This window comes from Haemorhous mexicanus, unplaced genomic scaffold (assembly GCF_027477595.1).
Source record: "Haemorhous mexicanus isolate bHaeMex1 unplaced genomic scaffold, bHaeMex1.pri scaffold_149_ctg1, whole genome shotgun sequence".
Lineage (NCBI taxonomy): Eukaryota > Metazoa > Chordata > Aves > Passeriformes > Fringillidae > Haemorhous > Haemorhous mexicanus.
This window is the reverse complement of record NW_026776000.1, coordinates 1-52,126: the sequence shown is the minus strand read 5'-3', so window position 1 is coordinate 52,126 and position 52,126 is coordinate 1. Positions and strand designations below refer to the sequence as shown.

Sequence of the window (52,126 nt, the reverse complement as noted above, 5' to 3'; positions counted from 1 at the left end):
ATTGGGACCAGGACCAAAACTGGAACTGGGACTGGGACCAGGATCAGAACCGGGACTGGGAACGAGACCAGAACCAGGACCGGGATTGGGATTTGGACCGGGATTGGGACCGGAACCAGGACGGGGAGGGAACCAGGACTGGGACCGAGACCAGAACCAGGACCGGGATTGGGACCGGGATTGGTACCAGGACAGGGAACGAGTCCAGAACCAGGACCGGGATTGGGACCGAGACCAGAACCAGGATCGGAACCGAGACCAGGATGGGGACCGGGACCAGGACCCGGGACAGGAGTGGGACCGAGAATGGGATTGGAACCGGGACCAGAACTGGGACTGGAACCGGGACTGGGACTGGGATCAGAAACAGGATTGGGACCGGGATCGGAACCGGGATTGGGACCAGGACTGGGATTGGGACCAGGATCAGAACTGGGATTGGGACCAGGACTGGGATTGGGACCAGGATCAGAACCGGAACCAGGATCAGAACCGGCATTGGGACCAGGATCAGAACCGGAACCAGGATCAGAACCGGCATTGGGACCAGGACCGTGATCAGAACCGGGATTGGGACTGGGATCAGAACCGGGATTGGGACTGGGATCAGAACCGGGATTGGGACTGGGATCAGAACCGGGATTGGGACTGGGATCAGAACCGGGATTGGGACTGGGATCAGAACTGGGATTGGGACTGGGATCAGAACCGGGATTGGGACTGGGATCAGAACCGGGATTGGGACTGGGATCAGAACCGGGATTGGGACTGGGATCAGAACCGGGATTGGGACTGGGATCAGAACCGGGGCTGGGATTGGGATCAGAACCGGGATTGGGACTGGGATCAGAACCGGGATTAGGACCAGGACCGTGATCAGAACCGGGATTGGGACCAGGACTGGGATGGGGCCAGGATCAGAGCCAGGACTGGGACCAGGACCGGGACCAGAACCGGGACTGCGGCCTCATCCCCACCGGTACCGGGGGGTCCCCCAAGGTAAATCTCCCTGCACCGGTACCGGGACCTCCAACCCCAGGACCTCCATCCCTGCCGGTACCGGGACCCCATCCTGGCCTGATCCATCCCGGCCGGTACCGGGATCCATCCCTGCCGGTACCGGGACCCCATCCCGGCCTGATCCATCCCGGCCGGTACCGGGATCCATCCCTGCTGGTACCAGAGCTCTGATCCCGGGATCCCCATCCCCGCCAGTACCGGGACCTCCAACCCCGGGATCTCCATCCCTGCCAGTACCAGGACCCCCATCCCCTCCGGGTCCATCCCAGCCGGTACCGGAGCTCCAATCCCGGGAGCCCCATCCTGGTCGGTACCGGGACCCCATCCCCAGCCGGTACCAGAGCCCCAATCCTGGCCGGTACCGGAGCTCCAATCCTGGGACCCCCATCCCTGCCAGTACCGGGACCCCCATCCCCTCCAGGTCTATCCCGGCCGGTACCGGAGCTCCAATCCCGGCCGGTACTGGGGCTCCAATCCCGGTATCCCCATCCCTGCCAGTACCGGGACCCCATCCCCAGGATCCCCATCCATCCCTGATCCATCCCCGCCGGTACCGGGACCCCATCCCCGGGACCCCCATCCCCACTGAGTCCATCCCAGCCGGTACCGGGACCCCATCCCCAGGACCCCCATCCCCATTGGGTCCATCCCCACCGGTACCGGGACCCCATCCCCGGGATCTCCATCCATCCCTGATCCATCCCCACTGGTACCGGGACCCCATCCCCAGGATCCCCACCCAGGCCGGTACCGGGACCCCAACCCCAGGACCTCCATCCTCTCCAGGTCCATCCCCACCGGTACCAGGACCCCATCCCCAGGACCCTCATCCCCATTGGGTCCATCCCCACCGGTACCGGGACCCCATCCCCGGGATCTGCATCCTGGCCGGTACCGGGGCTCCAATCCCGGTGGGTCCCTCCCCATCCGGGCCGGTACCAGAGCTCCAATCCCACGATCTCCCATCCCCGCCGGTACCGGGACCCCATCCCCAGGACCCCCATCCCCCCCGGTCCATCCTGGCCGGTACCGGGGCTCCAATCCCGGGATCCCCACCCCCATCCCCACTGGTACCGGGACCCCATCCCCAGGACCCCCACTCCCCCCGCCGGTCCATCCTGGCCGGTACCAGGGCTCCAATCCCGGGCTTCCCACCCCCACCCAGGCCGGTACCGGGACCCCATCCCCAGGACCCCCATCCCCCCCCCGGTCCATCCTGATCGGTACCGGGGCTTCAATCCCAGGATCCCCATCCCGGTCGGTACCATAGCTCCAATCCCGGGACCCCCCTCCCCACCCCCGTCGGTACCGGGACCCCATCCCCGGGATCTGCATCCCGGCCGGTACCGGGGCTCCAATCCCGGTGGGTCCCTCCCCATCCGGGCCGGTACCAGAGCTCCAATCCCACGATCTCCCATCCCCGCCGGTACTGGGACTCCATCCCCGGGATCTGCATCCTCTCCAGGTCCATCCAGGCCGGTACCGGGGCTCCAATCCCGGGACCCCCATCCCCATCCCGGCCGGTACCGGGGCTCCAATCCCGGGACCCCCATCCCCATCCCGGCCGGTACCGGGGCTCCAATCCCGGGACCCCCATCCTGGCCGGTACCGGGACCCCATCCCCGGGATCTCCATCCCCGCCGGTACCGGGACCCCATCCCCGGGATCTCCATCCCCGTCGGTACCGGGACCCCATCCCCAGGATCTCCATCCCAGCCGGTACCGGACCCCATCCCCGGGATCTCCATCCCGGCCGGTACCGGGGCTCCAATCCCGGTGGGTCCCTCCCCATTTGGGCCGGTACCAGAGCTCCAATCCCACGATCTCCCATCCCCGTCGGTACCGGGACTCCATCCCCGGGATCTGCATCCTCTCCAGGTCCATCCAGGCCGGTACCGGGGCTCCAATCCCGGGACCCCCATCCCCATCCCGGCCGGTACCGGGGCTCCAATCCCGGGACCCCCATCCCCGCCGGTACCGGGACCCCATTCCCGGGATCTCCATCCCTGCCAGTACCGGGACCCCATCCCCGGGATCTCCATCCCAGCCGGTACCGGGACCCCATCCCCGGGATCTCCATCCCAGCCGGTACCGGGACCCCATCCCCGGGATCTCCATCCCGGCCGGTACCGGACCCCCATCCCCGCCGGGTCCCTCCCTGCCGGTACCGGGGGCTCCAATCCCGCCGGGTCCCTCCCTGCCGGTACCGGGGGCTCCAATCCCGGTGGGTCCCTCCCCAGCAGAGCCACGGCTCCGTTTCCGCCGGTACCGGAGGCTCCGTCCCCGCCCGAACCGGGGCCTCATCCCCGCCGGTACCGGGGGTCCCTCCCGCCGGTACCGGGGGTCCCTCCCGCCGGTACCGGGGGCTCCATCCCTGCCGGTGCCCGGTCCGCCCCCGTCGGTACCGGGTCCACCCCCGCCGGTACCACCGGCTCCATCCCTGCCGGTACCGGGTCCCCACCCTCACCGGGTCCCTCCCCGCCGGTACCGGCACCGCCATCGCCGCCGGGTCCATCCCCGCCGGTACCGGGTCCCCACCCTCACCGGGTCCCAATCCCCGCCGGTACCGGGTCCCAATCCCCGCCGGTACCGGGTCCCAATCCCCGCCGGTACCGGGTCCCCACCCTTAGCGGATCCATCCCCGTCGGTACCGGGGGTCCCTCCCTGCCGGTACCGGCACCTCCATCTCCACCAGGTCCCTCCCTGCCGGTACCGGTGCCGGTACCGAACCTCCATCCCCTCCTATCACTGGTACCGGAGACACCGTCCCCTCCCGGTGCCGGTACCGGAGCCCCCATCCCCTCTATTCACCGGTACCGTAGCCCCCATCCCCTCCCGGAGCCGGTACCGGGGCTCTCCATCCCCTCCCCTGGCGGTACCGGGGCTCTCCATCCCCTCCCGTTACCGGCGCCGGAACCTCAACCCCCTCCTATCACCGGTACCGGAGCCCCCCTCCGCTGGCAGTGCCGGTACCGGAGCCCCCATCCCCTCCTATCACCGGTACCGGAGCCCCCCTCCCCTGGCAGTGCCGGTACCGGGGGTCTCCATCCCCTCCCGTTACGGGTACCGGGGGTCTCCATCCCCTCCCATTACCGGTACCGGAGCCCCCATCCCCTCCCGTTACTGGTGCCGGAACCTCAACCCCCTCCTATCACCGGTACCGGAGCCCCCATCCCCTCCCGGTGCCGATACCGGAGCCTCCATCCCCTCCTATCACTGGTACTGAATCTCCATCCCCTCCCGGTGCCGGTACCGGAGCCCCCATCCCCTCTATTCACCGGTACCGGGGGTCTCCATCCCCTCCCGTTACCGGTACCGGAGCCCCCATCCCCTCCCGTTACCGGTACCGGAGCCCCCCTCCCCTGGCAGTGCCGGTACCGGGGGTCTCCATCCCCTCCCGTTACCGGTACCGGAGCCCCCCTCCCCTGGCAGTGCCGGTACCGGGGGTCTCCCCCCCTCCCCCCGTCGCTGCCGTTCCGGTGCCGGCCCGGGGGGGCCCTGCCCGGTGCCGGGGCGGTCCCGGGGCGGTGCCGCCCGGTGCCCCCGGTGCTCCCGGTGCTCCCGGGGGTCGCGGAGCCCCCCACTCACCATTTGAGGGGTTTGTGCAGAGCCGTGGCCATTTTGCGCCGCCGGGGCCGCTCCGCGCTCGGGGAGGGGGCGGCGGGGTTCGGCCCCCCCCTCCCCTCCCCCGCTCCCCTCCCCCGCTCCCCCCGAACCCCCCGGGGCCGCTCCCGGGACCACCGGGACCCCCCCCCGCCCCCCCCCCGCTCTCCCGGTGCCCCCCGGGCCCCGCCGGTACCGGGGAGGGGGGAGGGGAGGGGAGGAAGGGGGGGAGGAATGGAGGAGAGGGGGGCGGGACTACAACTCCCGGCATGCACCGCGCGGTGTTGATTGGGTGAGGGGGTGTCAATCAAAGGGAAGGGGCGGGGTTAAAGGCGGGGCTACGGCTTGTCAGTGAGATGGGGAGGGGGGAGAGGGACCCCCAAAATCGGCCGGAAAATCCCCAAAAATGCGCCAAAAAAAAACCCAAATCGGGCAAAAATCGACCCAAAATCCACCAAAATTATCAACCCCCTAAAAAAACCCCAAAATCCCCCCAAAATTCCCCCAAATCCGCCCAAAATCCCCGCAAAACTCCCCCAAAATCTCTGCAATTCTCCCCCGAAATCGCCCAAAATCTCCCCAAATCCGCCAAAATCACCCAAAATGCCCCAAAAAACCCAAATCACCCCCAAATCCCCCAAATTCTCCAAAAATCCCCCCCAAAATCACCCAATTCCCCCCCAAAATGCCCCAAATTTCCCCAAAATCCCCCAAAATCCACAATAATTCCCCGAAATTCCCCCCCAAAATCTTCACCAAATTTCCCCAAAATCCACCAAAATTCCCCAAATCTCCCAAAAATTCCCCCCAAATGCCCCAAATTTCCCAAAATTTCCCCCAATCTCCCCAAAATCCCCCAAAATTACCCAAAAATACCCCAAAATTCCCACAAAATCCCCCCAAATCTCCTCAAAATCTCCCAAAATCCCCCCAAATCTCCCCAAAATTCCCCCCAAACCCCCAAAATCCCCAAAAATTCCTCACAAATCCCCCAAAATCCCCCCAGATTCCCCAAAATCCCTCATAATTCCTCCAAAATCCCTCCAAAATTCCCCGGAATTCCCCAATGTTCCTGAAAATCTCCAAAAATCCCCCAAAATGCCCCAAAATCCCCCAGAAATTCCCTCAAAACCCCCGAAATTCCCCAAAAACGTCCCTAAAATTCCCCCCAAATTCCATCAAAATTCCCCCAAATGCCCCAAAATCCCCCAAAATTCCCTAAAATTCTCCCAAAATCCCCCAAATTCCCCCGAATTTCCTCAAAATCCTCCCAAATCTCCCCGAAAATCCCCCAAAAGATCCCCAAAATTCCCTCAAAATCCCAAAATTCCCACAGAGACCCCCAAAATTCCTCCAAATCCCCCCAAATCTCCCAAAATCCCCCCAAATTCCCCCGAAAACCCCCAAAATTCCCACAAATCCCCCCAAAATTTCCAAAAATCTCCAAAAATCCCCCTAAAATTCCCCAAAATCCCCCTGAAATTCCCGAAAATTCCCTTAAAAGCCCAAAATTCCTCCCACATTCCCATAAAATACCCCCAAAATCCCCCAAAAATCCCTCAAAATCCCCAAAATTCCCCCAAATTCCCCCAAAATTCCCCAAAATTTCCCTAAAATTGCCCAAAATCTCCCAAAATTACCGAAAATCTCCCCCAAAATCCTCCAAATTCCCATCAAATCCCCCCAAAATCCCCCAAAATTCCCAAAATTCCCCAAAATTCCCCCAAACTCCCATCAAATCCCCCCAAAATTCCCCAAAATTCCCCAAAATTCCCCAAAAATCCCCCGAAATTCCCATAAAATGCCGCAAAAATTCCCCCCAAATGCCCAAAATTCCTCGAAAATCTCCCAAAAATCCTCAAAAATGCCCCAAAAATCCCCCCAAAAAGCCCCAAAATTCCCCAAAATCTCCAAAAATTCCCGAAAATCTCCCCCAAAATTCCCCCAAAACCCCCAAAATGTCCCAAAAATAAAAAAAAAATTCCCCCAAATCCCCCCAAAATCCCCCCAAATTCCCATCAAACCCCCCAAAATCCCCCAAAATCCCAAAACTCCCCGAAAATCTCCCAAAGATCTCCCAAAATTCCCGAAAATCTCCCCACAATCCTCAAAAATGCCCCCAAAATTCCCCAAAATCCACCCAAAATCCCCTCAAATTCCCCCAAAATGTCCCAAAAATCCCAAAAATTCCCTAAAATTACCCCAAAATACCCCAAATCCTCCCAAATTCCCATCAAATCCTCCCAAAATTTCCCCAAAATTCCCCCAAAAATCGCCCCAAATCCCCAATTTTCCCTAAAATTCCCCAAAATCCCCCCGAAATTCCCACAAATTCCCTCAAAATCCCCAAAATCCTCCTGAAATTCCCATAAAATCCCCCAAAAAATCCCCCAAATTCCCAAAATTCCCGAAAATCTCCCAAAAATGCCTCAAAAATGCCCCAAAAAGCCCCAAAATTCCCCCAAAATTCCCCCAAATCCCCCCAAATTCCCGAAAATCCCCCCCAAATTCCCCAAAATTCCCAAAATGTCCCCAAAATGTCCCAAAAATCCCCAAATTTCCCCCAAAAATGCCCCAAATTCCCCAATTTTCCTCCCCCGGGGGCCGCGGTCCCTTTAAGGGGGGGGGGGAGGGGCGCGGTTTCCATGGCAACGGCGGGGCTGGGGTGGGGGAGGGGCGGGAAAAACGGGGAGGAAAACCGGGAATTTGGGCAAAACGGGGGAAAAATCGGGAATTTGGGGAGAAAAACCGGGAATTTGGGAAAAATGGGGGGGAAAAAAGGGAATTGGGGGGAAAAATGGGGAAAAAATCGGGAATTTTGGGGGGAAAATGTGGAAATTTGGGAAAGATGGGGTGAAAAATGGGAATTTGGGGAGAAAAATGGGGAAATTTGGGGGGGAAAAGGGAATTTGGGGAGAAAAAAATGGGGAAAATTTGGGAGAAATGGGAAAAATTTTGGGAAAATGGGGTAAAAAAATGAGAATTTGGGAAAAAAACTGGGGAAAATGGGAAAAAAACGGGAATTTGGGGAGAAAACCTGGAATTTGGGGAAAAATGGGGAGAAAAATTGGGAATTTTGGGGGGAAAAGGGAATTTGGGGGAAAAAATGGGGAAAAATTGGGAAAAATGGGGGAAAATCCAGGAATTTGGGTAATACGGGGTAAAAGAATGAGAATTTGGGAAAAGAAAATGGGGGAAATGGGGGAAAAAAAGGGAATTTGGGGAGAAAAACTGGGAATTCGGGGAAAAAATGGAGAAAAAAGGGGAAAAAATCCGGGAATTTGGGAAAAAAATGGGGAGAAAAATGGGAATTTGGGGGAAAATGGGGAAAAATGGAGAAAAAACAGGAAAAAATCCGGGAATTTGGGGAAAATTAAGGAAAAAAATGGGAATTTGGGGATGAAAAATGGGAAAAAATCGGGAATTTTGGGGAGAGAATCTGGGAATTTGGGAAAAACGAGGGGGAAAATGGGAATTTGGGAAAAGAAAATGGGGAAAAACCGGGAATTTGGGGAGAAAAACCGGGAATTTGGGGAAAAATGGAGAAAAAAGCAGGAAAAAATCCGGGAATTTGGGAAAAAATGGGGAAAAAATCCGGGAATTTGGGGAAAATGGGGAAAAATGGGGAAAAAACAGGAAAAAAATCCGGGAATTTGGGGAAAATTGGGGAAAAAATGGGAATTTGGGGATGAAAAATGGGAAAAAATCTGGGAATTTTGGGAGGGGGGGAATGGGAATTTGGGGGAAAATGGAGAAAAAAATAGGAAAAAAAAATCCAGGAGTTTGGGGGGGAAAAATGGAAATTTGGGGAAAAATTGAGGGGAAATTGGAGGGAATTTGGGAAAAATGGGGGGAAATCTGCAGGAATTTGGGGGAAAACCTGAAATTTGGGGAAAAATCTGGGGGAAATGGGGAGTATTTGGGGAAAAATCCGGGAATTTGGGGAAAATGGGGGGAAAATGGAATTTTAGGGGGGGGAAAGGTGAAAATTTGGGGAAAAAATGGGGGAAAAAAGCAAAATTCCCAAAGCCAACCCGGCCTTTAGTGGGAGGAATCCCTGGGGGTTCCCTGGGGGTTTTTGGGGTTCCCCCCACCCCAAATCCCACCCGAACCCCTCAAATCTCCCCCTCCTCTATCCAGGACACCCCAAAACCCCGAACCCCAATCCAGGACCCCCCAAACCTCCCCAAAATCAGCTCCCCCAGACCCATTTGGGGGCTCCAATCCCCCTTTATTGGGAGCCCTCCCTTGGGGTTTTTGGGGTTCCCCCGAATTTTTGGGGTCCCCCCACCCCAAATTCCACCCGAACCCCCCAAATCTCCCCCGCCCCAATCCAAGACCCCCCAAAAGCCCCCAAATCAGCACCCCCAGACCCTTTTTGGGGCTCAAACCCCCCTTTATTAACCCTCGCTCCCTCCCTGCTGGGATCCGCGGGGGTTTTGGGGTTCCCCCGAATTTTTGGGTTCCCCCCACCCCAAATTCCACCCGAACCCCTCTAATCTCCCCCTCCTCAATCCAAGACCCCCCAAAACCCCGAACCTCAATCCAGAACCCCCCAAACCCCCCAAATCAGCACCCCCAGACCCATTTGGGGGCTCCAATCCCCCTTTATTGGGAGCCCTCCCTGATGGAGTTTTTGGGGTTCCCCCGAATTTTTGGGGTTCCCCCCCACCCCCAATTCCACCCGAACCCCTCAAAACTCCCCCTCCCCAATCCAGAACCCCCCAAAAACCCCCAAATCAGCACCCCCAGACCCTTTTTGGGGTCAAACCCCTTTATTGACTCTCGCCCCCTCCCTGCTGGGACCCGCGGGGATTTTGCGCTTCCCCCGAATTTTTGGGGTTCCCCCCACCCCAAATTCCTCCTGAACCCCCCAAATCTCCCCCTCCCCAATCCAGAAACCCCCAAAACCCCCCAAATCAGCACCCCCAGACCCATTTTGGGGCTCAAACCCCCCTTTATTGACTCTCACACCCTCCCTGCTGGGACCCGCGGGGATTTTGGGGTTCCCCCGAATTTTTGGGGTTCCCCCCACTCCAAATTCCACCCGAACCCCCCAAATCTCCCCCAATTCAATCCAAGACCCCCCAAAACCCCGAACCCCAATCCAAGACCCCCCAAACTCCCCAAATCAGCACCCCCAGACCCATTTGGGGGCTCAAACCCCCCTTTATTGACCTTGGTCCCCCCCTCCCCTTCCCTTGGGGTTTTTGGGGTTCCCCCGAATTTTTGGGGTTCCCCCCACCCCAAATTCCACCCGAACCCCCCAAATCTCCCCCTCCCCAATCCAGGACACCCAAAAACCCCCAAATCAGCACCCCCAGACCCATTTTAGCGCTCAAACCCCCCTTTATTAACCCTCGCTCCCTCCCTGCTGGGACCCGCGGGGGTTTTTGGGCTTCCCCCGAATTTTTGGGGTGCCCCCACCCCAAATTCCACCCCAACCCCCAAATCTCCCCCTCCTCAATCCAAAACCCCCCAAACCCCATAAATCAGCACCCCCAGACCCATTTTAGGGCTCAAACCCCTTTTATTGCCTCTCGCTCCCTCCCTGCTGGGACCCGCGGGGGTTTTGGGCTTCCCCCGAATTTTTGGGGTTCCCCCCACCCCAAATTCCTCCTGAACCCCCCAAATCTCCCCCTCCTCAATCCAAGACCCCCCCAAACCCCGAACCCCAATCCAGGACCCCCCAAACCCCCCAAAATCAGCACCCCCAGACCCATTTGGGGGCTCCAATCCCCCTTTATTGACCTTGGTCTCCCCCCTCCCCTTCCCTTGGGGTTTTTGGGGTTCCCCCGAATTTTTGGGGTTCCCCCCACCCCAAATTCCACCCGAACCCCCCAAATCTCCCCCTCCCCAATCCAAGACCCCCCAAACCCCCCAAATCAGCACCCCCAGACCCTTTTTAGCGCTCAAACCCCCCTTTATTGACTCTCGCTCCCTCCCTGCTGGGACCCGCGGGGGTTTTGGGGCTTCCCCCGAATTTTTGGGGTTCCCCCCACCCCAAATTCCACCCGAAGCCCCCAAATCTCCCCCTCCTCAATCCAGGACACCCCAAAACCCCGAACCCTAATCCAGGACCCCCCAAACCCCCCAAATCAGCACCCCCAGACCCATTTGGGGGCTCCAATCCCCCTTTATTGACCTTGGTCCCCCCCTCCCCTTCCCTTGGGGTTTTTGGGGTTCCCCGAATTTTTGGGGTTTCCCCCACCCCAAATTCCTCCTGAACCCCCCAAATCTCCCCCTCCTCAATCCAAGACCCCCCAAAACCCCCAAATCAGCACCCCCAGACCCTTTTTGGGGCTCAAACCCCCCTTTATTGGGAGCCCTCCCTGGAAGGGTTTCCCTGGAGGTTTTCGGGTTCCCCCGAATTTTTGGGGTTCCCCCACCACAAATTCCACACGAACCCTCCAAATCTCCCCCTCCCCAATCCAGGACACCCCAAAACCCCGAACTCCAATCCAGGACCCCCCAACCCCCCCCAAATCGGCACCCCCAGACCCATTTGGGGGCTCCAATCCCCCTTTATTGGGAGCCCTCCCTGATGGAGTTTTTGGGGTTCCCCCGAATTTTTGGGGTTACCCCACCCAAATTCCACCCCAACCCCCCAAAATCTCCCCCTCCTCAATCCAAGACCCCCAAACCCCCCAAATCAGCACCCCCAGACCCATTTGAGGGCTCCAATCCCCCTTTATTGACCTTGGTCCCCCCCTCCCCTTCCCTTGGGGTTTTTGGGCTTCCCCCGAATTTTTGGGGTTCCCCCACCCCAAATTCCACCCGAACCCCCCAAATCTCCCCCTCCCCAATCCAAGACCCCCCAAACCCCCCAAATCAGCACCCCCAGACCCTTTTTAGCGCTCAAACCCCCTTTTATTAACCCTGGCTCCCTCCCTGCTGGGACCCGCGGGGATTTTGGGGTTCCCCCGGATTTTTGGGGTTCCCCCCACCCCAAATTCCACCCGAAGCCCCCAAATCCCTCCCCCTCCTCAATCCAGGACACCCCAAAACCCCGAACCCTAATCCAGGACCCCCCAAACCCCCCAAAATCAGCACCCCCAGACCCATTTGGGGGCTCCAATCCCCCTTTATTGACCTTGGTCCCCCCCTCCCCTTCCCTTGGGGTTTTTGGGGTTCCCCCGAATTTTTGGGGTTCCCCCCACCCCAAATTCCACCCCAACCCCACAAATCTCCCCCTCCCCAACCCAGAACCCCCCAAACCCCCCAAATCAGCACCCCCAGACCCTTTTTAGCGCTCCAACCCCCCTTTATTGACTCTCGCTCCCTCCCTGCTGGGACCCGCGGGGGTTTTGGGGTTCCCCCGAATTTTTGGGGTTCCCCCCACCCCAAATTCCACCCGAACCCCCAAAATCTCCCCCTCCTCAATCCAAGACCCCCCAAAACCCCCAAATCAGCACCCCCAGACCCTTTTTAGCGCTCAAACCCCCCTTTATTGACTCTCACACTCTCCCTGCTGGGACCCGCGGGGGTTTTGGGGTTCCCCCGAATTTTTGGGGTTCCCCCACCCCAAATTCCACTCCAACCCCCCAAATCTCCCCATCCCCAATCCAAGACCCCCCAAAACCCCGAACCTCAATCCAGAACCCCCCAAACCCCCCAAAATCAGCACCCCCAGACCCTTTTTAGAGCTCAAACTCCTTTTATTAACCCTGGCTCCCTCCCTGCTGGGACCCGCGGGGGTTTTGGGGTTCCCCCGAATTTTGGGGTTCCCCCCACCCCAAATTCCACCCGAACCCCCCAAATCTCCCCTTCCTCAATCCAGGACCTCCCAAAATCCCGAACCTCAATCCAGAACCCCCCCAAACCCCCCAAATCAGCACCCCCAGACCCATTTTTGGGGCTCAAACCCCCCTTTATTGACCTTGGTCCCCCCCTCCCCTTCCCTTGGGGTTTTGGGGTTCCCCCGAATTTTTGGGGTTCCCCCCACCCCAAATTCCACCCCAACCCCCCAAATCTCCCCCTCCGCAATCCAAGACCCCCCCAACCCCCCAAAACCAGCACCCCCAGACCCATTTTGGGGCTCAAACCCCCCTTTATTGGGAGCCCTCCCTGGAAGGGTTTCCCTGGAGTTTTTGGGCTTCCCCCGAATTTTTGGGGTTCCCCCCACCCCAAATTCCTCCCCAACCCCTCAAATCTCCCCCTCCCCAATCCAAGACCCCCCAAAAACCCCAAATCAGCACCCCCAGACCCTTTTTGGGGCTCAAACCCCCTTTATTGACTCTCACCCCCTCCCTGCTGGGACCCGCGGGGATTTTGGGGTTCCCCCGGATTTGGGGGTGCCCCCCGCGGGCCGGGCGGATTTTTGGGGTGCCAGTAGGATCCGTAGAGCTCCATGAAGAGCTCCCTGCAGGGCACGCGGCCTCGCAGGTGGGCGCAGGCCAGGAAGAGCCCGCCCAGCTTGCGGTGCAGCGCGTAGCTGGGCTCGGGGGGCGGCCCCAGGCGGCCGCGGAGCATCGGCGGCAGCAGAGCCCGAACCCCCCGCGCCGTGGCCTGAACCCCGAAATCGAAGGGCTGGGAACCCCAAAAAGGCTCCCCCAGCAGCAGCACGGCCTGGACGTGCAGGGATTCCATGGCCTGGGGGAAAAAAATTGGGGGGAAAAAATTGGGATTTTGGGTCAGGAGGGAGGTGGGGGTTGAGGGGAGAGGGGGGGAAATTAGGGGGGAAATCGAAAATTTTGGGGGGACGAGGTGAAAATTTGGGGTGAGGCACTCCAAAATTGGAGGGAAAATCCCAAAATTGGAGGGAAAATCCCAAAATTGGAGGGAAAACCCCAAAATTCGGAGGAAAAGAGGCCAAAATTGGGGTGAAAACCTGCAAAATTTGGGGGAAAAGAGCCCAAAGTTAAAGGGGAAAAACCCCAAAATTGGGACCCCAAAATTGGGGTGAGGAACCCCAAAATTAGGACAAGAGGAAATCCCAAAATTGGGGTGAAAAAACCCCAAAACTGGGCTGAGGAACCCCCAAAATTTGGGGAGGAAAACGCCAAAATTGGGGGAAAAGAGCCCAAAATGGGGTGAGGATCCCCAAAGTTGGGAAGGAAACCCCAAAATTGGGTGAGAAACCCCGAAATGGAAAGGCTGGGAACCCCAAAAAGGCTCCCCCAGCAGCAGCACGGCCGGGACGGGCAGGGGTTCCATGGCCTGGGGGAAAAATTTGGGGGGAAAAATTGGGATTTTGGGTCAGCAGGAAAAAATTCTGGGGAGGAAAAGCGAAAATTTGGAGGGGAAGAGGCGAAAATTGGCGGGCAAAAGCCCAAAATTGGAGGGGAAACCCCAAAATTGGAGAGAAAATCCCAAAATTGGGGTGAGGAACCCAAAATTGGTGTGAGGAACCCCAAAATTTGGGGGAAAAACTCCAAAATTTGGGGGAAAAGAGGCCAAAATTGGGGTGAAAAACTCCAAAATTTGGGGGGAAAGAGCCCAAAGATGGAGGGGAAAACCCCAAAATTTGGACCCCCAAAATTGGGGTGAGGAACCCCAAGATTAGGACAAGAGGAAACCCCAAAATTGGGGTGAAAACCCCCAAAATTTGGGGGAAAAGAGGCCAAAATTGGGGTGAAAAACCTCCAAATTGGAGAGGAAACCTCAAAACTGGAGGAGAAACCCCAAAACTGGAAAGGAAAACCCCAAAATTGGGACCCCAAAAACTGGGGGGAGAAACCCCAAAATTAGGACAAGAGGAAATCCCAAAATTGGGGTGAAAAACCCCCAAAACTGGGGTGAGAAATCCCAAAATTTGGGGTGGAAAACACCAAAATTGGGGGAAAAGAGCCCAAAATGGGGTGGGGATCCCCAAAATTGGGAAGGGAAACCCCAAAATTGGGTGAGAAACCCCGAAATGGAAGGGCTGGGAACCCCAAAAAGGCTCCCCCAGCAGCAGCACGGCCGGGACGGGCAGGGGTTCCATGGCCTGGGGAAAAAAATTGGGGGGAAAAATTGGGATTTTGGGGTCAGGAGGAAAAAATTCGGGGGAGAAAAGCGAAAATTTGGAGGGGAAGAGGCGAAAATTGGCGGGCAAAACCCCAAAATTGGAGGGGGAATCCCAAAATTGGAGGGAAAATCCCAAAATTGGAGGGAAAACCCCAAAATTCGGAGGAAAAGCGGCCAAAATTGGGGTGAAAACCTGCAAAATTTGGGGGAAAAGAGCCCAAAGTTAGAGGGGAAAACCCCAAAATTGGAAACCGAAAATTGGGGTGAGGAACCCCAAGATTAGGACAAGAGGAAACCCCAAAATTGGGGTGAAAAAACCCCAAAATTTGGGGGAAAAGAGGCCAAAATTTGGGTTAAAAACCATCAAACTGGAGGGGAAACCCCAAAATTGGAGGAGAAACCCCAAAATTGGAAAGGAAAACCCCAAAATTGGGACCCCAAAATTGGGGTGAGGAACCCCAAGATTAGGACAAGAGGAAATCCCAAAATTGGGGTGAAAAGCCTCAAAATTGGGGTGAGGAACCCCCAAAATTTGGGGTGGAAAACGCCAAAATTGGGGGAAAAGAGCCCAAAATGGGGTGAGGATCCCCAAAGTTGGGAAGGAAACCCCAAAATGGGGTGAGAAACCCCGAAATGGAAAGGCTGGGAACCCCAAAAAGGCTCCCCCCAGCAGCAGCACGGCCGGGGCGGGCAGGGGTTCCATGGCCTGGGGAAAAATTGGGGGGAAAAATTGGGATTTTGGGTCAGGAGGAAAAAATTCGGGGGAGGAAAATCGAAAATTTGGACGGGAAGAGGCGAAAATTTGGGGTGAGGAACTCCAAAATTGGAGGGGAAACCCCAAAATTGGAGGGCAAAACCCCAAAATTGGAGGGCAAAACCCAAAATTGGAGGGGAAACCCCAAAATTGAAGGGAAAATCCCAAAATTGGAGGGAAAACCCCAAAATTCGGAGGAAAAGAGGCCAAAATTGGGGTGAAAAACTCCAAAATTTGGGGGGAAAGAGCCCAAAATTGGAGGGGAAAACCCCAAAATTGGGACCCCAAAATTGGGGTGAGGAACGCCAAGATTAGGACAAGAGGAAACCCCAAAATTGGGGTGAAAAACACCAAAATTTGGGGGAAAAGAGGCTAAAATTGGGGTGAAAAACCTCCAAATTGGAGAGGAAACCTCAAAACTGGAGGAGAAACCCCAAAATTGGAAAGGAAAACCCCAAAATTGGGACCCCAAAATTGGGGTGAGGAACCCCAAAATTAGGACAAGAGGAAATCCCAAAATTGGGGTGAAAAACCCCCAAAACTGGGCGTGAGAAATCCCAAAATTTGGGGGAAAAGAGCCCAAAATTGGAGGGGAAACCCCAAAATGGGAGGGAAAATCCCAAAATTGGGGTGAGGAACCCCGAAATTTGGGGGAAAACCCCAAAATTGAGGGAAAAGAGGCCAAAATTGGGGTGAAAAACTCCAAAATTTGGGGGAAAAGAGCCAAAGTTGGAAAGGAAAACCCCAAAATTGGGACCCCAAAATTGGGGTGAGGAACCCCAAGATTAGGACAAGAGGAAACCCCAAAATTGGGGTGAAAAACCCCAAAATTTGGGGGAAAAGAGGCCAAAATTTGGGTTAAAAACCTCCAAACTGGAGGGGAAACCTCAAAACTGGAGGAGAAACCCCAAAATTGGAAAGGAAAACCCCAAAATTGGGACAAACCCCAAGATTAGGACAAGAGGAAATCCCAAAATTGGGGTGAAAAACCCCAAAATTGGGCTGAGGAACCCCCAAAATTTGGGGAGGAAGATGCCAAAATTGGGGGAAAAGAGCCCAAAATTGGGGGGGAAATCCCAAAATTGGGGTGATGAACCCCGAAATTTGGGGAAAAAAATGCAAAATTTGGGGGAAAAGAGGCCAAAATTGGGGTGAAAAACTCCAAAATTTGGGGGAAAAGAGCCCAAAATTGGAGGGGAAAACCCCAAAATTGGGACCCCAAAATTTGGGGTGAGAAACCCCAAAATTAGGACAAGAGGAAACCCCAAAATTGGGTGAAAAAACCCAAAATTGGGGTGAGAAATCCCAAAATTTGGGGGAAAAGAGCCCAAAATTGGGGGGAAACCCCAAGATTAGGACAAGAAGAAACCCCAAAATTGGGGTGAAAAACACGAAAATTGGAGTGAGGAACCCCCAAAATTTGGGGGAAAAGAGGCCAAAATTTGGGGGAAAAACTCCAAAATTTGGGGGGAAAAGAGCCCAAAGTTGGAGGGGAAAACCCAAAATTGGGACCCCAAAATTGGGGGGAGAAACCCCAAAATTTGGGGGAAAAGAGCCCAAAACTGGGGGGCAAAATCCCAAAATTGGAGGGAAAATCCCAAAATGTGGGGGAAAACAGGCCAAAATTGAGGTGAAAAACCCCAAAACTGGAGGGGAAATCCCAAAAATGGGGTGAGGAACCCCGAAATTTGGGGGAAAAGAGGCCAAAATTTGAAGGAAAACCCAAAATTTGGGTGAAAAAGTCCAAAATTTGGGGTAAAACCCCAAAACTGGGACCCCAAAATTGGGGTGAGAAACCCCAAAATTTGGGAAGAGAAAAACCCCAAAAGTGGGGTTTTTGACCCCAAAATGGGGGCATGGAAAAGGCCCAAAATTGAGATTTTTTTGCCCCCAAAATTGGGCTGAAAGTGGCCTCAAAATTGGGGGGTTTTGCCCCAAAAATTGGGATTTTTTTCTCCCAAAATTGGGGGTTTTGCCCTAAAATTGGAGAAGGGAAAAGACCCAAAATTTGAGGGGTTTTTGTCCCAAATTTGGGGGGTTTTGGCCCAAAATTCGGGAACAGAAAAAGCCCAAAATTGGGCTTTTTTTGCCCCAAATATTTGGGGATCTTGGCCCCAAAATTGGGGTTTTTTCCCAAAAATTGGGATTTTTCCTCCCAAAATTTGGGATTTTGACCCCAAAATTGGAGAATTTTTTGCCCTAAAATTTGGCACAGGAAAAGCCCCAAAATTTGAGGTTTTTTATCCCAAAATTTGAGGTTCTTTATCCCAAAATTTGGGGATTTTGCCCCAAAATTGGGGGTTTTTTCCCAAAAATTGGAGTTTTTCCTCCCAAAATTTGGGATTTCGACCCCAAAATTGGAGAATTTTTTGCCCTAAAATTGTGGAATGGAAAAGCCCCCAAATTGGACCTTTTTCATCCCAAATTTGGGGGTTTTTTTTCCCCAAAAATTGGGATTTATTTCCTCCCAAAATTTGGGATTTTGACCCCAAAACTGGAGAATTTTTTCCCCTAAAATTTGGCACAGGAAAAGCCCCAAAATTTGAGGGTTTTTTTCCCAAAATTTGAGGGTTTTTATCCCAAAATTTGATGGCTTTTATCCCAAAATTTGGGGATTTTGGCCCCAAAATGTGGGTTTTTTTCCCCAAAAATTGGGATTTTTCCTCCCAAAATTTGGGATTTTTTCCCCAAAATTGGAGAATTTTTTGCCCTAAAATTTGGCACAGGAAAAGCCCCAAAATTTGGGGGTTTTTTTCCCAAAATTTGAGGATTTTTATCCCAAAATTTGGGGATTTTGGCCCCAAAATTTGGGGTTTTTTCCCCCAAAAATTGGAGGTTTTTCCTCCAAAAATTTGGGATTTTGACCCCAAAATTGGAGAATTTTTTCCCTAAAATTGGGCATGGGAAAGACCCAAAATTTGATGGTTTTTTTTCCCAAAATTTGATGGTTTTTATCCCAAAATTTGGAGATTTTGGCCCCAAAATTGGGATTTTTTTCCCCAAAAATGGGATTTTTTTTCCTCCCAAAATTTGGAATTTTGACCCCAAAACTGGAGAATTTTTGCCCTAAAAATGAGGAAGGAAAAGCCCCCAAAATTTGAGGATTTTTATCCCAAAATTTGGGGATTTTGGCCCCAAATTTGGGGGTTTTATGCCCCAAAAATTGGGATTTTTCCTCCCAAAATTTGGAATTTTGACCCCAAAACTGGAGAATTTTTTGCCCTAAAATTGTGGAATGGAAAAGCCCCAAAATTGGACCTTTTTCATCCCAAAATTGGGTGGTTTTCCCCCCAAAATTGGGAGTTTTTTTCCCCAAAAAATGGGATTTTTTTTTCCTCCCAAAATTTGGGATTTTGACCCCAAAACTGGAGAATTTTTTGCCCTAAAATTTGGCACAGGAAAAGCCCCAAAATTTGAGGGTTTTTATCCCAAAATTTGAGGGTTTTTATCCCAAAATTTGTGGATTTTGGCCCCAAAATTGGGGGTTTTTTCCCAAAAATTGGGATTTTTCCTCCCAAAATTTGGGATTTTGACCCCAAAATTGGAGAATTTTTTGCCCTAAAATTGGAGAAGGAAAAACCCCAAAATTTGAGATTTTTTGCCCCAAAATTTGGGGATTTTGGCCCCAAAATTTGGGGTTTTTTCCCCAAAAATTGGAATTTTTCCTCCCAAAATTTGGGATTTTGACCTCAAAACTGGAGATTTTTTTGCCCTAAAATTGTGGAAGGGAAAAGCCCCCAAATTGGACCTTTTTCATCCCAAAATTTGGGGTTTTTTTTCCCCAAAAATTGGGATTTATTTCCTCCCAAAATTTGGGATTTTTTCCCCAAAATTGGAGAATTTTTTGCCCTAAAACTGGGGAAGGAAAAAGCCCCAAAATTTGAGATTTTTTTGCCCAAAATTTGAGGATTTTTATCCCAAAATTTGGGGATTTTGGCCCCAAAATTTGGGGTTTTTTCCCCCAAAAATTGGAGGTTTTTCCTCCCAAAATTTGGGATTTTGACCCCAAAATTGGAGAATTTTTCCCTAAAATTGGGCATGGGAAAGACCCAAAATTTGAGGGTTTTTATCCCAAAATTTGAGGGTTTTTATCCCAAAATTTGGGGATTTTGGCCCCAAAATTGGGGTTTTTTCCCCAAAAATTGGAGTTTTTCCTCCCAAAATTGGGATTTTGACCCCAAAACTGGAGAATTTTTTGCCCTAAAACTGTGGAAGGAAAAAGCCCCCAAAATTTGACCTTTTTCATCCCAAAATTGGGGTTTTTTTCCCCAAAATTTGGTTTTTTTGCCCCGTTCTCACCGGGGACTCGAAGCCCGTCAGGAATTTCAGCTCCCGGGATTTGCTCAGGATTTTCTCCTGGTCCTTCTCAGCCGCTGCTCGAATCACCTGGAAAACCCCAAACATTCAACTTTTAACCCCAAAATTCCCTTTTTTAACCCAAATTTCCATTTTTTCACCCCATTTTCCCATTTTTTTCCCATCAAAATTCCAAAAAAAAAACCCCAAAACTTCACAAAATTCCAGAAAAATTCCACCAAAATCCTCAAAATCCCAGAATAAATCAGCAACAACAAAAAATCCCCCAAAATCCACAAAAATTCTGAAAAAATCCCTGAAAATCTTCAAAAACCCCCCAAAATTCCCCCCAAATTCCCCATTTCGCCCCATTTTTCCCCATTTCCCCCCATATTTCTCTTTTTTCCCATTTTTTCCCATTTTCCCCATTTTCCCCCTTTTTATCCCCATTTTCCCCCCATTTTTTCCCCTTTTAATTCCCATTTTTCTCATTTTTTCACCTTTTTCCCCATTTCCCCCATTTCTCTCATTTTTCCCCATTTTCCCCAATTTTTTCCCATTTTTGACCCAATTTTCCCCCATTCCCCCCCATTTTTCCCGTTTTTATTCCCATTTTCCCCATTTCCCTGAATTTTTCCCATTTTTCCCCATTTTTCCTCTCATTTCTCCCCCATTTTTCCTATTTTATCCCCATATTTCCCATTTACCCCATTTTTTCCCAATTTCCCCCCCATTTTTTCCTATTTTTCCCCATTTTCCCCCATTCTCCCCCCTTTATCCCCATCTTTATCCCCATTTTTCCCCAATTTTTCCCATTTTTTCCCCATTTCCCCCCTCATCCCCCCAATTTTCCCCTTTTAACCCCCATTTTCCCCACTTTTCCCCAATTTCCCCCCAATTTTCCCCAATTTTCCCCCAATTTTCCCTCCATTTTTCCCCCAAATTTTTTCCCATTTTCCCCCAAATTTTCCCCATTTTTCTCATTTTTTCCCATTTTCCGCCCATTTTCCCTCTCATTTCCCCCCATTTTTCCCAATTTCCCCCATTTTTTCCCATTTCCCTCAATTTTTTTCCCAATTTCCCCCTATTTTTCCCATTTTTTCCCCATTTTCCCCAATTTTCCCCCATTTCCCCCCATTTTTTCCCATTGCCCCCCCATTTTTTCCTTTTTAATTCCCATTTTTCTCCATTTTTTCCCATTTTTCCCCATTTCCCCCCAATTTTCCCCCCATTTTCCCCATTTTTTCCCATTCCCTCCACATTTCCCCCCATTTTTCCCTTTTTTATTCCCCATTTCTCCCCGTTTTTCCCCTTTTAATTCCCATTTTTCCCCAATTTCTCCCATTTTCCCCCCAATTCCCCCCATTTTCCTTCAATTTTTCCCCCAAATTTTTCCCCATTTTCCCCCAAATTTTTCCCATTTTTTCCCATTTTTCCCTATTTTCTCCCAATTTTTCCCCCCTTTTTTTCCCATTTTTCCCCATTTTTCCCCAATTTTCCCCCATTTCCCCCTCATTTTTCCCATTTTTATTCCCATTTTTCCCCATCCCCCCCCATTTTTCCCGTTTTTATCCCCCTTTTTCCGATTTCCCCCCGTTTTTTCCCATTTTTATTCCCATTTTTCCCCTTTTAATTCCCATTTTTCCCCATTTTTTCCCATTTTCCCCCCGGTTTTTTTCCCATTTTTATCCCATTTTTCCCATTTTCCCCCTGGTTTTTTTCCCATTTTTCCCATTCCCCCCAGTTTTTTCCCGTTTTTATTTCCATTTTTCCCCTTTTAATTCCCATTTAATTCCCATTTTTCCCATTCCCCCAGTTTTTTCCCGTTTTTATTCCCATTTTTCCCCATTTTTCCCATTTTTATTCCCATTTTCCCCCATTCCCCCCATTTTTCCCGTTTTTATTCCAATTTTTCCCCTTTTTATTCCCATTTTTCCCCATTTTTCCCATCCCCTCCGGTTTTTTCCCGTTTTTATTCCTATTTTTCCCCTTTTTATTCCCATTTTTCCCCATTTTTCCCATCCCCCCCGGTTTTTTCCCATTTTTATTCCCATTTTTCCCCTTTTTATTCCCATTTTTCCCCTTTTAATTCCCATTTTTCCCCATTTTTCCCCATTTTTCCCCTTTTTATTCCCATTTTTCTCCATTTTCCCCATCCCCCCTGGTTTTTTCCCCTTTTATCCTCATTTTTCCCATTTTTATTCCCATTTTTCCCCTTTTAATTCCCATTTTTCCCCATTTTTCTCATTTTCCCCCGGTTTTTTCCCATTTTTATTCCCATTTTTCCCATTCCCCCCGTTTTTTTCCCGTTTTTATTTCCATTTTTCCCCTTTTAATTCCCATTTTTCCCCATTTTTTCCCATTTTCCCCCCGGTTTTTTTCCCATTTTTCCCCATTCCTCCCCATTTTTCCCATTTTTATTCCCATTTTTCCCCATTTTTCCCATTCCCCCCGGTTTTTTCCCATTTTTATTCCCATTTTTCCCCTTTTAATTCACATTTTTATTCCCATTTTCCCCCATTCCCCCCATTTTTCCCTTTTTTATTCCCATTTTTCCCCATTTTTCCCATTCCCCCCGGTTTTTTCCCATTTTTATTCCCATTTTTCCCCTTTTAATTCACATTTTTATTCCCATTTTCCCCCATTCCCCCCATTTTTCCCTTTTTTATTCCCATTTTCCCATTTTTATTCCCATTTTTCCCCTTTTAATTCCCATTTTTCCCCATTTTTCCCATTTTTCCCCTTTTTATTCCCATTTTTCTCCATTTTCCCCATCCCCCCTGGTTTTTTCCCCTTTTTATTCCCATTTTTCCCATTCCCCCCGGTTTTTTCCCGCTTTTATTCCCATTTTTCCCCTTTTAATTCCCATTTAATTCCCATTTTTCCCATTCCCCCCAGTTTTTTCCCATTTTTATTCCCATTTTTCCCCTTTTAATTCACATTTTTATTCCCATTTTTCCCCATTCCCCCCATTTTTCCCGTTTTTATTCCCATTTTTATTCCCATTTTTCCCCATTTTTCCCCTTTTTATTCCCATTTTTCTCCATTTTCCCCATCCCCCCTGGTTTTTTCCCCTTTTTATCCCCATTTTTCCCATTTTCCCCCATTTTTCCCCTTTTTATCCCCATTTTTCCCATTTTCCCCCATTTTTCCCCTTTTAATTCCCATTTTTCCCCATTTTTATTCCCATTTTCCCCCCGGTTTTTTTCCCATCTTTATTCCCATTTTCCCATTTCCCCCCGGTTTTTTCTCGTTTTTATTCCCATTTTTCCCATTTTTATTCCCATTTTCCCCCATTTTTTCCCATTTTCCCCCCGTTTTTTTTCCCATTTTTCCCATTTTTCCCCTTTTAATCCCATTTTTCCCCATTTTTCCCATTCCCCCCCGGTTTTTTCCCGTTTTTATTCCCATTTTTCCCCTTTTTATTCCATTTTTTCCCATCCCCCCATTTTAATTTCCATTTTTATTCCCATTTTTCCCATTTTTCCCCTTTTAATTCCCCTTTTAATTCCCATTTTTCTCCATTTTTTCACATTTCCCCCCATTTTAATTCCATTTTTATCCCCCTTTTTCCCATTTCCCCCGGTTTTTTTCCCTTTTTATCCCATTTTTCCCATTTTCCCCCCAGTTTTTTTCCCATTTTTCCCATTTTTCCCCTTTTTATTCCCATTTTTCCCCTTTTAATTCCATTTTTATCCCCCTTTTTCCCATTTTCCCCGGTTTTTCCCCCGTTCCCACCTCGATGTAGAGGTCGGTGAATTCCCGGGGGAAGCTCCGGCACGCCCCGAAATCCAACAGCGTCACCTGGGGGGCACCCAAACCCAAAATCCACACAATTCCCCCCAAAAAATCCCCAAAATCCCCAAAACCCCCAAAATCCCCAAATTCCCCCAAAATCCCCCAAAAACTCACAAAAATCCCAAAAAATTCCTTAAAAATCCCCCTAAAAATCCCAAAAATAAAAAAAAATCCCCAAAAAATCCCCCCAAAAATCACAAAAATCCCAAAAATCCCAAAAAATTCCCTTAAAAATCCCAAAACTCCAAAAATCTCCCGAAAAATCCCCCAAAAATCCCCAAAATTCCCCAAAAAACCCCCCCAAATTCCACCCAAAGTTCCCCAAAAAATCCCACCCAAAATCCCAAAAAATTCCCATAAAAATCCCCCAAAATCCCCTAAAATTCCCCCAAAATCCACTTGAATTCCCCAATCCCCTAAAAAAATCCCCCAAAAATCACAAAAAATCCCCAAAATCCCCCAAAAATCACAAGAAAATCCCATGAAAATCCCCCAAAATTCCCCCAAAATCACTTGAATTTCCCCAAATCCCCTAAAAATCCCCAAAATCCCCCCAAAATCCCCAAAATTCCCCCAAAATCCCCCAAAATCCCAAAAAAATCCCCTTAAAAATCCCCCAAAATCCACTTGAATTTCCCCATAATCCCCCAAAATTCCCCAAAAATCCCCCAAAATCCCTAAAATTCCCCCAAATCCCCAAAAATTTCCCCCAAAAAATCCCTAAAATCCCCCAAAATCCCAAAAATTCCCTTAAAAATCCCCCCAAAATCCCCTAAAATTCCCTCAAAATCCACATTAATTCCCCCAAATCCCCTAAAGAATCCCAAAATCCCCCAAAATTCCCCAAAAATCCCAAAAAATTCCCTTAAATGCCCCCAAAAATCCCCAAAATTTCCCCCAAATCCCCAAAATCCTCCAAAAATTCCCCCCAAAAAATCACAAAAATCCATTTCCCCCAAATCCCCAAAATCCTCCAAAAATTCCCCCCAAAAAATCACAAAAATCCCAAAAAATTTCCCCAAATTCCCCCAAAATCCAAAAAAATCCCCAAAATTCCCCAAATATCCCCCAAAATGCCCTTAAAATTCCCCAAAACTTCCAAATTCTCCAAAATTCCCAAAACCAAAAAAATCCACCAAAAAATCTCCTTCACCCAGAAAATCCCTCATTCCCCTAAAATCCCCCAAAATCCCCAAAATAGCCCCAAAAATCCCCTTTAATACCCCCAATCCCAAAAATCCCCAAAATTCCCCCAAAATCCCCAAAATTCCCCAAAATTCTTTTACAAATCCACAAAAAGCCCCTAAAAATCCCAGAAAAATCCCCTAAAAATCAATTTAATTCCCCTAAAATCCTCCCAAACCCCACCAAAATGCCCAAAAAATCCCCCAAAATCCCCCAAAATTCCCCTCAGATCCCCCCAAAATTCCACAAAATGCCCAAATACCCCAAAAATCCCCTAAAAACCCCAACAATCCAAAAAAAATCCCCAAAATATCAATTCCCATAAAATCCTCCCAAATCCCCAAAATCCCCAAAAATCCCCCAAAATTCCCCTCAAATCCCTCCAAAATCTCCAAAATTCCAGAAAATCCCCAAATACCCCCAGAAATCCCCTAAAAATCCTCAAAAATTGCCCAAAAAATCCCCCAAAAATCAATTTAATTCCCATTAAATCCCCCAAACCCCCCCCCCAAAATGCCCAAAAAATCCCCAAAATTCAATTTAATTCCCTTAAAATCCTCCAAAAATCCTCCCAAAACCCCCCAAAATCCCCCAAAATCCACTTTAATTCCCCTAAAATGACCCAAATCTCCCCAAATACCCCCCAAAAATCCCCAAAAAAATCCCCAAAAATCCCCAAAAAATCCCCAAAAAATCCCAAAAAAATCCCGAAAAAAATAAATTTAATGCCCATAAAAACCCCCCAAATCTCCTCCAAATCCCCCAAAATCCCAAAAATTCCCCTTAAAATCCCAAAAATTCCCCTTAAAATCCCAAAAATCCCCAAAATCCCCCAGAAATCCCCCAAAATCCCTTTTCGTTCCCCCTCAGATGCCCCCAAAACCTCCAAAATTCCCCCAAATTCCACAAAATCCCCAAAAATGCCCAAAAATCCCCCAAAAATCCCCCAAAAATCCATTTTAATTCCCCTAAAATCCCCCCAAAATCCCCTAAAATCCCCCAAAATCCCCCAAAATCCCATTTAAATCCCATTTAAATCCCCTAAAATCACTTTAAACCCCCCAAAATCCCCAAAAATCCCCCAAAAATCAATTTAATTCCCATAAAATCCTCCCAAACCCCCAAAAAATCCCAAAAAATCCCCCAAATCCCCCAAAATTCCCCTAAAAAATCCCCAAAATTCCCCCAAAATCCTCAAAAATTGCCCAAAAAATCCCCAAAAATCAATTTAATTCCCATAAAATCCTCCCAAACCCCCCAAAATCCCCAAAAATCCAATTTAATTCCCATAAAATCCTCCCAAAATCCCCCAAAATCCCCCTAAAATCCTCCCAAAACCTCCAAAATTCCACAAAATCTCCAAATACCCCCAAAAATCCCCTAAAAATCCCCCAAAATCCCAAAAGAAATCCCGAAAAAATCAATTTAATTTCCCTAAAATCCTCCCAAACCCCTCCAAAACCCCCCAAAATCCCCCCAAATCCACTTTAATTCCCCTAAAATGACCCAAATCTCCCCAAATACCCCCCAAAATCCCAAAAAAATCCCCAAAAATTCCAAAAAAATCCCCAAAAATCCCAAAAAAATCCCCAAAAATCCCCAAAAAATCCCGAAAAAAATCATTTTAATGCCCATAAAAACCCCCCAAATCTCCTCCAAATCCCCCAAAAACCCAAAAATTCCCCTTAAAATCCCCAAAATCCCAAAAATCCCCCAAAAATCCCCAAAAATCCCTTTCTGTTCCCCCTCAGATGCCCCCAAAACCTCCAAAATTCCCCCAAATTCCACAAAATCCCCAAAAATGCCCAAAAAATACCCCAAAAATCCCCTAAAAATCAATTTAATTCCCATAAAATCCCCCCAAATCCCCCAAAATCCCATTTAAATCCCATTTAAATCCCCTAAAATCACTTTAAATCCCCCAAAATCCCAAAAAATCCCCCAAAAATCAATTTAATTCCCATAAAATCCTCCAAAACCCCCAAAAAATCCCAAAAATCCCCCAAATCCCCCAAAATTCCCCTAAAAATCCCCAAAAATCCCCCAAAATCCTCAAAAATTGCCCAAAAAAATCCCCCAAAAATCAATGTAATTCCCATAAAATCCTCCCAAACCCCCCAAAATGCCCAAAAAATCCCCAAAATTCAATTCAATTCCCATAAAATCCTCCCAAAATCCCAAAAATCCCCCAAAATCCCCCTAAAATCCGCCCAAAACCTCCAAAATTCCACAAGATCCCCAAATACCCCCAAAAATCCCCTAAAAATCCCCAAAAATCCCCAAAAAATCCCAAAAAATCAATTTAATTCCCTTAAAATCCTCTCAAAATGCCCAAAAAATCCCCCCAAAATCAATTTAAATCCCCCAAAATCCCCTAAAAAACCCCAAAAATCAATTTAATTCCCATAAAATCCTCCCAAACCCCTCCAAAATCCCCAAAAATCCCCCAAAATCCTCAAAAATTGCCCAAAAAATCCCCCTAAAAATCAATTTAATTCCCATAAAATCCTCCCAAACCCCTCAAAATGCCCAAAAAATCCCCCAAAATCAATTTAATTGCCCCCAAAATCCCCTAAAAATCCCCAAAAATCAATTTAATTCCCATAAAATCCTCCCAAAATCCCCCTAAATCCCCCTAAAATCCTCCTAAAACCTCCAAAATTCCACAAAATCTCCAAATACCCCCAAAAATCCCCTAAAAATCCCCCAAAAATCCCCAAAAAAATCCCGAAAAAATCAATTTAATTCCCTTAAAATCCTCCCAAACCCCTCCAAAACCCCCCAAAATCCCCCAAAATCCACTTTAATTCCCCTAAAATGACCCAAATCTCCCCAAATACCCCCAAAATCCCCAAAAAAATCCCCAAAAATCCCAAAAAAATCCCCAAAAATTCAATTTAATTCCCATAAAATCCCCCAAAATCCCCAAAACCCCCCAAAATCCCCCCAAAATCTCCAAAATTCCACAAAATCCCCAAATACCCCCAAAAATCCCCTAAAAATCCCCCAAAATCCCCCAAAAAATCCCGAAAAAATCAATTTAATTCCCATAAAATCCTCCCAAAATCCCCCAAAATGCCCAAAAAACCCCCCAAAAATCAATGTAATTCCCATAAAATCCTCCAAATTCCCCAAAAATCCCCAAAAATCCCCCAAACCCCCCAAACTGGGATGCCTGGGCTCGGCCCGTGTGGCTCCGGGGCTCGTAGAGGAAGTTGGCCCAGTTGGGGTCGGGGCAGGGACCCCAAAATTCCCCAAAATTCCCCAAAAAATCCCCCAAAAATACCCAAAAAACCCAAAAATTCCCCTTAAAATCCCCAAAAATCCCCAAAATCCTCAAAAATTGCCCAAAAAATCCCCCAAAATCCAATTTAATTCCCTTAAAATCCTCCCAAAACCCCCAAAAACCCCAAAAATCCCCCAAATCCCCCAAAATCCCCAAAAAATCCCCAAAATTCCCCCAAAATCCTCAAAAATTGCCCAAAAAATCCCCCAAAAATCCAATTTAATTCCCATTAAATCCCCCAACCCCCCCCAAAATGCCCAAAAAATCCCCCAAAATTCAATTTAATTCCCTTAAAATCCTTCCACAATTCCCCAAAATGACCAAAAAATCCCCCAAAATTCAAATTAATTCCCAAAAAATCCTCTAAAACCCCCAAAAATGCCCAAAAAATCCCCCAAAATTCAATTTAATTCCCATAAAATCCTCCCAAAATCCCCCAAAATGCCCAAAAATCCCCCCAAAAATCAATGTAATTCCCATAAAATCCTCCAAATCCCCCAAAATTGCCCAAAACCCCCCAAATCCCCCCCAAAATTGGGATGCCTGGGCGCTGACCGTGTGGCTCTGGGGCTCGTAGAGGAAGTTGGCCCAGTTGGGGTCGGTCTGCATGAAGCGGAACTGGAAGAGCTCCCGCAGGCAGAGCCGCAGCAGCTCCGTGCAGATCTGGGCCAGAAAAGGGACAAATTTGGGGCAGAAAAGGGAAAATTTGGGGCAAAAAGGGAAAATTTGGGGCAAAAAAGGGAAAATTTGGGGCAGAAAAGGGAAAATTTGGGGCAGAAAAGGGAAAATTTGGGGAGGAAAGGGTTAAATTGGGGCAAAAAGGGTTAATTTGGGCGGGAAAGGGTTAAATTTGGGCAAAAAAAAGGTTAAATTTGGGGAGGAAAGGGTTAATTTGGGGCAAAAAAAGGGAAAATTTGGGGCAAAAAAAGGGAAAATTTGGGGCAGGAAAGGGAAAATTTGGGGCAAAAAAGGGAAAATTTGGGGCAGGAAAGGGTTAAATTGGGGCAAAAAAGGGAAAATTTGGGGCAAAAAGGGAAAATTTGGGGCAAAAAAGGGAAAATTTGGGGCAAAAAGGGAAAATTTGGGGCAAAAAAGGGAAAATTTGGGGCAAAAAAGGGAAAATTTGGGGCAAAAAGGGAAAATTTGGGCAGGAAAGGGTTAATTTGGGGCAAAAGGGGGAAAATTTGGGGGAAAAAGGGAAAATTTGGGGCAAAAAGGGAAAATTTGGGGAGGAAAGGGTTAAATTTGGGGGACGGGTTAAATTGGGGATGGAAAGGGTTAAATTAAATTAAAATCCCCCCAAATTCCCCCCAAAAAAATCCAAAATCCCCCCAAAATCCCCCAAAATCCCCCCAAAAATTCTCTTTAATCCCCCCAAATCCCCCCCAAAATCCCCAAATCTCCCCAAAATCCCCAAAAGTTCCCCCAGACTCCAACCAAAATCCCCCCAAAATTTCCCCAAATCTCTCCAAAATCCCCCCAAAATCCCCAAAATCCCCCAAAATTCTCTTTGATCCCCTCAAATCACCCCCAAATCCCCCCAAATCTCCCCAAAATCCCCCATAAATCCTCCAAAATTCTCTTTAATCCCCCAAAATCCCCCCAAAACCCCCCAAATTCCCCAAAATTCCCCGAAAATTTCCCCAAAATTCCCCAAAATTCTCATTAATCCCCCAAAATCCCCCCAAAATTCCCCAAAATTCCCCCAAAACCCCCCAAATCCACAAAATCCCCCAAAATTCCCCCAAAATTCTCTTTAATCCCCCAAAATTCCCCAAAAATTCCCCCAAAACCCCCCAAATTCCCCCAAAATTCCCCAAAATTCTCTTTAATCCCCAAAATCCCCCCAAAAATCCACAAATTCCCCAAAATCCCCCCAAAAATCCACAAAAATCCCCCCCAAAATCCCCCAAAATTCCCCAAAATTCTCTTTAATCCACACAATTCCCCCAAATTCCCCCTAAAATCCCCCAAAATTTCCCCAAAATTCCCAAAATCCCCCAAATTCCCCCAAATATCCCCAAAATCTCCCCCAAAATTCTCTTTAATTCCCCAAAATCCCCCAAAATCCCCCCAAACCACCCAATTTCCCCAAAATCCCCCCAAATCCCCCCAAACCCCCCAATTTCCCCAAAATTCCCCAAAAATTCCCCCAAAATTCCCCAAAATTCTCTTTAATTCCCACAAATCCCCAAAATCCCCCAAAATCCCCCTAAATTCCCCCCAAAATCCCCCAAAATTTCCCCAAATCTCTCCAAAATCACCCCAAAACCCCCAAAATTCTCTTTAATCCCCCAAAATCCCCCGAAAAATCCCAAAAAATTCCCCAAATTTCCCAAAACCCCCCCAAAAATCCCCCAGAATTCCTCTAAAATCCACAAAAATCCCCCCAAAACCCTCCCAAAATCCCCAAAATCCCCCAAACTCCCCCCCAAAATTCTCTTTAATCTCCCAAAATCCCCCCAAAATCCCCAAAATTCCCAAAAATCCCCCAAAATCTCCCAAAATCCCCCCCAAAACCCCCCAAATTCCCCCCAAAATCCCCCAAAATCCCCCCAAATTCCCCAATATCCCCCCAAAATCCCCCCAAAAACCCCCCAAAATCCACAAAAATCCCCCCAAAATCCCCCAAACTCCCCCCCAAAATTCTCTTTAATCCCCCGAAATGCCCCCAAAATCCCCCAAAATTCCCCAAAATCCCCCCCAAAATCCCCCAAAATTCTCTTTAATTCTCCAAAATCCCCCCAAAAATCCCCCAAAATCCCCCAAAATCCCCCCAAAAATTCCCCAAATTCCCCCCAAAATCCCCCCAAAATTCCCCCAAAATTCTCTTTAATCCCCCAAAATCCCCCAAAAACCTCCCAAATTCCCCAAAAATCCCCCAAAATCCCCCAAAAACCTCCCAAATTCCCCAAAAATCCCCCAAAATCCCCCAAAAACCTCCCAAATTCCCCAAAAATCCCCAAAAATCCCCCAAAATCCCCCAAAATCCCCCCAAACCCCCCCAAAATCCCCCAAACTCCCCCCCAAAATTCTCTTTAATCCCCCGAAATTCCCCCAAAATCCCCCAAAATTCCCCAAAATCCCCCCCAAAATTCTCTTTAATCCCCCAAAATCCCCCAAATCTCCCCCAAAATTCTCTTTTATTCCCCCAAAATTCTCTTTAATCCCCCAAATTCCCCCCAAATTCCCCCCAAAATCCCCCAAAATTCCCCCCAAATTCTCTTTAATTCCCCCAAAATCCCCCAATATCCCCCCAAAATCCCCCAAAATCCCCCAAAATCCCCCCAAAATCCCCCAAACTGCCCCAAACTCCCCGAATTCCCCGAAATGGCCCCAAATTGGCCGCCGCCCCCACCTGGTCCCGCCGCTCCTGGGGGAGGCTCCGGCAGCGCTCCAGGGGCTCGCCCCTCCCCCACTCGGTGCAGAGCACGCGCCGCGAGCTCAGCTCGGCCACCACCCCCGGCACGCGGAAAAACGGGTCGGAGCTCAGCAGGGAGCTGGGGAAATCCCGAAAATCCCGAAATTCCCGAAAATCCCGAAAAATCCCGAAAATCCCCCAAAATTCCCAGCGAAAAATTGGCGAAAAAACCAAAAAAATCCACCCAGAAATGGCCCCAAAAGTGCAAAAATCGCCCCAAAAATCCATCTGGGAAAAGGGGTCGGAGCTCAGCAGGGAGCTGGGAAATCCCAAAAATCCCAAAATTCCCAAAAAATCCCGAAATTCCCCCAAAATTCCCAGCGAAAATGGCGAAAAAACCAAAAAAATCCACCCAGAAATGGCCCCAAAAGTGCAAAAATCGCCCCAAAAATCCGACTGGGAAAAGCCCAGGAGGGACCTGGGAACACAAAAATCCCAAATCCCAAAAATCCCAAAAATCCCAAAAAATCCCCCAAAATTTCCGAACGAAAATGGTGAAAAATTAGAAAAAAAAACCCAAAAAATCCACCCAGAAATGGCCCCAAAAGTGCGAATATCGCCCCAAAAATCCGACTGGGAAAAGCCCAGGAGGGACCTGGGAACACAAAAATCCCAAATCCCAAAAATCCCAAAATTCCAAAAAAATCCCCCAAAATTCCCAGCGAAAATGGCGAAAAATTGGGGAAAAAACAAAAAAAAATCCACCCAGAAATGGCCCCAAAAGTGCGAAAATTGCCCCAAAAATCCGACTGAGAAATGGGGTTGGAACTCAGGAGGGAGCTGAAAATCCCAAAAATCCCGAAAATCCCGAAAATCCCGAAAATCCCCCAAAATTCCCAGCGAAAATGGCGAAAAAACCAAAAAAATACACCCAGAAATGGCCCCAAAAGTGCGAAAATCGCCCCAAAAATCCGACTGGGAAAAGCCCAGGAGGGACCTGGGAACACAAAATTCTCAAATCCCAAAATTCCCAAAAATCCCCAAAAAATTCTAAAAAATTCCACCCAGAAATGGCCCCGAAAGTGCGAAAATCGCCCCAAAAATCCGACTGGGAAAAGGAGTTGGAACTCAGCAGGGAGCTGGGAAATCCCAAAAATCCCAAATTCCCAAAAAAATCCCAAAAAATCCCGAAATTCCCCCAAAATTCCCAGCGAAAATGGCGAAAAAACCAAAAAAATCCACCCAGAAACGGCCCCAAAAGTGCGAAAATCGCCCCAAAAATCCGACTGGGAAAAGGGGTTGGAACTCAGCAGGGAGCTGGGAAATCCCAAAAATCCCAAAATTCCCAAAAAATCCCGAAAATCCCCAAAAATTCCGAGCAAAAATGGCGAAAAATTGGGAAAAAAACCAAAAAGATCCACCCAGAAATGGCCCAAAAAGTGCAAAAATCGCCCCAAAAATCCGACTGGGAAAAGGGGTTGGAGCTCAGCAGGGAGCTGGGAAATCCCAAAAATCCCAAAATTCCCGAAAAATCCTGAAAATCCCCCAAAATTCCCAGCGAAAATCGGGAAAAAAACAAAAAAATCCACCCGGAAATGGCCCCAAAAGTGCAAAAATCGCCCCAAAAATCCGACTGGGAAAAGGGGTCGGAGCTCAGCAGGGAGCTGGGAAATCCCAAAAATCCCGAAATTCCCAAAAAAATCCCAAAAAATCCCGAAATTCCCCCAAAATTCCCAGAGAAAATGGCGAAAAAACAAAAAAAAATCCACCCAGAAATGGCCCCAAAAGTGCAAAAATCGCCCCAAAAATTCAACTTGATAAAGCCCAGGAGGGAGCTGGGAACACAAAATTCCCAAATCCCAAAATTCCCAAAAAAAATCCCGAAAAATTCCCAGCGAAAATGGCGAAAAATTGGGGAAAAAACCAAAAAAATCCACCCAGAAATGGCCCCAAAAGTGCGAAAATCGCCCCAAAAATCCGACTGGGAAAAGGGGTTGGAGCTCAGGAGGGAGCTGAAAATCCCAAAAATCCCAAATCCCAAAAATCCCAAATCCCAAAAATCCCAAAAAAAAAACCCAAAAAATTCCGAGCGAAAATGGAGAAAAATTGGAGAAAAAACCAAAAAAATCCACCCAGAAATGGCCCCGAAAGTGCGAAAATCACGCAAAAATCCGACTGGGAAAAGCCCAGGAGGGACCTGGGAACACAAAATTCTCAAATCCCAAAAATCTCAAAAATCCCCCCAAAAAAAATCCTGAAATTCCGAGCAAAAATGGCGAAAAATTAGGAAAAAAACCAAAAAATCCACCCAGAAATGGCCCCAAAAGTGCGAAAATCGCCCCAAAAATCCGACTGGGAAAAGGGGTCGGAACTCAGCAGGGAGCTGGGAAATCCCAAAAATCCCAAAATTCCCAAAATCCCAAAAATTTCAAGTGAAAATCCCAAAAATCCCCAAAAATTGGCAAAAAACCCCAAGAAAATCGGCCCCAAACTGGCGAAAATCACCGAAAACCCTCCCAGGAAAAGGGGTCCCGAATCCCAAAAATCCCCCAAAATCCCCTAAAATCCCCCAAATCCCCCAAATCCCCTAAACTGCCCCCAAATCCCCTAAATCCCCTAAACTGCCCCCAAAAATTCCCCCTAAATCCCCAAAAACTCCCCCAAAACTGCCCCAAAATCCCCTAAAATCACCCCAAAACTGCCCCAAAATCCCCTAAATCACCCCAAAACTGCCCCAAAATCCCCTCCAAAATCCCCCCAAATCCCCTAAAGTGCCCCCAAAATCCCCCAAAACTGCCCCAAAATCCCCTAAAATCCCCCAAAACTGCCCCAAAATCCCCTAAAATCCCCCCAAAACTGCCCCAAAATCCCCTAAAATCACCCCAAAATCTCCCTAAAATCCCCTAAATCTCCACCAAAAATCCCCTAAAAACCCCAAAACTTCTCCTAAATCCCCTAAAAATGCCCCTAAATCCCCTCTAAAATCCCCCCCAAATCCCCAAAAACCCCTAAATTTCCCCAAAATCCCCCCTAAAATCCCCCAAATCTGCCCCTAAATCCCCTCTAAAATCCCCTAAAACTGCCCCAAAATCGTCCCAAAACTGCCCTAAACCCCCCCAAAACTGCCCCTAAATCCCCTAAACTGCCCCAAAAATTCCCCCAAATCCCCTAAACCGCTCCTAAATCCCCCTAAAAGCCCCAAAACTGCCCCAAAACCGCCCCAAAATCCCCTCTAAAATCCCCAAAATCCCCTAAAACTGCCCCAAAACTGCCCTTAAATCCCCCAAAACTGCTCCTAAATCCCCTAAAACTGCCCCAAAATCCCCTAAAATCCCCCAAACCCCTAAAACAGCCCCAAAATCTCCTAAAACTGCCCCTAAATCCCTCCTAAAATCCCCTAAAATCCCCTAAATCCCCCTAAATATCCCCTAAAACGGCCCCAAAATCCCCTAAAATCCCCTAAATCGCTGAAAACTGTGCCTAAATCCCCTAAATCCCCCCTAAAACTGCCCCTAAATCCCCCCTAAAACTGCCCCTAAATCCCCTAAACTGCCCCAAAATCCCCTAAAACCTGCCCCAAAATCCGCCTAAAAACCCCAAAACTGCCCCAAAATCCCCTAAAATCACCCCAAAATCTCCCTAAAGTCCCCTAAATCTCCACCAAAAATCCCCTAAAAACCCCAAAACTGCCCCTAAATCCCCTAAAACTGCTCCTAAATCCCCTCTAAAATCCCCCCCAAATCCCCAAAATCCCCTAAATTTCCCCAAAATCCCCCCTAAAATCCCCCAAATCTGCCCCTAAATCCCCTCTAAAATCCCCTAAAATCCCCTAAATCCCCCCAAAACTGCCCCCAAATCCCCAAAACTGCCCCTAAATCCCCAAAACTGCCCCTAAATCCCCTAAACTGCCCCAAAAATTCCCCCAAATCCCCTAAACCGCTCCTAAATCCCCCTAAAAACCCCAAAACCGCTCCAAAACCGCCCCAAAATCCCCTCTAAAATCCCCAAAATCCCCTAAAACTGCCCCAAAACTGCTCCTAAATCCCCTAAAACTGCCCCAAAATCCCCTAAAATCCCCCAAACCCCTAAAACAGCCCCAAAATCTCCTAAAACTGCCCCAAAATCTCCTAAAACTGCCCCAAAATCCCGCCCAAAATCCCTCCTAAAATCCCCTAAATCCCCCTAAAAATCCCCTAAAACGGCCCCAAAATCCCCTAAAATCCCCAGAATCGCTGAAAACTGCCCCTAAATCCCCTAAATCCCCCCTAAAACTGCCCCTAAATCCCCCCAAAATCCCCCAAAATCCCCTAAAACTGCCCCAAAATCCATCTGAAACCACTTCTAAAATCATCCCCAAATCCCCTAAAACTGCCCCAAAACTGCCTCAAAATCCCCTAAAAGTGCTCCTAAATCCCCTAAAATCACCCCAAAATCCCCTAAACTGCCCCAAAACTGCCCCCAAAATCCCCTAAAACTGCCCCCAAATCCTCTAAAATCACCCCAAAATCTCCAAAATCCCCAAAACTGCCCCAAAAATCCCCTCTTAAAAATCCCCTAAAATCCCCCAAAATCCCCCTAAAATCCCCCTAAATCCCCTAAAATTCCCCAAAATCTCCCCAAAACTGCCCCCAAACCCCCTAAACTGCCCCAAAATCCTCTAAAATCACCCCAAAATCTCCAAAATCCCCCAAAATCCCCCAAAATTGCCCCAAAATCCCCCCAAAAATCCCCCAAAATCCCCTAAAACTGCCCCAAAATCCATCTGAAACCCCTTCTAAAATCATCCCCAAATCCCCTAAAACTGCCCCAAAATCCTCTAAAATCACCCCAAAATCTCCAAAATCCCCAAAACTGCCCAAAAATCCCCTCTTAAAATCCCCTAAAACAGCCCCAAAATCCTTCCAAAACTGCCCCAAAATCCCCCCTAAAATCCCCCAAAATCCCCCTAAAATCCCCCTAAAAATCCCCCAAAATCCCCCTAAAATCCCCCAAAATCACCCCAAAACTGCCCCAAAATCCCCTAAAATCACCCCAAAATCCCCTAAAATCACCCCAAAATCTCCAAAATCCCCCAAACTGCCCCAAAATCCCCTCTTAAAATCCCCTAAAACTGCCCCAAAATCCCTCCAAAACTGCCCCAAAATCCCCTCTTAAAATCCCCTAAAACTGCCCCAAAACGCCCTCAATTTTCCCCCAAATCCCCCCAAAATCCCCCAAAATCCCCCAAAAATCCCCCAAAATCACCCCAAAACTGCCCCCAAAATCCCCTAAACTGCCCCAAAATCCTCTAAAATCACCCCAAAATCTCCAAAATCCCCAAAACTGCCCCAAAATCCCCCCTAAAATCCCCAAAATTGCCCCTAAATCCCTTCTAAAATCCCCCTAAAACAGCCCCAAAACGCCCTCAATTTTCCCCAAAATCCCCCCAAAATCCCCCAAAATCCCCCTAAAATCCCCCCAAAACTGCCCCCAAAACCCCCTAAACTGCCCCTAAATCCTCTAAAATCACCCCAAAATCTCAAAATCCCCCAAAATCCCCCCTAAAATCCCCCAAATTGCCCCTAAATCCCTTCAAAATCCCCCTAAAACAGCCCCAAAACGCCCTCAATTCTCCCCAAAATCCCCCTAAAAACGCCCAAAATTTCCCCAAAATGTCCCAAAATGCCCGAATTTGCCCGAATTTGCCCAAAAAGCCCCAAACTTACCGGAATTGGCGGGCATTTTCCGCCTCCCGGCGGTAGTCGCACTCGAGCTCCAGCTCCCGCCGCAGCGCGCGCAGCGCCGGCGCCGCGAAGAGCCCTGGGCGGGAATTGGGGCCAAAAACCCCAAATTTGGGGAAAAAGGGACTTGGGGGGGAAAAAGGGGATTTTGGGGGGAAATAATGGGATTTTTGGGGGGGAAATAAAGGGATTTTTGGGGGGAAATAAAGGGATTTTTGGGGGGAAATAAAGGGATTTTTGGGGAAAAATAATGGGATTTGGGGGTAAATAAAGGGATTTTTGGGGGAAATAATGGGAATTTTGGGGGGGAAAATGGGGATTTTGGGGGAAATAAAGGATTTTTGGGGGGGTAAATAATGGGGATTTTGGGGGGGAAAATGGGATTTTGGGGAAAAATAATGGGAATTTGGGGGAAATAATGGGATTTTTGGGGTAAAAAATGGGATTTGGGGGGAAATAAGGGGGATTTGGGGGGAAATAGTGGATTTTGGGGGGAAATAATGGGATTTTGGGGGGAAATAAGGGGGATTTTGGGGGTAAATTGTGGGATTTGGGGGGAATAATGGGGATTTTGGGGGGGAAAATGGGGATTTGGGGGGAAATAAAGGGATTTTTGGGGGGAATAATGGGATTTGGGGAGAAAAAATGGGATTTTGGGGGGAAAAATAATGGGATTTTGGGGATAAAAAAAGGGATTTTTGGGAAAGAATGGGATTTGGGGAGAAGCAAGGGGGATTTGGGGGTAAATAAAGGGATTTTTGGGGGGGGATAAAGGAATTTTGGGGGGAAATAATGGGATTTGGGGAGAAAAAATGGGATTTTGGGAGGAAAAATAATGGGATTTGGGGGATAAAAAAGGGGATTTTGGGAAAAAATGGGATTTGGGGAGAAACAAGGGGAATTTGGGGGTAAATAATGGGATTTGGGGGGAATAATGGGATTTTTGGGGGGGAAATAATGGGATTTTGGGGAGAAAAATGGGGATTTGGGGAAAAAAGGGAGTTTGGGGGGAATAAAGGGGAATTTGGGGGGGAAATGCGGGGATTTGGGGAGAAAAATGGGGATTTTGGGGGAAATAAAGGGATTTTGGGGGGGAAATAAAGGGATTTTGGAGGGTAAAAATGGGGATTTCAGTTAAAAATGGGATTTGGGGGGAAATAATGGGATTTGGGGGGAAATAATGGGATTTGGGGGAAATAAAGGGATTTTTGGGGGGTAAATAATGGGATTTGGGGAGAAAAAATGGGATTTTGGGGGGAAAAATAATGGGATTTGGGGGATAAAAAATGGGGATTTTGGGAAAAAATGGGATTTGGGGAGAAACAAGGGGAATTTGGGGGGAAATAATGGGATTTTTTTGGGGGGAAATGGGGATTTTGGGGGAAATGAGGGGATTTTGGGGGAAATAAAGGGATTTTTGGGGGGGAAATAATGAGATTTTGGGGAGAAAAATGGGGATTTGGGGAAAAAAGGGAGTTTGGGGGGAATAAAGGGGAATTTGGGGGGGAAATGCGGGGATTTGGGGAGAAAAATGGGATTTTGGGGGGGAAATAAAGGGATTTTGGGGGGAAATAATGGGGATTTTGGGGGGGAAAATGGGGATTTCGGTTAAAAATGGGATTTGGGGGGAAATAATGGGATTTGGGGGAAATAATGGGATTTTTGGGGGGTAAATAATGGGATTTGGGGAGAAAAAATGGGATTTTGGGGGAAAAATGGGATTTGGGGAGAAACAAGGGGAATTTGGGGGTAAATTGTGGGATTTGGGGGGAATGATGGGATTTTGGGGGGGGAAATTGTGGGGATTTTGGGGGAAATAAAGGGATTTTTGGGGGGAATAATGGGATTTGGGGGGAAATAGTGGGATTTTGGGGGGAAAAATAATGGGATTTGGGGGATAAAAAAGGGGATTTTGGTCAAAAATGGGATTTGGGGGGAAATAATGGGATTTGGGGGGGAATAAAGGGATTTTTGGGGGGGGAAATGGGGATTTTGGGGGGAATAAATGGATTTTGGGGGAAATAAAGGGATTTTTGGGGGGTAAATAATGGGATTTGGGGAGAAAAAATGGGATTTTGGGGGGAAAAATAATGGGATTTGGGGGATAAAAAAGGGGATTTTTGGGAAAAAATGGGATTTGGGGAGAAACAAGGGGATTTTGGGGGTAAATAATGGGATTTGGGGGGAATAATGGGATTTTTGGGGGGGAAATTGTGGGGATTTTGGGGGAAATAAAGGGATTTTTGGGGGGAATAATGGGATTTGGGGGGAAATAGTGGGATTTTGGGGGGAAAAATAATGGGATTTGGGGGATAAAAAAGGGGATTTTTGGGAAAAAATGGGATTTGGGGAGAAACAAGGGGGATTTTGGGGGAAATAATGGGATTTGGGGGGTAAATAATGGGATTTGGGGGGAAATAATGGGATTTTGGGGGGAAATGAGGGGATTTTGGGGACAAAAAAAGGGATTTGGGGTGAAAAAATGGAGATTTTGGGAAAAAAATGGGAGTTTTGGGGGTAAATAATGGGATTTGGGGGAAATGATGGGATTTTTGGGGGGGAAATTGTGGGGATTTTGGGGGAAATAAAGGGATTTTTGGGGGGAATAATGGGATTTGGGGGGAAATAGTGGGATTTTGGGGGGAAAAATAATGGGATTTGGGGGATAAAAAAGGGGATTTTGGGAAAAAAATGGGATTTGGGGAGAAGCAAGGGGGATTTGGGGAGAAATAATGGGATTTTTGGGGGGGAAATGGGGATTTTGGGGGAAATGAGGGGATTTGGGGGGAAATAAAGGGATTTTTGGGGGGGAAATAATGGGATTTTGGGGAGAAAAATGGGGATTTGGGGAAAAAAGGGAGTTTGGGGGGAATAAAGGGGGATTTGGGGGGGAAATGCGGGGATTTGGGGAGAAAAATGGGGATTTTGGGGGAAATAAAGGGATTTTGGGGGGAAATTGTGGGGATTTGGGGGGAAAAATGGGATTTTTTGGGGGGTAAATAATGGGATTTAGGGGGGGAAATTTTGGGGTGATTTTGGGGGGTCTTGGGGTGATTTTGGGTGATTTTGGGTGTTTTAGAGGTAATTTTGGGGTGATCTGGGGTGGTATTGGGTGTTTTGGGGTGATTTTGGGGGGATTTGGGGCTATTTTTGGTTATTTTGGGTGATTTTGGGTGGTTTTGGTGTGATTTGGGGTGATTTTGGGGTGATTCTGGGGCTATTGGGCTATTTTTGGGTGGTTTTGGGGTGATTTTGGGCTGACTTTGGGGTGGTTTGGGGGTGTTTTGGTGTTTTGGGGTGATTTTTGGTGTTTTAGAGGTGATGTTGGGGTGGTTTGGGGTGATTTTCGTGTGATTTTGGGTGATTTTGGGTGATTTTGGGTGTTTTGGGGGTGTTTTTGGGGCGATTTTGGGCTATTTTTGGGGTGATTTGGGGCTATTTTGGGTATTTTTGGCCTATTTTGGGGTGATTTGGGGTGATTTTGGGTTATTGTGGGGTGTTTTAGGGGTGATTTTGGGTGTTTTTGGGGTGATTTTGGGCTATTTTGGGCTATTTTGGGTGGTTTTGGGGTGTTTTAGGGGTGATTTTGGGTGATTTTGGGGTGATTTGGGGTATTTTTGGATGGTTTTGGGCTATTTTGGGGTGATTTTGAGCTATTTTGGGGTGTTTTAGGGGTGATTTGGGGTGATTTTGGGCTATTTTGGGGTGATTTGGGGTGATTTTGGGCTATTTTGGGGTGATTTGGGGTGATTTTGGGCTATTTTGGGTATTTTCGGGCTATTTTGGGGTGATTTTGGGCTATTTTGGGGTGATTTTGGGGCTATTTTGGGCTATTTTTGGGTGATTTGGGCTATTTTGGGGTGTTTTTGGGGTGTTTTGGGCTATTTTGGGGTGATTTTGGGCTATTTTGGGCTATTTTTGGGCTATTTTGGGCTATTTTGGGGTGGTTTTGGGGTGATTTTGGGTGTTTTGGGGGTGTTTTGGGGTGATTCTGAGACCTTTGGGCAGGCCGGGGCTGAGGCTCAGCAGCGCCAGGAGATTTTCGACGTCGCTGCCGATGCTGCGGGCGACGCCCGGGTACTGCCGGGAGCCAGAAACGCCCCTGGAGCCCCAATTCCAGCCCAGATCCCCAAAATTCCCGCCCCAAATCCCAAATTCCCACCCTGAACCCCATTGCCAGCCTCAGTTCCAGCCCCAATTCCCAAAATTCCAGCTCCAATTCCCAAAATTCCAGCCCCAATTCCCGAATTTCCCTCCTAAATTCCCAAATTCCAGCCCCAATTCCCAAAATTCCTGCCCCAATTCCCAAAATTCCTGCCCCAATTCCTGCCCAAATCCCCAAAATTCCAGCCCAGATTCCCAAATTACCAAATCCCAGCCCCAAATCCCCAAAATTCAGCCTCAATTCCAGCCCAAGTTCCTGAATTTCCCTCCAAATTCCCAAATTCCAGCCCCAAATCCCCAAATTCCAGCCTCAATTACAGCCCAAGTCCCCAAAAATTCCAGCCCAGATTCCCAAATTCCCACCCCTGAACCCGATTTCCAGCCTCAATTCCAGCCCAAATCCCAAATTCCAGCCCAAATTCCCAAAATTCCAGCCTCAATTCCAGCCCAAATCCCCAAAATTCCAGGCCCAATTCCCAAATTCCCAGCCCCAATTCCCAAATTCCAGCCCCAAATCCCCAAATTCCCTCCCCAATCCCCAAAATTCTGACTGAATTCCTGCCCCAATTCCCAAAATTCCAGCCTCAATTCCAGCCCAAATCCCCAAATTCCCACTCAAATTCTCAAATTCCTGCCCAAAATCCCAAAATTCCAGCCCTAAATCCCAAATTCTCACCCCTGAACCCGACTGCCAGCCTCAGTTCCAGCCCCAATTCCCAAAATTTCCCAAATTCCAGCCCAAATCCCCCAAAATTCCAACCCAAATCCCAAATTCCAGCCTCAATTTCAAAATTTCCAGCCCAAATCCCCAAAATTTCCCCTCAAATTCCCAAATTCCAGCCTCAATTCCAGCCCAAATCCCCAAAATTCCCGCCCAGATTCCCAAATTCCCACCCCTGAACCCGATTTCCAGCCTCAATTCCAGCCCCAATCCCAAATTCCAGCCCCAATTCCCAAATTCCCATCCCAAATCCCAAATTCTAGCCCAAATCCCCAAAATTCCAGCCCCAATTCCCAAATTTCCCTCCCCAATCCCCAAAATTTCCCCCCAAAATCCCAAATTCAGCCTCAATTCCAGCCCAATTCCCCAAAATTCCAGCCCAGATTCCCAAAATTCCAGCCCAGATTCCCAAATTCCCATCCCCAATTCCCAAATTCCAGCCCCAATTCCAGCCCCAATTCCCAAATTCCCACCCAGATTCCCAAATCCCCAAAATTCAGCCTCAATTCCAGCCCCAGTTCCTGAATTTCCCTCCAAATTCCCAAATTCCAGCCCCAAATCCCCAAATCCCAGCCTCAATTACAGCCCAAATCCCCAAAAATTCCCGCCCAGATTCCCAAATTCCCACCCTGAACCCGATTTCCAGCCTCAATTCCAGCCCCAATTCCCAAAATTCCAGCCCAAATTCCCAAATTCCAGCCTCAGTTCCCGCCCAAATTCCCAAAATTCCAGCCCCAATTCCCAAATTCCCTCCCCAATCCCCAAAATTCTGACTGAATTCCTGCCCCAATTCCCAAAATTCCAGCCACAATTCCAGCCCAAATCCCCAAAATTCCCACGCAAATCCTCAAATTCCAGCCCAAAATCCCAAAATTCCGGCCCCAAATCCCAAATTCCCACCCCTGAACCCCATTGCCAGCCTCAGTTCCAGCCCAAATCCCCAAAATTTCCCAAATTCCAGCCCAAAGCCCCCAACATTCCAACCCCTGAGTCCAAATTCCAACCCCTGAGTCCCAAATTCAGCCTCAATTCCAGCCCAGATTCCCAAATTCCCATCCCCAATTCCCAAATTCCAGCCCCAATTCCCAAATTCCCACCCAGATTCCCAAATCCCCAAAATTCAGCCTCAATTCCAGCCCCAGTTCCCGAATTTCCCTCCAAATTCCCAAATTCCTGCCCCAATTCCCAAATTCCAGCCCCAGTTCCCGAATTTCCCTCCAAATTCCCAAATTCCTGCCCCTATTCCCAAATCCCAGCCCCAATTCCAGCCCAGATCCCCAAAATTCCCGCCCCAAATCCCAAATTCCCACCCCTGAACCCCATTGCCAGCCTCAGTTCCAGCCCCAATCCCCAAAATTTCCCCAATTCCAGCCCAAATCCCCCAACATTCCAGCCCCTGAGTCCAAATTCCAGCCCCAATTCCCAAAATTCTGGCCCAAATCCCGAATTCCTGCCCAAATCCCCAATTTCTTGCCCAAATCCTGAAATTCCCCTCCAGATTCCCAAATTCCACCCCAAATTCCCAAAATTCCCTCCTAAATTCCCAAAATTCCTGCCCAAATCCCCAAAATCCCGCCTCAATTCCACCCCAATTCCCAAATTTCCCTCCAAATCCCCAAAATCCCTGCCCCAATTCCCCAATTCCCAAATTCCCTGAACCCGATTTCCAGCCTCAATTCCAGCCCCATTCCCAGATTCCCGCCCAGATCCCCCAACATTCCAGCCCAAATCCCAAATCCCAACCCCGGAGTCCAAATTCCTGCCCGAATTCCCAATTTCTGGCCCAAATCCATGAATTCCAGCCTCAATTCCAGCCCAAATTCCAGCCCCAATCCCCAAATTCCCACTCAAATTCGCAAATTCCCGCCCCAATTCCCAAATTCCCATCTCCAACTTCCAAAATTCCCACCCAAATCCATAAATTCCAGCCTCAATTCCAGCCCAAATCTCCAAATTCCTGCCCCAATTCCCAAATTCCTGCCTCAAAATCCCAAATTCCAACCCCTGAGTTTAAATTCCCACCCAAATCCCCCAAATTCCAGCCCAAATTCCCAAAACTCAGCCTCAATTCCCACCCAAATCCCCAAAATTCCCCCCCAAATCCCAAATTCCAACCCCTGAGTCCAAATTCCAGCCTCAATTTCAAAATTTCCAGCCCAAATCCCCAAAATTCCAAGGAATTTCCCAAATTCCCCAAAATTCCAAAAAAATCCTCCAAAAATCCCCAAAATTTCCCAAAAAAATCCCACAATTTTCCCCCTAAATTCCCCAAATTTTCCTGAAAAATCCCAAAATTTCCCTGAAATTCCGGAATTCCCCAAAAATTCCCAAAATTTACCCCAAATTCCCCCAAATCCTGGAAAAAATCCCCGAAAGTTCCCTAAAAATAAAAAAAAATCCCCCAAAACCCTCAGAAAACGCCCAAAATTTCCCAAATTTCCCCCAAATTTTCCCCAAATTCCTGACTTTCCCCAAAAAATTCCCAAAAATCCCCCAAATTCCCCAAATTTCCCCCAAATTCCCAAAATTTCCCCCCAAAATTCCCCAAAATCCTGGAAAAATCCCCAAAAATTCCCTGAAAATCCAAAAAAATCCCCCAAAACCCTCAGAAAACGCCCAAAATTTCCCAAATTTCCCCCAAATTTTCCCCAAATTCCTGACTTTCCCCAAAAAATTCCCAAAAATCCCCCAAATTCCCCAAATTTCCCCCAAATTCCCAAAATTTCCCCCCAAAATTCCCCAAAATCCTGGAAAAATCCCCAAAAATTCCCTGAAAATCCAAAAAAATCCCCCAAAACCCTCAGAAAAGGCCCGAAAATCCCCAAAATTTTCCCAAAAATTCCCAAAAAATTCCCAAAATTCCTCAAAACTCCCAAATTTTCCCAAATTCCCCCCAAAATTCCCAAATATTCTCCAAAAAATTCAAAAAAATCCAAAAAAATCCCCCCAAACCCCTAAGAAAACGCCCAAAAATCCCCAAATTCCCCCCAAAATTTCCCCAAAAATCCCGAATTTTCCCCCAAAATTCCCAAAATTTCCCCAAAATTCCCCAAAATTTCCCCCAAATTCCCCAAAATCCTGGAAAAAATCCCTCAAAATTCCCTGAAGATGAAGAAAAAAAATCCTCCAAAACCCTCAGAAAATGCCCAAAAATCCCCCAAATTCCCCCCAAATTTCCCCAAAATTCCCAAAAATCCCGAATTTCCCCCAAAATTCCCAAATTTTCCCCAAAATTCCCAAAATTTCCCCAGAATTCCTAAAATTTCCCCCAAAATTCCCCAAAATCCTGGAAAAATCCCCAAAAATTCCCTGAAAATCCAAAAAAATCCCCCAAAAACCTCAGAAAAGGCCCGAAAATCCCAAAAATTTTCCCAAAAATTCCAAAAAAATTCCCAAAATTCCTCAAAACTCCCAAATTTTCCCAAATTCCCCCCAAAATTCCCAAATATGCTCCAAAAAATCCAAAAAAATCCCCCCAAACCACTCAGAAAACGCCCGAAAATCCCCAAATTCCCCCCAAAATTCCCCAAAAATCCCGAATTTTCCCCCCAAAATTCCCAAATTTCCCCAAATTTCCAAAGAATTTCCAAAATTTCCCCCAAAATTCCCCAAAATCCTGGAAAAAAACCAAAAAAATTCCCATAAAAATAAAAAAAAATCCCCCAAACCCCTCAGCAAACGCCCAAAGATCCCCAAATTTCCCCCAAATTTTCCCCAAATTCCTGACTTTCCCCCAAAAATTTCCCAAATTCCCCCCAAAATTCCCAAATATTCTCCAAAAAATTCAAAAAAACCCAAAAAAATCCCCCAAAACCCCCCAGAAAACGCCCAAAAATCCCCAAATTTCCCCCAAAATTTCCCCAAAATTCCCCAAAAATCCCGAATTTCCCCCTAAAATTCCCGAATTTCCCCCAAATTCCCGAATTTCCCCCCAGGCCCCACCTGGACCTTGATGGCGACGTCGGCGCCGCCGCGGAGCCGCGCCCGGTGCACCTGGCCCAGGGAGGCGGCGGCCACCGGCTCCTCCTGGAACTCCTGGAGCTGCTCCCGCCAGCCCCGGCCCAGCTCCGCCTCCAGCACCGCCTGGACACAGGGAATTCATTCCCAACATTCCCAACAAATTCCCAACAATTCCCAAAAAAATCCAAGCGAAAATGGCCCAAATATGGCAAAAATCCCATTAAAATCCCATAAAAATCCCATTAAAAATCCCATAAAGATCCCAAAATCCTGGGAATTCTGTGTCCAAGATAGCCTGGAAGAGAATTCCCAATATGCCCAAAAATTCCTCAAAAAATCCTAAAATAATCCCATAAAAATACCCCAAATCCCATAAAAAATCCCATAAAAATCCCATTAAAAATCCCATAAAAATCCCATAAAAATCCCAAAATCCTGGGAATTCCTGGACCCAGCTCCGTGTCCAGGATGGCCTGGGAGAGAATTCCCAGAATTCCCAAAATTCCCAACAATTCACAAAAAAATTCCCAAAAAATCCCATAAAAATACCCAAACTATGGCGAAAATAGCCCCAAAATCCCATAAAAATCCCATAAAAATCCCATTAAAATCCCCAAATCTTGGGAATTCTGAGTCCAGCATGGCCTGAGGTGGAAATTCCCATATTCCCAAAAATTCCCAAAAAATTCCCAAAAAATCCCGATAAAAATACCCAAACTATGGCAAAAATAGCCCCAAACCCCATTAAAATCCCATTAAAAATCCCCCAAAAAATCCCATTAAAATCCCACATAAATTCTATTGAAAATCCCATAAAAATCCCATAAAATCCCATTAAAATCCCCATTAAATTCCCCATTAAAAATCCCATAAAAATCCCATAAAAATCCCCATTCAAATCCCATAAAAATCCCATAAAAATCCCATAAAAATCACATTAAAATCTCATTAAAATCCCATATAAATTCCTTTTAAAAATTCCCCAAAAAAATCCCATAAAAATCCCTTTAAAATCCCAAAAAATTCCCATTAAAACCCTATAAAAACCCCCATAAAAATCCCATAAAATTCCCATAAAAATCCCATTAAAAATCCCATAAAAATCCCATAAAAATCCCAAAAAACCATAAGAATTCTGGGTCCAGGATGGCCTGGGAGAGAATTTCCAGAATTCCCAACATTCCAAAAAAATTCCAAAAAAAATCCCGATAAAAATACCCAAAATATGGCAAAAATAGCCCCAAATCCCATAAAAATCCCATAAAAATCCCATTAAAAATCCCATAAAAATCACAAAGACCATAAGAATTCTGCGTCCAGGATGGCCTGGGAGAGAATTCCCAGAATTCCAAAAAATTCCCCCCAAAAAAATCCCGATAAAAATACCCAAAATATGGCAAAAATAGCCCCAAATCCCATAAAAATCCCATAAAAATCCCATTAAAAATCCCAGAAAAATCCCATAAAATCCCATAAAAATCCCCATTAAATTCCCCATTAAAAATCCCATAAAAATCCCATAAAAATCCCATAAAAATCCCATAAAAATCACATTAAAATCTCATTAAAATCCCATATAAATTCCTTTTAAAAATCCCCCAAAAAATCCCATAAAAATCCCATAAAAATCCCATTAAAATCCCATAAAAATCCCCAAATCCTGGGAATTCCCTGTCCAGGATGGCCTGGGAGAGAATTCCCAGAATTCCAAAAAATTCCCAAAAAAATCCCGATAAAAATACCCCAAATATGGCAAAAATAGCCCCAAATCCCATAAAAATCCCATAAAAATCCCATTAAATATCCCATTAAAAATCCCAAAATCCTGGGAATTCCGTGTCCAGGATGGCCTGGGAGAGAATTCCCCAGAATTCCAAAGAATTCCCAACAATTCCCAAAAAAAACTGAGCGAAAATGGCCCAAATATGGCAAAAATAGCCCCAAATCCCGTAAAAATCCCATTAAAATCCCATTAAACATCCCATAAAAATCCCCAAATCCTGGGAATTCCGTGTCCAGGATGGCCTGGGAGAGAATTCCCAACATTCCCAAAAATTCCCAACAATTCCCAAAAAGATCCCGATTAAAATACCCAAAATATGGCAAAAATAGCCCCAAATCCCATAAAAATCCCATTAAAATCCCAAAATCCTGGAACTCCTGGAGCTGCTCCCGCCAGCCCCGGCCCAGCTCCGCCTCCAGCACCGCCTGGCCACAGGGAATTCATTCCCAACATTCCAAAACAAATTCCCAAAAAAATTCCCAAAAAAATCCCAATAAAAATACCCAAACTATGGCAAAAATAGCCCCAAAATCCCATAAAAATCCCATTAAAATCCCATTAAACATCCCATAAAAATCCCAAAACCCTGGGAATTCCGTGTCCAGGATGGCCTGGGAGAGAATTCCCAACATTCCCGAAAATTCTCAAAAATTCCCACAAAATATCCCATAAAAATCCCATTAAAATCCTATAAAATCCCATAAAAATCCCATAAAAATCCCAAAATCCTGGGAATTCCTGGACCCAGCTCCGTGTCCAGGATGGCCTGGGAGAGAATTCCCAGAATTCCCAAAATTCCCAACAATTCACAAAAAAATTCCATTAAACATCCCATAAAAATACCCAAACTATGGCGAAAATAGCCCAAAAATCCCATAAAAATCCCATAAAAATCCCATTAAAATCCCCAAATCTTGGGAATTCTGAGTCCAGCATGGCCTGAGTTGGAAATTCCCATATTCCCAAAAATTCCCAAAAAATTCCCAAAAAATCCCGATAAAAATACCCAAACGATGGCAAAAATAGCCCCCAAATCCCATTAAAATCCCATAAAAATCCCAAATGCTGGAACTCCTGGAGCTGCTCCCGCCAGCCCCGGCCCAGCTCCGCCTCCAGCACCGCCTGGACACAGGGAATTCATGCCCAACATTCCCAAAAAATTCCCAAAAAAAATCCCCAAAAAATCCCGATAAAAATACCCAAAATATGGCAAAAATAGCCCCAAATCCCATAAAAATCCCATTAAAATCCCATTAAACATCCCATAAAAATCCCAAAAACCCTGGGAATTCCGTGTCCAGGATGGCCTGGGAGAGAATTCCCAGAATTCCCAAAAATTCCCAACAATTCCCAAAAAAATCCGGATAAAAATACCCAAAATATGGCAGAAATAGCCCCAAATCCCATAAAAATCCCATAAAAATCCCATTAAAATCCCATTAAAAATCCCCGAATCCTGGGAATTCCCTGTCCAGGATGGCCTGGGAGAGAATTCCCAACATTCCAAAGAATTCCCAAAATTCCCAAAAAAATCCGAGCGAAAATGGCCCAAATATGGCAAAAATAGCCCCAAATCCCATAAAAATCCCATTAAAAATCCCATAAAAATCCCCAAATCCTGGGAATTCCGTGTCCAGGATGGCCTGGGAGAGAATTCCCAGAATTCCCGAAAATTCCCAAAATTCCAAAAAAATTCCCAAAAAAATCCCGATAAAAATACCCAAACTATGGCAAAAATAGCCCCAAATCCCATAAAAATCCCATAAAAATCCCATTAAACATCCCATAAAAATCCCAAAATCCTGGGAATTCCGTGTCCAGGATGGCCTGGGAGAGAATTCCCAGAATTCCCACAAATTCCCAAAAAAAATCCCGATAAAAATACCCAAAATATGGCAAAAATGGCCCCAAATCCCATAAAAATCCCATTAAAAATCCCATAAAATCCCCATAAAAATCCCATAAAAATCCCATTAAAATCCCATAAAATTCCATTAAAGTCCCCATTAAAATCCCATTAAAATCGCCATTAAAATCCAAAAAAATTCCATAAAAATCCCCATTAAAATCCCATAAAAATCCCATTAAAATCCCATATAAATTCCTTTAAAATCCCAAAAAATTCCCATTAAAACCCTATAAAAACCCCCATAAAAATCCCATTAAAATCCTATTAAAATAAAAAAAATTCCATAAAAATCCCCAAAAAAATCCCATAAAAATCAAAAAAAAAAAAAAATCCCATTAAAATCCCCAAAAAATCCCATTAAAATCCCATTAAAATTCCATAAAAATCCCATGAAAATCCCCAAAAAATCCCATTAAAATCCCATAAAAATTCCCATTAAAATCCTATAGAAATCCCAAAATCCCATAAAAATCCCCATAAAAATCCCATTAAAATCCCATAAAAATCCCATATAAATTCTATTAAAAACCCATAAAAATTCCCATAAAAATCCTATAAAAATCCCATTAAAAATCCCATAAAAATCCCATTAAAAATCCCATAAAAATCCCATTAAAATAAAAGAAAAATCCATAAAAATCCCCACAAAAATCCCATAAAATCCCATAAAAATCCTATTAAAATAAAAAAAATTCCATAAAAATCCCCACAAAAATCCCATTAAAAATCCCATTAAAATCCCCAAAAAAATCCCATAAAAAGCCAAAAAAAAAATCCCATTAAAATCCCATTAAAATCCTTTAAAAATCCCATAAAAATCCCCATAAAAATCCCATAAAAATCCCATTAAAATCCCATTAAAATCCCATTAAAATCCCATAAAAATCCCATTTAGAATCCCGTTAAAATCCCATAAAAATCCCATAAAAATCAAAAAAAAATCCCAAAAAATCCCATAAAAATCCCATAAAAATCCCATATAAATCCTATAAAAATCCCATTTAGAATCCCGTTAAAATCCCATAAAAATCCCATAAAAATCAAAAAAAAATCCCAAAAAATCCCATAAAAATCCCATATAAATCCCAAAAAAATCCCATAAAAATCCCGTTAAAATCCCATAAAAATCCCATAAAAATAAAAAAAAAAATCCCAAAAAATCCCATAAAAATCCCATAAAAATCCCATATAAATCCTATAAAAATCCCATTTAGAATCCCGTTAAAATCCCATAAAAATCCCATAAAAATAAAAAAAAAATCCCAAAAAATCCCATAAAAATCCCATAAAAATCCCATATAAATCCCAAAAAAATCCCATAAAAATCTCGTTAAAATCCCATAAAAATCCCATAAAAATCCAAAAAAAATCCCAAAAAATCCCATAAAAATCCCATAAAAATCCCATATAAATCCCAAAAAAATCCCATAAAAATCCCGTTAAAATCCCATTAAAATCCCATAAAAATCCCATTAAAATCCCATAAAAATCCCAAAATCCCATAAAAATCCCATAAAAATAAAAAAAAAAAAATCCCAAAAATCCTAAAAAATTCCCCCAAAATCCCCCAAATCCTCCAGGCCTGGTTGGGGGTTTTGGGTTTGGAATTTTGGGGTTTGGAGTTTTTTGGGATTTGGGGATTTGGGGTTTTGGGGTTTTGGGGGATTTTGGGGTTTTTGGGGATTTGGGGTTTTGGGATTTTGGGGTTTTTGGGGTTTGGGGTTTTTGGGTTTTTTGGGATTTGGGATTTTGGGGTTTTTGGGGTTTGGGGTTTTTGGGATTTGGGATTTTGGGGTTTGGGGATTTGGGGTTTTGGGGTTTTTGGGGTTTTTGGGGATTTGGGGTTTTGGGATTTTGGGTTTTGGGGTTTTTGGGGATTTTGGGGTTTTTGGGATTTGGGGTCTTTGGGGTTTGGGGTTTTTGGGATTTGGGATTTTGGGGTTTTTGGGATCTGGGGTTTTGGGGATTTGGGATTTTGGGGGTTTTGGGGTTTTTGGGGATTTGGGAATTTGGGGTTTTTGGGATTTTGGGGTTTTGGGGTTTTTGGGGTTTGGGGTTTTTGGGGTTTGGGATTTTGGGGTTTTGGGATTTGGGGTTTTTGGGGTTTGGGGTTTTGGGATTTTGGGTTTTGGGGTTTTTGGGATTCGGGATCTTGGGGTTTTTGGGATTTGGGGTCTTTGGGGTTTGGGGTTTTGGGGTTTTGGGATTTTGGGATTTGGAATTTTGGGGTTTTTGGGATTTGGGGTTTTGGGGTTTGGGGTTTTGGGATTTTGGGATTTTGGGATTTGGGATTTTGGGGTTTGGGGTTTTGGGGTTTTTGGGATTTGGAATTTTTGGGGTTTTAGGATTTTGGGGGTTGGGGTTTTTGGGATTTTGGGGTTTTAGGATTTGGGGTTTTTGGGATTCAGGAATTTGGGCTTTTTGGGATTCAGGAATTTGGGATTTGGGGTTTGGGGTTTTTGGGGTTTGAGGATTTGGGGGTTTTGGGGGTTTTTGGGTGTTTGGGATTTGGGGTTTTGGGGATTTGGGGTTTTTGTGGTTTTGGGGGTTTTCAGAATTTGGGGTTTTTGGGATTTGGGGATTTTGTGGTTTTTGGGATTTGGGGATTTGGGGGTTTT

At 46.9% G+C, this 52,126-nt stretch overlaps 1 protein-coding gene across 1 annotated transcript; it reads right to left on the bottom strand.

Moving 5' to 3' along the window:
• Positions 1–12,829: 12,829 nt before the first annotated feature.
• On the bottom strand, positions 12,830–45,939 carry LOC132322828 (atypical kinase COQ8B, mitochondrial-like; the record flags this gene model as incomplete). The annotated part of the gene is made up of 8 exons (XM_059837539.1): positions 12,830–13,215; positions 19,625–19,711; positions 23,360–23,425; positions 28,446–28,553; positions 31,249–31,390; positions 36,957–37,050; positions 40,970–41,051; positions 45,799–45,939. Coding segments are annotated over 8 exons (1,083 nt in total), but the record flags the coding sequence as incomplete, so codon positions are not given.
• Between the last annotated feature and the right edge of the window lie 6,187 nt (positions 45,940–52,126).